This window comes from Globicephala melas, chromosome 3 (genome assembly GCF_963455315.2).
Source record: "Globicephala melas chromosome 3, mGloMel1.2, whole genome shotgun sequence".
NCBI classification, from domain to species: Eukaryota; Metazoa; Chordata; class Mammalia; order Artiodactyla; family Delphinidae; genus Globicephala; species Globicephala melas.
In genome coordinates this window covers 164,529,205-164,591,190 of record NC_083316.1, presented here as the reverse complement: position 1 = coordinate 164,591,190, position 61,986 = coordinate 164,529,205, and the positions used below count along the sequence as shown (strand labels likewise).

The 61,986-nt window shown below is 52.5% G+C and overlaps 2 protein-coding genes across 8 annotated transcripts; one reads left to right on the top strand and one right to left on the bottom strand.

The window, feature by feature from the left end:
* Positions 1-13,445: 13,445 nt before the first annotated feature.
* COL5A3 (collagen type V alpha 3 chain) lies at positions 13,446-53,600 on the bottom strand. 7 transcript variants are annotated; one of them, XR_009563555.1, is made up of 69 exons: positions 53,366-53,600; positions 49,289-49,450; positions 49,008-49,197; positions 48,776-48,932; positions 47,974-48,078; positions 47,245-47,397; positions 45,551-45,664; positions 45,297-45,446; positions 44,013-44,060; positions 43,899-43,940; positions 43,517-43,579; positions 42,991-43,065; positions 42,808-42,891; positions 42,611-42,667; positions 42,459-42,512; positions 42,256-42,309; positions 41,307-41,360; positions 40,941-40,994; positions 40,702-40,755; positions 40,296-40,340; positions 40,135-40,188; positions 39,908-39,952; positions 39,704-39,757; positions 39,516-39,560; positions 38,497-38,550; positions 38,350-38,394; positions 38,150-38,203; positions 36,286-36,330; positions 36,125-36,178; positions 35,888-35,995; positions 35,408-35,461; positions 33,072-33,125; positions 32,093-32,137; positions 31,870-31,923; positions 31,702-31,746; positions 31,251-31,304; positions 31,104-31,157; positions 30,921-30,974; positions 30,683-30,790; positions 30,420-30,509; positions 30,133-30,186; positions 29,129-29,236; positions 28,912-29,019; positions 28,769-28,822; positions 28,049-28,102; positions 27,294-27,401; positions 27,164-27,217; positions 26,920-26,973; positions 26,756-26,809; positions 26,590-26,643; positions 25,951-26,058; positions 25,228-25,281; positions 24,991-25,044; positions 24,543-24,596; positions 24,332-24,385; positions 24,026-24,133; positions 23,801-23,854; positions 23,256-23,309; positions 22,962-23,069; positions 22,619-22,672; positions 22,503-22,538; positions 21,795-21,848; positions 20,998-21,205; positions 20,805-20,917; positions 18,978-19,046; positions 16,262-16,501; positions 15,578-16,171; positions 14,002-14,118; positions 13,446-13,677 (listed from the first exon to the last, which is right to left on the bottom strand). XR_009563555.1 is itself a non-coding variant. In XM_030879613.2 (67 exons), exons 1-67 carry the CDS (start codon positions 53,451-53,453, stop codon positions 16,025-16,027), a joined length of 5,244 nt encoding a protein of 1,747 aa, XP_030735473.2. In that variant the 5' UTR covers positions 53,454-53,600; the 3' UTR covers positions 15,184-16,024. The 7 variants fall into 7 exon arrangements, 5 of the variants coding, with proteins under 5 accessions (XP_030735473.2, XP_060153142.1, XP_060153141.1 ...); XR_009563554.1 differs by lacking the exon at positions 13,446-13,677 and having other exon boundaries at positions 13,811-14,118; XM_030879613.2 differs by lacking the exons at positions 13,446-13,677; positions 14,002-14,118 and having other exon boundaries at positions 15,184-16,171.
* A 1,583-nt stretch (positions 53,601-55,183) lies between these two features.
* RDH8 (retinol dehydrogenase 8) lies at positions 55,184-61,238 on the top strand. The gene is made up of 6 exons (XM_030880390.2): positions 55,184-55,286; positions 57,681-57,842; positions 58,482-58,661; positions 59,878-59,971; positions 60,183-60,366; positions 60,476-61,238. The coding sequence occupies exons 1-6, from the start codon at positions 55,184-55,186 to the stop codon at positions 60,689-60,691; spliced, it is 939 nt and encodes a 312-aa protein (XP_030736250.1). The 3' UTR covers positions 60,692-61,238.
* The last annotated feature ends 748 nt before the right edge of the window (positions 61,239-61,986 follow it).

Here is a 61,986-nt window from a genome sequence, read left to right as displayed (position 1 = left end):
GTAGCAAAGAAGAGAAATTGAGAGGCCTCCTCTTTAAAAAGCTCAGGAGTCAACAGAGAAACTGAGACAGAGTCTGTGAAATTGGGCTTCGAGGGACGGATCACTGCAGGGACGGGGGCGGAGATGGAGACAGAAAGTGAGAGACAGATACAGGGGGCGGGAGATCTCCAGACTAGGCCAAAGGGGATGGCCAGCTGGTGGGCATCTTCCTTCCCCCATCACACCTGGGACAGTCTCTGTTTCCCATTGCAATGGCCCAAGACAAGAGACCAGATCCTGAGAGAATCAAAATACTAAGGCCACCTCCACACGAAGCTATTTGCATATGAAGGACGTCCTCGTCCAGCCTCCGGACTTTCTCTGCCTGTCCCCCCTCATCGGTCTCCCCAGATATCTTCCCTCACCAAAGTTCCTCTATGGTTTTTTGGGTGAGGGAGCAAGCAAGTCAGGTTATAGAGAAATCAGCCATAAAATATTGGGAGTGGGGAAGCCTGGCATTTTTCTTACCCTACTGTGTGCCCTGTAGATAAGTTATGGTTTTGTCAAAGCAAGGAGAAAGAGCTTGTTATCCAATAAGACCTGGGTTCGACCCTGGTTCTGTCACTTCTTGGCCATGTGACCCCAGGCAAAGAGCTTTCCTTCTCTTAGGAGACCTGTTTCCTCTTGAGGTGCTGGGGACTTCTGTGACTTATGAGTGAATAGAGCACCTAACCAGCGCCCAATCCCCAGAGGGCATTACTACAATGAAGCGTGGGGTTGAGGACACTGGCCATGGGATGTGGGACACAAAACAGAATCTGAGCCAGGAAAGGCATCTCGTCATCCCTCTCCCTCTTTTTCCCAGATGGGAGATGATCTTTTTGCTGACTCCTCAGGCCAAGCCTGCATTAGGCATGGGATAGGAGAGGGGTATTGGTTGTTGGAACCCACGAGCTCTTGACGAAGAGTGGGCTGTGGTCAACTCGGGTGGAGGAGGGCCCTACTCGTCCCTGTCCCTTTCCTTGCCCTTGTTAGTGCTGTGTTTCAGAACCACGGACAATGTTCTCCTTGGGATTGGTCACGGAGGAGGTCATTGTATGGTCAAGCTATGGCCTGTGTTGTGTGGTTGACATGGGTCAATAGGCCCTTAGGTCCATTCCTCACCCTTCCCCTGCTCTGTTTCAGGAAAGATGGCCCCTGAAAACTACATTTCCCAGGTTCCCTTGATCCCTACAAACTACATTTCCCAGGCTGGGCTCAGGCAATGGGAAGCCTGGAGAGAGATTGGAGGACCGGAGAAAAAAAGAAGCCAGGGTATTTCTCCCTCTCTCTCCAGTTTGGGTGCCTCTGGCCGTGGCTGTTGTCTCAGCCTCTGTGGTCTCAGCCCCTTTGAGGGTCCCCACCATGGTTCATTCAGCTCCTGCCAGGTGGCCGTAACTCTGGTAAACACCTCCTCCCTTTGCTGCTTCAGATCTTGGAAGGCGGTGGCTTGCTATCCTAGAGTAGATTCACCGCCCCCTATTTGCTCTTAAAGCTTAACTAACACGTCTGTAACTAAATCCCCATATTAAATTCTTGCTATTGAACTATCTGGCGTGAGCTTTGTTTTTCTGACTAGACCCTGGTCAATACATTCAGTGCTGTAGACGTAACCACAGCTGTGGTCAGTGGCACTGCCAGTGGCCTGATCATGCTGTGTCAATGTTCTATTAAACCGTGATCTGCACTGCCCTCAGCATCCCGGTTCTACTGTGGTCAGCATCGTGGTCAGTACTGTGGTCTCCACTGGTCATTCTTGACTGTGCTGTGGTCAGTGTGGTGGTCAGCTTCCTGGCTGTGTGTGGCTCAGAGTCACAATCACTGTCCTGGTCATGCTGTGGTCAGTGTTCTGACCTAGCGTTGGACAGTGACCTGGCCAGGCTATGGTCAGAATTATTATCGTGTTGTACTGTGGTCAGGGTCATACTCGGTGTCCCGGGTGTACGGTTGTCAGCTTCAAGATCAGCACCATGGTCAGTGCTACGATGAGCATGATGTCTGCCTTGTGCACCGTCACTGAAGAGAGATCAGCTTCTCGAGGACCTTGTACAATAAAACTGATGGACCAGGAGGCTTGGGGTCTGGTACTGCGCAGTCTGCTCTCCACAATGTGCAGAGGCAGGGGAGAAGGGCAGTGGACCCCTGCCAACTCTCGCCAGCTGGCCGTTGGGTTTTCTTAATTGATGCTTGGGCAGCCATTGGCTTTACTCACCTGTGACCCCTCTATGTGTCCAGCCAGAGGAAGAAACAGTCCAGGCCTTTGTTTTTGCATACTCTGCACAGGGCCTGACATGGAGAAGATGATCAAGAAGAATTTAATGAGTAAATAAATCTAGGCCATTCATGTCTACCCATACATTTGCTCTTGCTGACCCCTCCATATATTATTCAGGGCTCCTTTGATAGCAAGTAGCAGAAAGGCAACTTGAACCGTCTTAAACAAAAAAAGAATATCTATTAGCTCACATAACTGAAAGAAAAATCCAGAGGTAATGGAATTCAGGCATGGCTGGATCCAGGGGTTCTGTTACCTCATCAGAATTCTGTCTCTCTCCATTTATCATCTCTACTATTCTCTACAAGGGATCCCTTTTAGCCAGGAGGTGTTAAAGATAATTCCCAGGAGCTTACCTCTTCCAAGCTCAGCAACTTCAGCAAAAAGAGAGCTTGCAAAATAATGTCTCTCATTGGTCCATCCCAAGTCATGTGCCCATCCCTCAGCCAATCATGGTTTCAGAGGAATTGATTATGTGGCTTGACCAGACCTGGCTCATAGGTCACCGCTCTGGACCCAGAAAGTGGAGTTAGTCTCATTCAATCTATATTGGATGGAAAACAAGGGAGTGAAGTGTATGTGGCAGGGGGAGATATGGAACTTTTACCATTGAAAGAGGGAAAAATTCCTGTGTAAGCAAAACCAAAAGACAATGAATTGACTCTCAGCACCATCCCAACCTCCTAGTGTGCATTCCTACACTACAGAGGCTGCAAAGCTAAAAACTATGTTTTCCAGACTCCCTTGCAGCTAGATTTCTGTATGGCAATGAGATTCTATCAATTGGAAGATTGAGATGTGGGTGGGGGAAGTGGATGGAGGTCATCTTTCTATTGTGGGTTTTCCTGCAGAGATGTTACTGTCTTCAGTCACCAGTGTCACTAGCTTTTGTTGAGAGGCAGTTGCAAGTGACAATGAGGGTAGCTTCCAAATATCTAAATTACAACCATGGAGATGTATTTCTTTAAAAAAAAAAAAACAGTCTTATCAAGATATAATTCACGTACCATACAATTCACCCTTTAGTGTATACTTCAATGGCTTTTGGTATATTACATTATTAATTTTTTAAGTTGTAGTAAAATATAAGTATCATAAAATTTGCCATTTAAACTATCTTTCTTTCTTTTTAAAAAATATTTAATTTATTTATTTGGTTGCTCTGGGTCTTAGTTGCAGAAGGCGGGTTCCTTAGTTGCGGCTCGCCAACTCTTTATTTGTAGCATGCGAACTCTTAGTTGTGGCATGCATTTGGGATCTAGTTCCCTGACAAGGGATCGACCCCGGGCCCCCTGCATTGGGAGCTCAGAGTCTTAATCACTGTGCAACCAGGGAAGTTCCATCTTTCTTCCTTCCTTCCTTCCTTCCTTTCTTCCTCTTTCTTTCTTTCTCTTCTTCTTTCTTTCTTTCCTTCTTTCTTCCACACTGCGTGGCTTGTGGGATCTTAGTTCCCCAACCCAGGGATCAAACCCAGGCCCTCAGCCGTGAAAGCACAAAGTCCTTACCACTGGACCACCAGGGAATTCCCTGAACCATTTTTAAGGGTACAATTCAGTGGTATTAATTACCTCTTCAGTGTTGTGAAACCATCAACACTATCTGTTTTCAGAACTTTTTCGTCTCCCCAAAACTCTGTAACCATTAAACAATAACTCCTCATCTTTCCCATCCCCAACCCCTGGAACCTCTAATCTACTTTCTGTCTCAATGAATTTGCCTATCTAAGATATTTCATATAAGTGGAGTCACAAAATATTTGTCCTTTTGTGTCTAGCTTCTTTCACTAGACATAATGTTTTTGAGGTTTATCAAAACCTCAAAACATGGGGTTCAAAACAAAACCTCAAAGTATGGGCTTCCCTGGTGGCACAGTGGTTGAGAGTCTGCCTGCCGATGCAGCGGACATGGGTTTGTGCCCCGGTCCGGGAAGATCCCACATGCCGCGGAGCGGCTGGGCCCGTGAGCCATGGCCGCTGAGCCTGCGCGTCCGGAGCCTGTGCTCCGCAACGGGAAAGGCCACAACGGAAAAAAACCTCATGATATGGCATGTATCAGAACTTTACTCCTTTTTATAGCTGAATAATATTCCATTGTATGGCTGGACCGGATTTTGCTTATGCATTATGGTGATGTATTTTTTTATTTTATTGGCATATAGTTGACTTACAATGTTGTGTTAATTTCAGGTATACAGCAAAGTGATTCAGTTACACATATACATATATTCATTCTTGTTATGGTGATGTATTCTTGAAGTCAGTGGTTCCCAGTGGGTTATTCCCCACCTTCCTATGTGAATATCAGAGGCAGAAGCTCCTGGAAGGGTCAATTCAGAAGTCATGTTCTGTAGTAAGTCATCCAATAGGCTTAGCCTAGAGCCCCATCCTTCTGCCTTCCAACAGTTTTGTAAGCACTAGCTTCCCTGATTTTGGTCCTTATTTCCTATAGCTAAACGCTGATTGATATGTTCTTGGAATATTCATTCCCCTTACCTGTTTGGAGAAAACCTTGTCATTCATGAAGTCCTAATACCCCAGGGTATGTGCGACTACCTACTCAGGGCTGCATCTCTCTCTCTCTCCCTCTCTCTCTCTCTCTCTCTCTCTCTCTTTCTCTCTCTCTCTCACACACACACACACACTTTTTTTTTTTTTGGCTGTACTACGTGGCTTGCGGGATCTTAGTTCACGAACCAGGGATCAAAGCAATGCCCTCTGCCAGAGAAGCACAGAGTCCTAACCACTGGACAACCAGGGAATTCCCTACATCTCTTTAATAACAACCATCCCCACTCATCGCGCTCCCACTAAGGACTCAACACCAGGTGAAGTCCTCTCCACGCATTATTTCCTTTAATTCTTCTTTTTTTTTTTTTTAGTTGTGGACATGGGATCTTTGTTGCAGCATGCAGCATCTTCGTTGCCACGTGTGGGATCTTCGTTGTTGCGTGCAGGATCTTTAGTTGCGGCATGTGAACTCTTAGTTGCAGCATGTGAGATCTACTTCCCTGACCAGGGATTGAACCTGGGCTCCTTGCACTGGGAGAATGGAGGTTTAGCCACTGGACCACCAGGGAAGTCCCTATTTCCTTGAATTCTTACAACAACCCTATGAGGTAGGAATGATTATCCCCAATTTAAGAATGCAAAGTCTGAGGCTCAGAGAGGTTAGCTAACTTGACCAAGGCCACCCAGCTACAAACAGCAGACATTGGGTTCAAACCCAGTTCTGTCTGACTCAAAGCCAACCTATTGACCTCCGTAGCATGATACTGGGTTATTTGTTCGGCATCTTTCCTTTCCTATCAAATCCACATAGACAACTGAGGGTCAGTCCTCCTGGAGACCCCTTGGAGAGAGCATAGATGCTGCCCTTCATAGTTGTCCCACCAGAGGGTGAGGGAGGGAGGTATTTATTCTCCAAGTCCCACGTGTCACCGTGGGAGGCCTGCTCCCAGGGCCATCAGCTCCTCAGCATTTCTGGTTTGGCCGGAATATGAGTTGAGAAAGCCCTGAGGCTAAAGTGTGCACAGGAACCCATGAGGGCAAGGGGGATACAGGCAGGACACCGACATCATCTGCCTCGGTCCCACTTTTCAGATGGAGGAATTGAGGCTCAGAGAAATTAAGACACTTGAGCAAGGTCACAGAGAGGGTGTACAGCAGAGCTAAGACCATAATTTGGTTCGTGTCGGATTCCAGACACAAGGCTTTCTATGCTGTGGTTGCAGGGGATATCTGTTCACGTGGCATCCAGAAGACCTGGTCCATCCCAGATGAGCTGAGCATCACCTCTTCCCCTCCCCGGCTTGCACATGCATCTCCATGGCGATCATTCCAGGTGCCCTCCAGGTCCAGGGCTCTGCTCTTCCAGTTGTTCACTCAGAATGGAGCCCAGCTCTCCTTCCATGTCCTAGGAGAGGCTCCTAAGTTCAGCCCTTGAGCCTGGGGGTTCCCCACAGACTGGCCCCACTGTTCAGCCCCATTCTTTCCTTCTCTTGGGCATTTCTCACCATGGAGCTGCAGCCACCAGAGGAACTCCCTCCCCTCCAGGCATCACACACACACACACACACACACACACACACTGACCATGTGAAAATGAGAATTTGTACCCCAGTTGCACAGGCCTGGCCTCAAGTGAACTGACACACAAACACACAACATGGACTTAGAGTCACCCGGGGACACTGCACCCCGATAAATGGTCCAGGCACAATGCCATGCTCAGACGGAACAGTGTCACCCAGAACCAGCACATACAACCACATGCAACACACAGCCTGATACACGTTCCAGGCAGAAGAGCCCACAGAAACCCACACACACACCCATCAAATGGTGGAATAACGTCAGAGGTGAACCAACCACAGTTACCCAAGAACCAGCACTCACAAATACATTTGATCCAACACACACACAGACCCCCAACACAAAAAACACCCAAACCCCATGGTTCAGACGCACAGCTCACACACACATATTCATGTATGTGGAGATCTATGAAACCGACATATCGTTCATACAGTAACATGCACAAACTCACAAGACAATCACACAAAACAGGGCAGGTAGTTTAAGCACAACACACAGACACAAAAAAGAGGCACACCGGGGGAGCTTCCCTGGTGGTGCAGTGGTTGAGAGTCTGTCTGCCGATGCAGGGGACACGGGTTCGTGCCCCGGTCCGGGGAAGATCCCACGTGCCGCGGAGCGGCTGGGCCCGTGAGCCATGGCCGCTGAGCCTGCGCGTCCGGAGCCTGTGCTCCGCAACGGGAGAGGCCACAACGGTGAGAGGCCTGCGTACTGCAAAAAAAAAAAAAAAAAAAACCAAAAAACCAAAAAAAAAAAAAAAAAAGAGGCACACCGTTTGTATAAAACCCACCCACAGACCCACAGTTCAGACACAGCCACAAAGTACAGGCAGACAGTTCACACACACCCACAGGGACCCATGACACAACACAGACACCCACAACACGCAAACCCCAGGCCAGAGCAGTGTGGGAATGAGGTTGTGAGAAGCAGGGGAGGGGGAGGGGGACCAGATGACTCAGGAGGCCTCTCTGGGGGAGGATACGGAGGAGGGAGGGCGGGTGGACAGGCAGGCGTCCAGTGCATATGGTTCCCATTAAAGGCCTGGGAATTGAGGAATGAGCTGGCGGGACAAGGAGACCTAGCATCACTTCCCAGCCCTGCCAAGCCAGGAAGGAGAGAAGCCCTAATCCAAGGTTATGGGGCCGGAACTTGGCTCAGAACCACAGCAGCTCCTACCAAAAGCAGTCTACCCTGAGCCAGACCTGGCCGGGGCTCATTTCAACCCCTGCAACAGCCCTGGGAAGGGTTTCACAGGAGAGGAAAGTGAGGGGCTCAAAGGGGTTAAGCCATTGCCTGAGGTCACACAGCTAGCAAGTGGTAGAACTGGGAGTGGAGCCCAGGTCTCTGTGCAGCTGCCACCCCAGCCCCAAGGCAGATGCACAGACTCCTCCAGCTATCCACAAGCAGAGACCGGGCACTCAATCCAGGCCCAGCCTGCACTGGCTTTAGGGAAGCCCCGTTTTCAAGTAATTGAGAGTTAGGAGTAGGGTGCCTGCACAGATGGGCAGGGTTCACTGAGTGTGACTAGGGGGCCCAGATCTAGCCTGAGGGGTCAGCATCAGGGAGTGACACCAGAGTTGCAATCCGAGGGATGAGTAAGAGCTGTCAGGGAGTGGTGGGCAGAAAGAAGAGCAGGCGCAAAGGCCCTGAGGCCACAAGGTGCAGGAGGCTAGGTCTCCTGGTGAGGTGTGGTGGCAAGTGAGGCCAGAACCGCAGGTAGAAGAACTTGGACTTTGTCTTAGGGCTAAAAGGGAGTCTCGGGAGAGTGGTGATCTGAAAGGCACATCGTGAGGTTTGGGCAACCAGCATGAATATCCTACTCAGGATAGATGAAAATGCACCTTCTCCCTAACCCAGAATTTCCTAACTTATTATATACTTAGACACCCTAGAGATACTTACCATGTGCAACACATGCCTAGATGTTTGAAGAGGAACAAAATGGGAAGTACCTAAAAGTTTATGAGTAGGAGAACAGCTAACTCTGCTGAGGTGAGCATTTTCAAAGCAATTAAAAAGACAAGACTAGAAATACTTGTGCCTACATGGAGAAGATGAAAAAATCTCTGGCTGAACTAACAAAGCGAGTCACAAAAAAACATGTTCAGTATCGTACCTGTGTGAGATAGTTTAGAAACTTGCAAAATCATGTTGTCCATCATCCCTGGATACAGCTTTCTGTAAGCAGTAAACATGGAGAAATAAACTGAGGTCAAAAATTCCCACAACCGGGCTTCCCTGGTGGCGCAGTGGTTGAGAGTCCGCCTGCCAATGCAGGGGACGCGGGTTCGTGCCCCGGTCTGGGAAGATCGCACATGCCGCGGAGCGGCTGGGCCCGTGAGCCATGGCCGCTGAGCCTGCGCGCCCGGAGCCTGTGCTCCGCAGCGGGAGGGTCCACAACAGTGAGAGGCCCGCGTACTGCAAAAAAAAAAAAAAAAAAAAAAAAAATTCCCACAACCTAGGGAAAGGAAAAAATAGGAAGTTAGGGTTTCATGGGGACGGAGTTTCAGTTGCGGAAGATGAAAAAGTTCTGGAGGTGGGTGGTGGGAATGGTTGCCCAACAATGTGGATGTATTTCATGTCACTGAACTGGACACTTAAAAATGGGTAAATGGTTTAAATTTTATTTTATGTATTCTTTTTTGGCCGCGCTGCACGGCATGAAGGATCTTAGTTCCCCAACCAGGGATCGAACCCCCAACCCCTGCAGTGTAAGCACGGAATATTAACAACTGGACCTCCAGGGAAGTCCCTAAACCCATGGTTTTAATTCTCCACATTCATCTACCCTTGCTGGGGAAGGGAGAGGAATGCAATGGCAGAAATGTATACAGGAGGCATCAATTGTGGGTATGATGCTTTATTTCTTAGGTTGGGTGGTGGGCACATGAGTGTTCATTATGAAGTTTCTCTCTATCTCTCCCTCTCTCTCTCTCCCCATATATTTATATGTATGTTGCATTTTAAGTGTTGCATATGTATGCATATTTTTATATATGCAACACTTAAAATGTAACACTTTTGTAGCACTTACCACATGGCAGACATTGTTCTAAGTATGTGATCTATTTTAACGACTTTAATCCTCACAAAATCTGACGCTGTAGGTGCTATTATTCACCCCACTTTACAGCTCTGGAGACTGAGGTTCAGAGGGGTGAAGGTCACATCTGATATAGCAAAGGAGCTGAAACTTGGACCAGGTGGTTTGGCTCTAACCACTACACAACACTACCTCCATAAACCTTCCATATTTCATTCATCAGTTTTGCCACACTTGGAATGGATCCGAGAAGAAGGTGTGTCTCCGGGGTGGGGGGGCATGGGAAAGGGCATCAGGATTTTCTGGGTGCTAGAAACAGTCTACATCTTATTTAGGGTGTGTAGACAACTGTCAAAACTCCTCCAACAGAACACTTAAGATCAGTGCATTTTATTGTACATATTGTGTGCCTGGATGAAAACAATTTCTAAGAAAGAAAGAATACTCAATCTAGCAATTCCACTTTTGGAGATAGATCCAAAAGAATCAAAAGCAGGGTCTCAAAGAGATACTTGCACTTTCATATTCATAGCAGCATTATTCGCAGTAGCCAAGAGCTGGAAGCAACCCAAGTGTCCATCAGTGGATGACTGGATATACAAAATGTGGTCCATCCATCCAATGGAATATCATTCACCCTTAAAAAGGAAGGAAATTCTGATACATGCTATAACATGGGTGAACCTTGAGGATATGATGCTCAATGAAATAAGCCAGTCACAAAAAGACAAATACTGCATGATTCCACTCATGTGAGGTCCCTAGATGAGTCAGATCCATAGAGACAGAAAGTAGAAGGTGGGTGCCAGGGGCTGAGGTGGGAGGGCATGGAGAGTTGTTTAAAGAGTATAGAGTTTCGGTTTTGCAAGATGAAAAAGTTGTAGAGATCTGTTGCCCAGCAACGTGAATATACTTAACACTACTGAACTGTACACTTAAAAATGGTAGATGGTAGGGCTTCCCTGGTGGCGCAGTGGTTGAGAGTCCGCCTGCCGATGCAGGGGACACGGGTTCGTGCCCCGGCCCGGGAAGATCCCACATGCCGCGCAGCGGCTGGGCCCGTGAGCCATGGCCGCTGAGCTTGTGCGTCCGGAGCCTGTGCTCCACAACGGGAGAGGCCACAACAGTGAGAGGCCCGCGTACCGTAAAAAAAAAAAAAAAAAAATGTAGATGGTAAATTTTATGTTATGCAGTTTTTCACCACAAAAATAAAATAAAATAAGAAATTTACCAAGGGGGAAAAAGCGTGTATAAAGGAGATTAGACTAGCATCATGGAAAGACAGGACAACCTCTTGGTGTCAATCTGGGTCTTCCATCTGCTCAGCCACCCGTCTTCCCAGTGCTGCACTGTCACCTTCAGGGTCCAGGCCCGTCCTCTCGAAAGGAAGCTCTGCTGTCTGGTGCACTCAGCACAGGAGGCCACACATCTGCCCTTGTGGGGTCAGGACCTCTTTGCATGGCCAGATGTGGATCGGCGCGGTTCTGCATGGGTCAGTGCCTCTGGGCCTGGCTGTGTGAGATGTCACATGGCTCCCTCCCTCTCTCTCTGTATGAGCTACCGCTTCAGGGATGCCTCCTCCAGGAAGCCTTCCTTGACTACTCTGTCTCAACGAACACCCCTCTAGTCCTCCTCCCTGCCTTATTTTTCTTCATAGCACCACCTGACATATCATATATGTATTTGCTTACTGTCTGTCAACCCCACTAGTATTAACTCCACGAGGGCAGGGATCTTTGTTTTGTCCACAGCTGGGTACCCAAAGCCTAGAATAGTGCCTGGCACATGGTAGGTGCTTAACAAAGATTGGTTGATTGATTGAATGAATGTGTGGGCAGAGGGAGGGTTATCTCTGAACCACCCATGATGGAGTTTACCTGGGCCCACATCTGCGGCTTGTGTGTTGGTGGCATGTCTCTGTGTGGGGCTGCGTGTTCCTCTGTGTGCCTAGCATGTGCCAGGCCCCAGGATACAGTAGTTCTATGTGTGACAATGGGGATCTCCCTCCAGATGTGGCTCCATCTCTGAGGGTGGGTTTGTGAACACGGTTTTTTTTGCAGGGCAGCTCTAGGTGTATGTCCAGACACAACTGGGTGTGTGCAACTTTCTGTGTGGCCTTTGTGTGTCAGTGTATCTGGATCTGGCTGAGGTGTAGGGGAGTGTGTGATGCGGGTCTGCCTGAGTCTGCTTGTGGGTCCAGGAAGTGACTTGCAGCTGTGGTAGCAGCGGGGGATGGAAGGAGGTGACAAGATGAGGGTCCGATTCCATGAGCCCTTGGTCTGCATATGTCATTGTTTGTATCTCCCACAATGTTGTGAGTGTGTATGTGTAACATCCCCTGCTCCACCCACCCCCTACAACCCGGTCTGAATCTGCAGCCGGGCCCCCACGCTGGCCGCCCTGCCCCACCCCCAGCTCTGGAGTAATTGCTCCTGAAGCACAAGCAGTGCGATTAATTATGGCTGCTGAATATGCAAATCAGCTGGGAATTTCCCAGCAGCCGCCAGGGTGCCGGTGACGATGCTGAGCGTGCAAGGCCTAAAATTCCCTCCTTACACCTTTGTCAATTACCCTTTAATTTAGCAGGGCTGAATTTGTAATTCTTTAATGAGCTTTTACATAATTAAAGAGTCATTACACTATTTTTTTTTTTTTTTTTTTTTGCGGTACGCGACCTCTCACTGTTGTGGCCTCTCCCGTTGCGGTGCACAGGCTCTGGACGCGCAGGCTCAGCAGCCATGGCTCACGGGCCCAGCCGCTCCGCGGCATGTGGAATCCTCCCGGACCGGGGCACGAACCCGTGTCCCCTGCATCGGCAGGCGGACTCTCAACCACTGCGCCACCAGGGAAGCCCACCATAAGCATTCTTGAGTTAAAGATGTTTGAGAGAGGAACTAAAAGGAAGGCAGGCTCCGGTCTACATTTGGGTTGATAGACATCAACCCAGGGTGAAGAAATCAGCAAAAGCAACACATCTGGAGAAGAGATGACCAGGAGAAACACCACCCCTTAAGAGCCCTCATTGGTATTTGAGGGTTTCTGGGTTCTTCATTGTGTGTCGGATACTTCCTCAAGACTCTACATGGGGAGCTCCCTGGTGGCCTAATGGTTAGGATTCTGGGCTTTCACTGCTGTATGCTGTGGCCTGGGTTCAGTCCCTGGTCAGTGAACTGAGATCCCTCAAGCTACTCGGCCAAAAAAAAGACTCCACTTGGGGCTTCCCTGGTGGCGCAGTGGTTGAGAGTCCGCCTGCCGATGCAGGGGACACGGGTTCATGCCCCGGTCCGGGAGGATCCCACATGCCGCGGAGCGGCTGGGCCCGTGAGCCATGGCCGCTGAGCCTGCGCGTCCGGAGCCTGTGCTCCGCAACGGGAGAGGCCAGAACAGTGAGAGGCCCGCGTACCGCAAAAAAAAAAAAAAGACTCCACTTGGTTCTTCCCTCACATCCTTCAGGTCTCTGCTAAAACACCAGCTCCTCAGCAAAGCCTCTTCTGACCAACCTATTTCAAGTAAGCCCCCGACTCCATCACTCTCCATGTAACTTGTTTGATTTTCCTTCACAACAATTAATGCTACCTGAAGCCACATTACATAGAGATTTGTGTAGAATCAGTTTTCCTCAGAAGTAAGGTCCTGAGGGGCAGATACGGCATCTTTCTTCTATCTCCACATCTGGAGCAATGCCTAGTGCTTACTACACACTCAATAGAGCTAAACAAATGAATAAGTGAATAAAGGGATGAACTCATGGATTAACCTCTGGGCACCAATATTCTTCATAGAGTTAGCACTCTTAGTAACATTTATGGAATGAATAAAGGAATCTAGAGCAAGTATTCAGGTGGCCTTAGAGGGCTGCTGGCAGGAATAGCAGAGTAAGCTCTAGTTTTGGGGTTTTTTAAAATAAATTTATTTTTGGCTACATTGGGTCTTTGTTGCTGGGCATGGGCTTTCTCTAGTTGCGGTGAGCAGGGGTTACTCTTCGTTGCGGTGCACGGGCTTTTCATTGCGGTGTCTTCTCTTGTTGCGGAGCACGGGCTCTAGGCATGTGGGCTTCAGTAGTTGTGGCTTGCGGTCTTCAGTAGTTGTGGCTCGCGGGCTCCAGAGTGCAGGCTCCGTAGTTGTGGCGCACGGCTCAGTTGCTCCACGGCATGTGGGATCTTCCGGGACCAGGGCTCAAACCCATGTCCCCTGCGTTGTCAGGTGGATTCTTAACCACTGCACCACCAGGGAAGTCCCAAGCCCTGGGTTTGAGGGAGGCAATTCACTCCAACCTGCTACCTCTACCCACACAATCCCACCTGATCCAACTTAACTCGCACCAGCCCTCCATCACTCCTAACTCAACAATGTCTATCAAGTGCTGAATGGATAAACAAAATGCAGTAAATTATTATTCAACAATAACAAGGAATGAAGTTCTGATGCATTCTGCAACATGAACTGTGACATTATTATGCTAAATGAAAGAAGCCAGACATAAAGGACCACATATTGTATGATTCCATTTATATGAAATGTGGAGAACAGGCAAATCCGCAGAGACAGAAAGATTAGTGGTTTCCTACCACCGAGAGGTTTGGAGGAGATGATGGGTGACTGCTCACGGATATGGGATTTCTTTCTGAGGTGATGAAAATGTTCCAAATTGATGGTGGTTATGGTTGCACAAGTCTGTGAATACCCTAAAAACCATTTAATTATACACTTTAAATGGGTGAGTTATATGGTATGTGAATTATATCTCAATAAATCTGTTTTTTAAAACCTTCAACCCAACATCTAACCCCAAATTCAAGTCACCCCAAACCCAACTCTCATCTTAACTGATCACATCTTACCTTACCACACTGGCAATCCCTACCCCATATTCATAGTAACCCCTACTTACCTCTACTCAGTTCATTCTACTTCTTAAATCAACCCTAATTCAATTCAACCCAATATCCAATTCCAAACCCTTAATGTAATCCACTCATCATTCCAACCCCCAATTCAACAGATCCCCAAACTGATTCAACACACTTCAAACCACCCTCCAACTCAACTTATCTTCAACCCACTTCAACGTAATTTACCCTACCCTTAACCCCTAACCTCCAACTCACCACAAGGGTCAACTCATAATTCAAATCTCTTCACCCCCAACTCACTCCCTTGACCTGCCACCCAAACCTTTGACCCCTAGTCATTTTATCTCAAACCAAAACCACATTCCATGTCACCTCTTGATACATCCCCTCAACTCAGGCAGTGATTCCAAGATCAATCAAGGTCAACATGGAGATCTGTCTACTTTCTTTTTTAAAGTTAAATGTCTTCCTAATAGGTTCACAATTTTTCCCAGCTTTATTGAGATATAATAGACATATGACATTGTAGATGTTTAAAGTGTATATAACATGTTGATTTGATACACTTATATATGGCAAAAAGATTACCACCATAGCATTAGCTAACACCTCCCTCACGTCACATATATTTACCACTTCTTTTTTTGTCCTGAGAACATTTAAGATCTGCTCTCTTAGAGATCTGACTATTTTTTCAACTTTTCCTCTAGCAGCCTAAGTTAATAAACAGGCCCATCACTTCCAGTGGATCCCATTATAATTAGGTTCCCCGACCCCCAAAGCTACCTCTACCAAAAGACTCAATTATTAAGACAGGTGGTGGCAGATTCCTTGGGTGAGACAAGAGCCTGACCCTAAGAGAGATATGGCCAGCGTCAGATGAAAGGCAGACAGGGACACAGTTCACTGGTTTATTCTCAGACTTGAGATGCCAATTATGCCCTATGGCCTGGGGCGGGGTGGGGGGCGGACTTGGGGATCATGCTAGAATCTCTCTCATCATATCCCAGCCCTCCCTAAGGAAGAAGCAGATTAAATATACAACAGAGGGGGTTTTCCCTTTTAATACAGACCCAGGTATAAATAGGGCAGCACCATTAGGATCCTGATTTACCCTCCACCATCCTGGTCCCCAAACCATCTGGCATGGCAAGGTGCATTTGGGGAGATATGGGGGGAAGCAGTATTCAGAGCTAGCGGGGCTGAGGCAACAGAAGGAACACACAGCTCAGCCCAGGGAAATCCCACTTCCCTCTGTCGTCTGACTTCAGTCCATTCACTGTGAACCCACCTGAAAATAGGAATGAGTGAAGAGGTCCCAGCCTGGGATCAGGAGACATCCAGTGCTTAACTATGCGGAAGGTAGCACCAAAGGGTGTTGAGAGCACTGACTGAGGGGTGCGAGGCAGGCATGGGGGGCATTCATCAGCTCTGGGTTAGAAGTTCATTGCATGGGGGTCAGGGGAGGGAGTTGAGCATCGGGTGAGCAGGAAGGGGAGACAGAGCCAGACTACAGTTATGCCAGCCGGGGTGAAGTGCAGGGAAATGGGACTCATGGGCCAGGGGAGTCCAGCCTCCAGACCCCCGGAATGGAGAAGGAATACTGTTTGACGGTGATGAGCAGACTCTCCCCTGGCTCCACGGTCCCAGGAGACGATAAATGTGATGGCTTCAAAGCCTCAGCACCAAATGTGCCCCATCTGGGGCTCCCTCATTTTCCCTCCCACCCGTGAAGCTCTCAGCTGCTAAAGCAGACGGGGCCCAGTTCAAACCCAAATTTCTGGTTCGTCTGGCCAAAGTCAGCGGACGCCACATCCCATAAGGGCAGAAATCCCACTCGGGAAGAGCTGAACTGGAAGAGGGTCTTCGTCTGTCCCTTCCGGAGCTGACCGTGGGAAGACACGGATGCTGAGTCAGGGGGAGGGTAGCCACAGCCTCCCGCCCTGCTCTGGCCAGCCCCTCACCCCTCCCTTACCCTGCAGCCGTCGTAGGGGACAGTGATGGTGGCTGCTGCCGTCTGGTTGAAGGACAGCTCCTCCCCGTTGGTCCCAAGGAAACTGACAGAGCGGCCATGGTCTCCTGCAGCTTCGTCCAGCCAGGCGGCCGAGTTCTGGCAGGAGTATGTGAAGCTCTGGCGGGCTGTGGCACTCAGCAACTTCAGGAAGGTCAACTGCACCACACTCACCGGGGCCCCATCAGCATCCACGTAGGAGAACTGGAGGTGGGACAAAGAAGAGGTGAGCGTGCTCCATTCGCCTCTACTCCTTCTGAGGTACCCACCTCCCAGGATCTCCACCCACCGCAGACCTGCCCGCCCTGCCACGTCCTCATCTTTATCAGCCCCACCAGCCACCGGTCGTCCACGGTTCTCTTGCAAGCCCCTAGGCACGTGTGGCCATTGAGCCCTTGAAAGGCAGCCGGTGAGACTGAGAAAGTTTTCAAAACTTTATTTAAATGTTAATTTTTTTCTGTTGGCACTCATTTTTAAAAAATGGAAGTATAAGGGCTTCCCTGGTGGCGCAGTGGTTGAGAGTCCGCCTGCCGATGCGGGGGACAAGGGTTCGTGCCCCGGTCCGGGAAGATCCCACATGCCGCGGAGCGGCTGGGCCCGTGAGCCATGGCCGCTGAGCCTGCGCGTCCGGAGCCTGTGCTCCGCAACGGGAGAGACCACAGCAGTGAGAGGCCCGCGTACCACAAAAAAAAAAAAAAAAAAAATTGAAGTATAGTTGATTTACGATGTCGTGTTATTTTCAGATTTACAGTGAAAAGTTTTAGTTATTTGTGTATGTGTGTATATATAAATATATACACATATCCTCATATACATATTATTTTTCAGATTCTTTTCCATTATAGGTTATTACAAGATATTGAATATATAGTTCCCTGTGCTCTACAGTAGGTCCTCATTGTTCATCTATTTTATATATAGTAGTGTGTATCTGTTAATCTCAAATGCCTAATTTATCCCTCCCTCCCCTTTCCCCTTTGGTAACTGTAAGTTTGTTTTCTATGTCTGTAAGTCTATTTCTGTTTTGTAAATAAGTTCATTTGTATCATTTTTTTAGATTCCACATGTACGTGATATCATATATTTGTCTTTCTCTGTCTGACCTACTACACTTAGTATGCTAATCTCTAGGTCCATCCATTTAAATTTTAATTTTTTATTTAATTATTTAATTTAAAACTTGTAACGTTAATTTATAACTAATAACTGAGCTTCAATCCATTTATCAGAAAACTGAGGTTTGGAACAACTTGAGGATGTGAATGTACTTTTTCAACTGCAGGTTTTATGCAATCTAAGTACTTCCAAGGGAAGTTAGTGTCCAAATTACGATGTGCTATAAATATAAAATATGCACCAGACTCTGAAGAACTCAGAGGGGGAAAGTTTAAAATGCCTCAATAATCTTTATATTGATATGACAATATTTTGGATATATTGGGTTACATAAAATATATTATTAACTTGAGATAACTGGTTTGGTAACGCGTCCTGGCTTCCTTCTCTTCCCTGTACCCTTTCATGTTCCACAATTGATGTTTTCTGGAATCACGTCCCAGATAAGCCCCTTGCAATTGAGTCTTTGCCTCAGGGTCTCTTTCAGGGGAACCCAAACCAAGATACCCCCTGACATTATATTATAGCTTTGTTTCCTTGGTTATGGTCTGTCTGCTTCCTTGGTCCTATTCCCAGTAGAATATCAAGTTCATGAAGTTAGGAACTTTTCTTTGCTGCTATGTTCCCAATGTTTAGCATACACATATATGTAACATAAACAAATCCCAAATGAACCCAAGATTCCACTCCATCCCGTAAACCTGACCTTCTTCCCATTTACATATCTCAGAACCTCACTAGACATCAGTCCCTCAAACCAGGAACCTGGGTGTCATCCCTATCTCTTCCCTCCCCTCCATCTCATCAATTACTCACCTGATAGGTCCTATTCACGTGCCATCTCATCAGTTACTAGGTCCTATTGACTTGTCATCCCATCAATTACTAGGTCGTACTGACTTCCCCTCTCAGAGGTTGTTCTAAGCCATGCCCTCCTCTCCATCCCCATAGTACCAGCTCCAGCCTGGTCCCTTCCTTGCTCTCTTGGACCAACATCTCAGTCTTCTGGGTCTCCCAGCCTCCAAGTTCCCCATCACCACCACCACCAGCTCAGAGGCATTTTTCTATCACAGAGATTTAATCTCGGTGCCTCCCTCACTTAAAAACATTCCATGGCTCCCTACTGCTCATAGATCTTTCTGAGGAAGTGGGTCTAGCTCACACCCACCTCCCCAGCCTCTTCTCCTACCACATTCCCCCTCACACTCTCTAGAGCAGAGCAAGTCACCTTTTCTTTAAATTTACCAGGCCCTCTCTTGACTCTGAGCCTTCATATATCCTGTTCCATCTGCCTGGAACACTATTCCTTGTCCTCCCAAACTTGCAACCCAACTTATTCCTTAGACCTCAGCTGAGCTGTGACTTCTACCAGGAAGCCTTCAGGTCCTTCCAGCACTGCCTCTGGATCGCCACCATGACCTGTGCTTTGCCCTATCATACATCTGATGCTGTGATCATCAAGAGGCAAAGTGAGTCTATCCTTTTCATCTCACCTCCTCCAATTCCCATGCTGCTTCCCACCAATTTTTATACCATCCCCACCTTGGCCTCCAGGGCAACTCACCTTCTTCCCTCGACGGAATGTGCTATACCAGCTTCCCAGCTTTTCTCTGGACCAGGAGGCCAGTTTCACCTGGGGAGTGGAGGGGACGGTGTAGCAGGTGCCCCAGGGGGCCACCATGTCCTTTCTGCATTTACCTCCCCACAATGAAAGCTACTGACTGTAGATATCAGGGACTCTCAGTCTGTTCTCTGACTGTTGGACTGGACTTGGCTGGTACACAGGACAGACCCAAGAGGCTGGGTGTTCCCGCCTTCTGAGGCAGCCTCCACCAATGATTGATGAGAGCTGGTGGATAAATGCCCCGGCTCCCTCTCCCCGAGGTGGGGGACAGCTCCCAGGAGCCTACCCTACACTGTCTCCTGGAAGTCCCCAGTGGAACTGAGCCTTGGGTGTCCAACGGTGATGTTTTAACAGCACACCCCTTATTGGCTGCCTCCCCTGGCCCCTCTCACTTACCCCTCCTGGGATCACCTCCTAAATAAATGACTTGCCCTTGTCAAACCCTCATCTCAGGGTCTGTGTCTGGGGAACCCAAACCAAGAATGTTCCTCACTCCCTGCCCCAGCCTCTCTCTGGGCAGAAGGAAGATGAGCTGGTGAGAGATCAGGCCTCAGGTGTCAGCAACTGTTTAGAGATCAAGCCCTGACCTCAAGCCCCCATAAATTGGGTGGGGGTGAGCTCGTCTAAATTTGCATCCACTAGGGTATCTGAGTTCCCACTAAACCAGGGCTCTGACCAGTAAAAAATAAGAATAAATAAGAAGGACATTATTAGGCACTTTTGCAGGCCCTGAGCTTACAACGTGTTTTCCCTGCAGTAGAGGTATTAACACAGCAACGCACATAGTCAGTGTTCATTCAGTGTCCCCTGATATGTTCATTGGCGTCTCAATGGCACAACCACCCTATGAGGTAGATGCTTTCTTGAACCCCACTTTACAGATGAAAAAACTGAGGTGACAGATCTGGATTCCAGTCTGAGCAGTCCAGGGTTCAGAAGCTCACTGCACACCCACTGCCCTCTATAGCCAAGCCTGGGGCTTGGTGTCAGAGGCTGTTAGGCTCAGGGCTCCCCGATGGAGAACCCCAGGATTTCTGGGGAACCAGTGGAGGGCAGTGAGCCCATGGGGCCTATAAGACAGCAGGTTAGGAGGCACAATAGAGCATGGTTAAGGGCTGGGACAAGGGCCAGACTGTCATGGGTAATCTTGTCCCTCTCTGTGCCTCAGTTTCCCTGTCTGGGGGATGATAACAGAATTTTATTTTTTTAATTGAAGTATAGTTGATTTACAATGTTGTGTTAGTTTCAGGTTACAGAAAAGTGATTCAGTTATACATACATACATATCTATTTTTTCAGATTCTTTCTCCTTCTAGGTTATTACAAAATATTGAGTATAGTTCCCTGTGCTACACAGTAGGTTCTTGTTGGTGACCTATTTTAGGGATGATAACAGGATGGCCACATTGGTGGTTGTTAATGCAGCCAAGCGCTTAGGGCTGGCACACATACCTGCTATCTCAAGGTTCTCCGTCATTATTGATTTCTTTACTAGATTTTCTTATCTGTCTTTCCCCATAGAAAATGAGCTCCATAAAAGCAAAGCAGGTTTTTTTTTTTTTTTTGGATTCTCTGCTGTAACCCCAGCATTTCAAGGAGTTGGCAATACAGCAGGTGCTCAATAGATGTTAGTTGAAGGAAAAATAAAGTCCCAGTCAACGCCTGGTGTGTGTGTGTGTGTGGACAGGGTATGAATGAAATGGTTTCCAGAGTCTGGTCCCTCCTTCCACCACCACCACCTCCCACTTCACCCCCAGAGGTACTCACGGTCTCAAACTTCTTGTCTGGGTAAAGGCAGGTCTCTCCTCCCGCCGTGAAGTTGCAGAAAACCCTGAGCGCATCCCGCGCGCAGCCCTGATTGGGGTCAATCCAGTATTCCCCTGCCGCAGAGCCAGGTAGGGCGGATGAGCCGGGCGGACCCCGAGGCTCCCCGCCCACCGGGGGAGAGACGGAACCTCACCGTCGGGCAAATGCGGGTGGTTGCGGTGCAACTCGCTGCACACGAGGCCCGGGTTCTCAGCCGTGCCCGGAGGGCGTCGCAGCTGCTCCAGTTCGAAGCTCAGCGACGTGATCGAGGCCAGCACCTCCTCCAGGCCGCCCTCCGGGACTCCCGGGCTCGGGACCGAGCGCCGGCGCCGGCGCAGCCCGTGCAGCTGCGCAGATGGACCCTGGGCGGAGGTGGGGATGGAGGAGAGGAGGAGATCAGAGACGCAGGAGGAAGAGACAGGGAGAGAGAGGGGCAGAAATGAAAGACGTGGGGGGCAGAAAGACACAGGGGTAGGGGGAGAGGAGAAAGGGGAGGGAGAGATAGAGACAGGGACAAGGGGAGATAGACAGTCAGAAACAGAGACACGGGAAGGAGAGAGACAGAAGGGCTCAGAGATGGGGAGAGGCCGAAGTGGAGAGAGGATAAAAAGAGACAGAACCACAAAGTCAGGCAAAGGAGAGAGAGAGAGAGACAAGGACAGAGAGAGACAGAGAGAGGGTGCGCCCGGAAGAGAGAAACAAAGATAAAATAGTGAAACAAGTGTTTGAGATAGAGACAGAGAAAGGCCAGGAGAGATGGACATAAGAGATACTGTCAGAGCCCCCATGGATGTCCCCCCCAACGCCCTACACACAGCCCAGATCCTCCTTCAGCTTTTGGGCCCACCTCCCACCCCACCTGCACCCCCTGAACACCTGGTGTTCCGCCCAGTTCTGGGCACTGAGGGACCCAAGGGGGACACACTCCAACATAGTCCCTGGGTAACTCACCTGGGGGCCGGGGGGACCTGGGGGTCCAGTGTCTCCACGGGGACCTTGGGATCCCTGTAGGGAGAAGTCATTTGGGTGTGAACTCTGTCTATGGAGACCGCTGCCTGCCAACACACACACACACACACACACACACAGCACTGGGGGTAAGGACATGCAATTTGCAGCACCAAGCATAAACTGCACATTTTCTTTCTATATGTGAACACCTCTGAAGTCATCATCTGTGACAAGTCATAGTTTACTTGGTAGAACTGTTTTCTTCCATAGCAGTTTATAAAACAATGGCTCATCTTACGATGGATGGCATCTTAGATTTGACAAAATACAATGGTAGGTAAGGTAGAGAGCTAGTGGGAAGCAGCCGCATGGCACAGGGATATTGGCTCCGTGCTTTGTGACAGCCTGGAGGGGTGGGATAGGGAGGGTGGGAGGGAGGGAGACGCAAGAGGGAAGACATATGGGAACATACGTATATGTATAACTGATTCACTTTGTTATAAAGCAGAAACTAACACACCATTGTAAAGCAATTATACCCCAATAAAGATGTTAAAAAAAAAAAATACAATGGCAGGTGTTGAAGAAATACTTGTTGAATGCCTGACTGACTGAATAAATAAATGAATGAATGCAAAGACCCTGAGCGTTCTAGCGCAGTTGAAGGGGGCTGGGATGTGGGAGCCCAAGGGAACAGTGAGTACTCACCAGGGACCCCTTTGAACCTTTCTGTCCTGGAGGACCCTGTGGGGTAGAGACAGGGAGAGCCGGAGTCCTGGCTGGCCCAACAAGGTGACCCCACCCCACAAATCCCTCATACTCACCACCACACCTCGGGGTCCAGGGTGGCCCAGAGAGCCGATGGGACCAGGGGAACCCTGGAGAAAGGACATCAGAGTCATCATTGATAGGGTTCATCCCTATGGTCCAGACACATCCCCCAGACAGGCTTCCAGTTCCCTCCAAAGAAGACCCCAAACCCCAGATGCAGACTTCAACCTTCAAGTCCCCAGAGAGAGCCCCCCATTTTCTCCAGACACAACCCCTATCATTCTAGACCCAGGCTTCCCAAATCCCCATACCCACAGTCTCCAAACAAGCCCCACTTCTGCCTTCCCACCACCCTCTGAACACAATCTTCCCACTCGGGGCAGGACACACACTCACAGGTTCTCCCTGGAGGCCAGGGGGACCTTGCACTCCTGGCAAACCCTGATCCCCTTTCTCACCAGCCTCCCCAGGGGGGCCAACGAGACCAATTAATCCGATGTGGCCCTGGAGGATAAAAGAGGCACATGTTGGGGAAGAAGTGTGGGCGGGGGATTGGGAGATTGTTCTCCTAGAGCCTTGGAGTAGAAGAGGAGACTCCAATCTCCTAGCCCTCTGGCTACAGAGGGAGGTAAGGGTGGAGGAGAGCGGGGTTAAGTGGGGGAGGAGAATAATGGAAGGAGGTATCCTTACCTTTTCCCCCTTGAGGCCAGCATCTCCCTTCAGCCCTGGGAGGCCAGAGGGCCCCTGGAAGAAGAGTTAGGGTCAGCTGGTGAGTCTCAGACAGAAAGCCTCAAGGTCCATGGGAGTGATTGGGGGATGGTCAAATGGGAAATTACCCAGGTTTCAAGTGGAATTACCGGGGAAGTGGTCATGGGGATGATGGTCAAGAAAGAGGAGGGATGATGAGAGATGAATGAAGGGGTTTGTTGGAGCACGGCCAACTTGGATGGTCCGTGGTCAACCTCAATGTAGATGGTCAGTGTAGGCTATTAAGATAGGTGGTCTGTTTGGTCAATGTAGACCATCAAGACGAAGGGTCAGGGTGGACGGTCAGTGTAGACCATTGAGATGAGTGATCAGAAGAGATGCTTAGTATAGACGGTCAGGGTTGACCATCAGATGGCTAGTCAATGAGTGGTCAGTCTGCAGCGTCAGCACCCATGGTTACTAGATGCTCACTGGATGGCCAGTGTGGTTCCCAGTGCTGGGACCTCAGGGACAAAGAAGTCACTTACCAGGGGGCCAGGAGGGCCCAACTGTCCAGGAGGTCCCAGCAGGCCTGCTTCACCCTAGGGCAAAGCAGAACATGGGGGGCTGAACTCTGTCAGAACTCAGTGTGGATGTCCCGCTGCCCACCAGGGTCGGCTCCTTCTAACTATGGTGAGAAATTACAAGATGGGAGCGCATAAGGAAGGCAGGATCCCCCCTCACCGCCCTGTCCCTGTTCCCACCCCACTCACCACAGGGCCGGGGATCCCTCGAAGACCCTCAGGCCCGACACGCCCAGGGGGCCCTCGAGTCCCCACTGGGCCTGTCCTCCCTGGGGGCCCGTCAGGACCTGGTTCCCCCTGAAAAGCACAGGGGCAAGGGAGGGGGCAGAGAGAGTCAGGGGGTGGCTGCCTCCCGACCCGCCAGCCAAGAACCAGCAGGGAGGGGTCGGAACTGGAGCACCCGTGGTGTCCCAGGCCTCTCCCCATTCTGATGGCCCAACTGTTGGCTGACAGGTCAGGACAAGGCCCCCCCACCCCTTGGCAGGGGGCACTCACCTTGGTACCTTTCTCCCCTTCTCTGCCTTCTCGACCCGTGCGACCAGAAGGACCCTTAGGGGAGAAAGTGTGAGTGGGGAGCTGTGAGGTGAGTGGGTGCTCTGGGGATGAGTGGGGGTTTTGTAGGGGGGGAGCGGGGGGCTGTGAGAGTGAATGGAACAAAGTTGGAGCCAGGGCAGCCAGGAGGTGGTGGGGGGTACTCATCACTCACCCTTTTGCCAGGGGGCCCAGAGGGACCGGGTTCCCCAGAAGCACCAGGTGGACCCTGGAGATTATAACCAGCAGGGTAGTTGAGGATGGTGGTTTCAGGATGCCTTTTTATTTAGTTTTTAAACATCTTTATTGGAGTAGAATTGCTTTACAATGGTGTGTTAGTTTCTGCTTTATAACAAAGTGAATCAGTTATACGTATACGTACGTCCCCATCAGGATGCCTTTGATGTGAAGACAGCCTTCCCCACATGTCACCCAGCACCAGCCATCTCCCGCCTCTACCCTCAAGCTACTCACATTCACGGTGAGGACCCAGAGAGGCAAAGCAGGTGCATCTACAAGGGCCCTGGGTACCTCATTAACCCACTCTCCTGACCCCCCAATTCACCCACCCACCAGCCCCAAGCCCCCTCGTCATGCACCACATCCTCTGTTCCCCTACTCACCAGTCCCCCCACATCTCCAGGGTCTCCCTTCTCCCCTGGGGGGCCGTCTTGACCCTGTGGTGGGAGGAACAAAGTCGGAAGGGGTCATGGGGGTACATGAGAATTTAAGGGTGAGGTTTGGAGGAATGTGAAGGTTATTTCCTCCATCGACCTTGCCCAGGTCTGTGGGGGCGTTGTGGAGATGGGAACAGAATAGGGAATATGCTAGGCTTTCGAGTAAGGAGGGGTCACACTCACCGAAACCCCAGGGTCTCCGGGGGGGCCTAGGTCTCCTGGGAGCCCTGTGAGGCCCTGGAACACAGAATGATGGATAATTATATCTCTGAATGATGGAGCGTTCATTCATTCATTCATTTAACTGTGCCCAGGCACAGCTCTGGTTGCTGGGATACACTGGTGAACAAAACACAGAATCCCAGCCCTGGTAGAAGGAACATTCTCGTGTTTAATGTGAGCTAAGTATGTTGCATGCATCATCTCACTGCATCCTCTAGGCTTGGGACTCACAGACAGAACTGACCTCAGAGAAAGGACTCGGCGAGTGGTGGGGTGGTGAGATTCAAGTCAAGGTCCCTCAGACCCCGGAGCTCCTTGCTGTCCTCCATCCCAACCCCGAGCCCCATCACCATGGTGGGAGGGGCTCCACCTCTGCCCTGATAGCAAATCCTTCATCAGCCAACTCTGACCCAGCATGAGTCTCAACCTTGACCTTCCCAGCATTGTTAGAACAACTCAGTGTGGAATCAAGTTTCCCCTACTGTAATGACATATAACCACTCCATTTTTATATTGACTCATTCTTTCATTCAATCATTCATTTACTCAGCCATGTTCCGGGTTGCTTGTGGAATCAGCACACTGGAGGATGGGACCCCCCCCCAGCTGGACGTTGGGGAGCAGGTTCAAGGTGACACACGTGCTCCTCCCCGAGTCTCTCCCTCCATGTCCCCCAGGACTCACCACGTTCCCTTTTGCTCCATCTTCTCCAGGGGGGCCTTTCTTGCCCGGCGGTCCAGCTGCCCCAGATGGGCCTGCATCCCCCTTTTCACCAATTTCTCCCTTGGGCCCCTTTTCAGAAACAGAGTTCAGAGGTGCCTGGCCTCTCCAGGGGTCAAGGGTTAGCATACCTGGACTCGGGAATCTGGGTGGCCTGGGGCTTTCCTGGGGTTAGGGGTCAGAGTAGCCTAGACCGCCCAAGGGTCAGAGGTCAGAGGAATCTAGGATTTATAGGAGTCAGGGGTCAGGATGGTCCAGTTGCCCAGAGGTCATGGGCAAATTTGGGCTAGCCCATGTGCCACCCTGGAGTGAATCAGAAAAGGGATCCCCTCTGGGCAACTCATCCCCAAGCCAGGGCTTGTGGTTTAGATCTGAGCCCCACCTGCCTCCTCAGCCCTACACCCTTGTGCAGTGTACAACCTAGAGAACTTTGTGTAGCAACCCTGATACCTTTCAGGGCTCTGTCATCAAGATAACAGGGGATGCCTGTAGGTCCTGGGTCAGTGGGTGACCTAGGGCTGCAGAGGTCATGGTGACCCTAGATGCCCAGGGGTCAGGGATTCCCTGAGATGGGTGCAGGGACACTGGACAAAGGTCACTCACAGGGATGCCTGGGATTCCTGGGCGTCCCGGGTCTCCAGGATCCCCTGGCTCACCCTGCAGGAGGCAAAGTGAAGGTGAGGAGAGTTCCCATCCTGGCAGCCACCCCCAGGCAGGACTGGTTGTGCCTCCCCACCCCAGGCAGACTCCGGTTCTCTCTCTCTCTCACCTTCTCGCCCACTGCTCCAGGCTGACCAACTCCCCCAGGCAGCCCTGGAGGACCCTGGAGAGACAGCAAGGGGTACAGCTGGGACTGTGCAATCCCAACAGCCCCTTCTTGGGAAAGCTATGTCCTCACCTCTGAGGCATCCTGCCCTCCCCCAGAGTCCTCACCTCTGATCCGCTGGGGCCTGGGAGACCCCGAGGGCCTGGAGCTCCATGGGGACCCTGTGGGACAGTCAGAAGAGCATCCGGTGACCCCATGGTCCTTCAAAGCTCCACTAATCACAAACACCACCCTTGATGCTGGTGGCCCACATGACCCTTAAAATGACAATGTGACCTGTGACCCCCCAAATTGGTTTAATGGCCACCCCCGCCCTACCACCACAACCCCATTTTCCCCCATTGTCCATACCATGGACCCTACGTCTCCAACTTCCCCCTTTTCTCCAGGAGGGCCTGGCATCCCCTGTGGAACAAAGAAGAAAACTTGGGGCACAAAGTGGGAAGGACCAGAGGCTGTATCCCCAAACTCAGACACCTACCTGCAGGCCAGGGGGGCCAATCACCCCCATGAAGCCTCTCACTCCATCATCTCCTTTCTGCCCAAAGAGGCCTGGAGGTCCCCGGCGTCCCTGAGCCCCATCTGCCCCCTGGGGGGAGGACAGGGCAAGGCACAGTTAGGGTCTGTGTCAGGGGTCGGAGAGAGGGTCAAGGTCAAAGTCAGGATTGAGGCTCAGGGTTGGGATTCAGTTTGGAGAGGGTCAGGACTGGGTTTGAAGTTGGGGATGCAGGTTAAGCATCAGAGATGAGCAATGAAGTCAAGGGTTGAGTCAAAGTTTTTCTAAAAACTTTGCATTGGGTGGTGAGTCAGGGTCAAGTTGAGGTCAGTTAAGGTGATGAGGGGAAGGTCCAGATGGGGTTGAGATGTAGGGTAGGGTTTGAGGTTAGGGCCAAGGTAGAATCAGAGTTTGAGCCCAGGTTTGGGGTCGGCATTGGAGGGTGGGTCAGGACTGGGGTTAAGGGTAAGACTGGGTCAGGTTCGGCTACTGTTGGATGTGAAGGTCAGGTCTGAGATGGGATTGAGGTTAAGGTCACAAGCAGTGTTGAGATTAGGGCTGTGATGGGGTTCAGGGGTTGAGGTCAGGATTGAGTCAGATTCTGGGGTGAGTTCATATTGAGTGTTGGCATGGAGGGGTAGGTCAGTGTCAGGGCTGAGTTTGGGCCTGAGTCACCATGGAGAACACTGTCCCTTCCCACTGGGGATCCAGGGGATGGCCACAAAACAGGGATCACTCACCGGGGAGCCTGGGTGTCCCACAAGACCCCGTATCCCTGTTGGTCCAGGTGGGCCCTGGAGGAGGGAACAGAGTCAAAAACCCCTCAGGAGCTTCCCTGGTGGCGCAGTGGTTGAGAGTCCGCCTGCCGATGCAGGGGACACAGGTTCATGCCCTGGTCCGGGAGGATCCCACGTGTCGCGGAGCGGCTGGGCCCGTGAGCCATAGCCGCTGGGCCTGCGCGTCTGGAGCCTGTGCTCCGCAACGGGAGAGGCCGCAACAGTGAGAGGCCCACGTACCGCAAAAAAAACCCCCAAAACCCCTCAGGTTCAAGATTGGGGGGCTGGAAACACTAGAGATGTCAATCACTGCACCCCTGTCCACTCCCCCCACAAAGAAGCTGCATTTCCCTCCCCCAACCCTGTCTTCCTAGCTACCAACTCATGGGACCAGACAGAGCATGTGTCCTAAGTTTGGCCCATCAGAACGTTTGCCCAAAAGTCCCACCAGGACCCAGGGACTGAGCTGGCTCCCTGACGCTGGGCGCTGCGGCTGAATTTCCGGAGGGAAGCTGGGGGTGCAGTTAGCCCCTTTATTCCAGGTAGCCTGAGTGGTTTCTGTTACTTGCAGGTGTCAAGATGGGTCTCATGAAGGCAGGAAGCTCCGTGGCCTCCCCCTGGCCATCCTCCACATCCCTCTCCCCTCCCCGAGGACCACCCCCCTCACTGGGGCCCCCCACTCACCGCATCCCCCTTATCGCCTTTGCTGCCTTTGTGACCTGGGTCTCCCACTTCTCCCTGCAGAGGAAACAGGATGAGGGAGGATCATGCCTCCCTCTACCCCCATCCTCCCCCCAGCCCCTCCCCTTCCATGAACTCTCTCTCACCTTGTCCCCTTCCTCGCCAGAAGGCCCCACAGCTCCAGGGGATCCAGGAAGCCCCAGGGGCCCTGGGATCCCGTCTTTGCCAGTGGGACCAGGGGGGCCGCGTTCACCCTGATGGGCGGAGTGGAAAGGGGTATGTTGGGCCACGGCAGAAATGAGCTCTTGATATGTAGAGGGCTGGGTCTGGGGGATGCCTGGGGGATGGGGGGCAGGCACTTACCGGGTACCCCTTCTCGCCTGCAGGGCCAACAGGACCTTGGCCTCCACTTTGGCCAGGAAGGCCAATGCCCCCTGCTGGGCCTACAGGACCGCGCTCCCCAGGGGAGCCCTGAAAACAGGGGTGAAGGGTCAGGGATAATAGCAGCAGTGGTAATTCTCATTTATTGGAGGGTTTTCAAGCAGTCAGGCCCTGAGTTAGGTGGTTACCAGCACATCCAATCTATTCCCCCAGACAGCAGCCAGAGGGCGCTGTGAACACCTGAGTCAGCGCACGTGCCTCCCCTCCCTCCCTGCCCACATCCCTCTGGGGATCCCACCCCACTTGTTGAAAAAAAGGTTTTCCTGGCAGCCCACAAGGTCCTGCACGACTATGCTCTCATCTCCTCCCACTCACCCTAGGCTCACTCCCCTCCAGCCACACGGCCCTGCTCACTGCTTCCTCCAGCCTCAGGACTTTGCACATGCCGTTCCCTCCGCCTGGCACACTCTTCCGCCCAGACACCCACATGGCTCCTCCCTCACCGCCTTCAGGTCTCAGCTCAAATGTCACCTTCTCAGGAGGCCTTCCCTGGCCTGCCTGTTTCAACGGCTCTCCCCTTCTCCCCTTTACTCTGCGCTATTTTGCCTTGTGGCATTCATCGCGGCGGATCCCTATCTCCCTGGCTAGATTGTAGTAAACTCCAGGAGAAAGAAGGGTTTTGTTTGTTTGTTTGTTTTTGAAAGAAGGTTTTTAAACGCTGATGTCTGCTACGCAGGTAAGTATGTGCCCAACGGATCATCTCACTGAGATTTACGATCATCTAGGAGATGGGACTATTTTACAGACATAGAAACGGAAGCTCGCGCAGTGACACGACTGCCCAGCCAGTGAGCGGCAGAGTTGGCCGTGACCCCGACCTGTTTGGCTCCCCAAATAACAGACTTGATGAGGACAATACCCAGCTTCCCAGAAACCCTGAGACCCCTGCACCCTGCCTGCCACACAGCAGACGGGTTTACACTTACGTTAGCCCCGACGGGGCCGGGGGGGCCCTTGTCACCCTTCAAACCAGTAGGTCCCTGAGGAGGAGATGATTCACAGTCGAGAGACTCCCAGGGGTGCCCCTGGGTCCTGTCTTCACTCTGGGGGGCTCAGAGTTCCCACCCGCTTCCCGGCCACTGAGGTTCAGGGATCTGTCCCTCCTGCAGCCATTACTTTACTATCACATTTGCCCCTCCCCTGGGCCCCCCTTTCCTCCTCTGCTTCACCGCCCAGCCAGGCACATTCAGGAGGGGCTTCAAATGATACTCACTGGGTCCCCGGGGGCTCCTTGGGGACCAGGGAAGCCCCTGTGTCCAGGTGGCCCTTCCTTCCCAAAGGGTCCCAGTGGTCCCAGGTCCCCCTGGAGGAGTGCAGAAGAGGGAGGTCAGACTCCAGAGAAGAGGGCATCTCCCCTCAATCTGTGAGTCTGGGCCCCCTGCCCCATGGTGTTGATTCTGAGCCTGGAGGTGCCGTGGGGATGTTGAGGGACCTTTGGGGTCACTTGATGAGATCTCCCGTGGGGCAGGGTCTCACCTTGGCCCCCTCTCTGCCTTCCAGGCCCGGAAGACCTTGTTCACCAGGAGATCCAGGGGGGCCTGGGGGCCCCCTCTCGCCCAGAGGCCCTGCTTCTCCCGTCTTTCCCTGGAGAGGAAGAAGGCTCATCTTGAATGGAGGTGGCCTGGGGTGGGGGTCTGCCTGAGATCACCTCCCCCTCCCCCAAATATCCCCGAACTGGTGCAAAACTAGGGAGACCTGTGGGGTCCACTCTGACCTGAGGACCCACGACACCAGCTGGTCCAGGTGGGCCTGTCTGACCTTGGAAGCCCTGAGGAGAAACATTAAGAGGAGGTGTCATGAAAAAAAAACAAAAACAAAAACAAAATGGAGGTGTCATGGAGGGGAAGAAATGGAGAGCCTAATGGGGTCATGGGCCAGAGGTCAAAGGGTTTCTCACCAATTCTCCTCTAGGTCCAGGGTGCCCACGTTGCCCGTCTTTCCCTTGGGGGCCCTGAGGGACAAGGTGGGAGAGAGTTGAGGCACAAACAAGGAGTCCCCCCACTGCCTGGCTCCCCCTTCCCCCCAGCAGGGTGAGCTCACTTACAGGGGGACCCTTTGGTCCAGAGAACCCAGGAGGGCCTTGCAGACCTGGGAGGCCCTGAAATGGAAGCAGAAATCATTCACTCATCCCTCCCGCCTGCCCCTGAGTCCCACATAATGACAACAGCATGTTGGGTGCTTCCTGCAGGCCAGGCATGGGGTCAAGCATTCTATGCACAGGAAGTCATTTCATTCACCACTGCAGCCCTTTGGGATGGGGACTGTGGTTATTCCCATTTGATAGAGTTGGAAACTGAGGCACAGAGAGGTTAAGTGACTCACCCAAGGTCACACCGCAGGTGAATGGCAGAGCTAAGACTTGAACTCACAGCTCTCTGACTTCAGAGGCTGTGCTTTTTCTGCATTATAATGTCTCCCCACCTTCTGGGCTTGTCTCCTACCCAGAATCACACACACACACACACACACACACACTCACTCACTCACTCACTCACCTTTTCTCCAGGGAACCCAGGGGCTCCGTCCTGGCCCACATCACCCTAGGATGGAATGAATGAGACTCAGGCTGCAGAACGAACTCAACGAGGAGGTATTGGGTGGGACTTGGTGAGCCCGGGGCAGAGGGCCTGCTTGGGGGGCCTGACCTCCCACCCACCCCATACCTTGGGGCCTGGTTGCCCTGTGGCACCTGGTTGCCCCCTCTCTCCACGGGAGCCCTGAATAGAAAAGAAGCAAACATTGGAAGTGAGAGGGTAGACGAGCCTAGGAGATGAGGATGAGTCCTCTGGGTCCCCCCACCATGACTACCTGAAGTAACCCAAACCCTCTTCCCGCCCACTTCTCCTCTCGTAGCCCCTCCTTCCAGCCCTGCCCCCATTTTCTTACTGGTGGTCCCCGCTCTCCTTCCAGACCTGGCTGCCCAGCCTTCCCCTGGAATGTAAATTAGATGAGGGGGAAGCAGAAGAGGGTGATGGTGCAAATACACGACACAAACACACAAATGCACCCAGTCAGAGACCTGGAAAGATGCCTGCCCCACATTCATTTGCAAGCCTTTCACTCACACGCACGCATCAGTACAGCTTACACATGCAACTACGCAAAGATCACAGGCACCCAATTATATTACGATTGCACCTACAGGTCCACACATACAAGCGCATTTGCTCACACAGACACCTATTTATCACAGCTGCATGGTATGCACGCATGACTGCATGCCAACACAGCATGCAAGGGGGGACCGCAGCTTCGAGATGACACTCGGAGCCTGTCATGTAATATGTCCCTTGCACACGTGTCTATCCAGTGTAAACACGTATGTGCATGGATTCATGTGAGGACACGGTCCTGATAAACACAGCAGTATACGAACCCTCGTGTGCATATACACAATGTCCATTTACATAGCTACAGTGCACCTACAGCGAAACAACGCATGCACGTATACACAATCCCCCAGGTGTGCAGAAACACACACATATGTGTCTTTCCCTATTCTTTCACACACTTCGACATACCCCCTCACACATGTATGCCCATAGTCACACAACGTACGTGCAGCTGGTGCCCTCGTTCACCCAGTCACAGGCCCTTAGGCTGCAGCACCCAGATCCCATCTAATCTGTACTGAAAGGCACACGGGAGGCACATGCGTACACAGACACGCAGGCACATTTGCTGTAATGCCAGGTGGGATCACCTACATGTGCCCTGCATTGCACATGGCAATATGTGTGCACACAAGTGCTTCCAGGCATAGACACAGCCACCTAGGGCCCCACGTGCTATCACGCACAGCCATACACTCTGTTCCTCTCATGCAAGCCCTTCCCTCTCTCCTGACCCCTGGATTGCAACTCACCCGCTTCCCTTTTTCTCCTAATGGTGCCAGGGGCCCGGGAAAGCCAGTAGATCCCTGAGTAAAGAGAATGAGAGAGAAGACATGGGTGTGAGGAGTGGGTGACGTTAGCCCCTCACCGCATTCAGCCACCCCATCTTTTCAGGCATTTCCAGGCCAGTGATTCCAGAAAGTCTTTGGCCCCTCCAGCCCCAGTGAGCAGCCCCTCCCTTGCTCACTCCATTCCAGCCACACTGGCCTCTTTAATGCTACTCAGGTACCAGTACATTCCTGCCTCAGGGCCATTGCACTGGCTGCCTTTGCCTAAAATGCTCTTCTCTCAGATTCCCCACAAAGCCAGCTACTCCTCATCATTTAAATCTCATTCAGACATCACCTCCTTAGAGAAGCTTTCCGCCATCATCCTGACCACCACATCCTCAAGTCATGCTCTGTTTATCACGTCCTATTTTGTTTCCCCTATAATATTTGTATTGAAATGACCCTGCTCATCTGTTTACTTATTCAATGACTAGGACATAATGCTCTGGTCTTATTCCCTACTGCCTGGCACATGGTGGTGTCTTACTCAATACTTGCTAATTAACTGCCTCCAGTACTTGCTTTCCTGCCCATCGTCCCTTGACCTGGGGGAAAACATCATATGCTCTGATATCCCCTCTCACCCCTCACTGTGTTTTGAATCCGAGATCCATCACTAAATTAGCTGTGTGGCCCTGGACAAATGGATTGACCCCTCTGAGCATCAGTCTCCTTTGTAGCCTGGGGATACCAACAATACCTCCTTCACAAGGTTTTCGTTAGGATTAAATGGGATATATATAGAAAGTGGGGTGTTTTTTTTTAAAGGTACTTGGCACATAGTATGTGCTCAAGAAATATTAGCTGTCTTTGTTATTCATGCTGACTATTAGTAAGTGCTATGGACTGAATGTTTGTGTCCTCCCAAAATTCATATGCTGAAGCCTCAGTCCCTAGTGTGATAATATTTGGAGGTTGGGCCTTTGGGAAGTAAGTAGGTCATGAGGGTGGGGCCCTCGTGAATGGGATTAGTGTCTTTATAAGAAGAAGAGGAGACTAGATCTCTCTCTCTCTCTCTTCCTCTCTCTCTCTCTCTCTCTCTCTCTCTCTCTCTCTCTCCTTCTCCCTCTCCCCTATGTGAGGACAAAGACAGAAAATGTTCATCTACAAACCAGGAGAAAAGCCCTCACCAGAATCCAACCATGCTGGCACTCTGATCTCAGACTTCTGGCCTCCAGAACAAATTTCTGTGTTTAAATCACCCAGTCTAAGGTATTTTTACTCTAGCAACCCAAGCTGAATAAGACACTGACCTCAACCAGGCCGACATATCAGGCCTCCTGTAAAGTATTCATTGCTTGTTGCCCAAGACACACTGATCAGTCTTGGCCATGAGGCTTTGTTCTAACTCCCATGAATTTCTGTTCCAACAGGCTGAGTTCTGCTCTTAGTTTTGATACCTTGAGTTAATCCCAAACCTATTTATATCAGTTGCCCTTGCTATTGGGGTCATGTGACTTAATGAAACCTTACAAAAACTGATGAAATGTAGAAAGGGAAAAGAAAGATATCTGTAAAATCTAGGTTAAATGGAAAAGACTCAATGTAAAGGGAAGTCACTAAAAAAAAAAAACACTGTCAAATTAGGCATGGGCAAGATAACTGCTAGATCGAGATACTAAAAGTGTGGAACTCAAGAAGGATTCTGTACTCAGATTTCTTCCCAAGTGTCTTTGCGTTTCTGCTCCACTTTATGTAACAAAAAACTATAAATCATCAGTGATGTAATATGGGTGTGGTTTAGGCAGAAAGACATGTCTTACCAACAGCCTCATTCATCAAAACATTGGCAGCCAAATGTACAGTTTTACATAAGTACATTCTAAGTTATAATTAATTCAAGATATGTAAAATATGTATTTTTTATGATTCTCCTCCTTACTGACTTGTTTGAACCAACCTCAGTCATACCAAATAAGAAGGATTCTACAGTTTTATTATCGCCAAAATCATCAATTTTATCATCATCAAATTGATGAGGTAGATACTACTGGTATCTCCCTTTCGTAACTGAGAAAATGGGTTCAATAGACTTGTTCAAGATCATTTAGCAGGTAAGGTGTGACTTACTCAAGGTCACTTAGCAGATAAGGCTGGGTGTTTGAGCCTAAGTTTGTCTGATGCCAAAGCCCACATCTTACACTTTCAATGCCCCATGGGGTGGACAGCTCACACCCTCAGACCACAGCCCGGACCCCCAGACGTTAATCAGTCTTTGAACCCTGCCCTTGCCCACCACCCTCCTGGTAGCTTCTGACCTTAGGGCCTGGACGTCCTGGGTAACCTGGGAGACCCGGCACCCCAAGCTTGCCCTGCAGAGAGATTATGGGACAAAGGTCAGAGACTGCAACTTGGAGGTAAGTGGGGGAGGGGCAGGAAGGCTGGGGCATGGTTGCAGGGGTAGGGGTGGGGGATTCAGGGAAACATGGGTTCAAGTCCTGGCCCCTGCCTGCTAGGGGTATGTCCTTGGGCAACTCATTCAACCATTCCAAATCTCAGTTTCCTTGTCTGTAAAATGGGGGTAAAAAAGTCTGTTGCCTGTGGTGGTTACGGGGATAAAAATAAGATAAAGTGCATGGAATTGCTCTGTAATGCTGAGCTGGAGAATTGAAGGAGCTGAGAGCCTCCTGAAGTTGGAGATAAAAGAGCAGAGGGCAGAAGGCAAAGGGCCAGGGAACACCTTGCCTGCAGGCTAGAAGCTGGGGTATAGACTGGAGGGGGTGACCAGGTCCACTCACCTTCTCCCCAGCTGAGCCTGGGGGCCCCTCCTCACCAGCAAGCCCCACCTGCCCCTTCAGCCCTTCAGGACCATCCTCTCCCCGAGGACCTGGGGGTCCGGGTTGCCCCTGGAATAGAAAAGGAGAAGTCCTGACATCAGTCCCTTTGTCATTCCTGTCTTTGCCCCAGTTCACCCCCTCCCTCTCTTTCCCAAGTCCCCCAGATCCACCAGACCCCTCCTCTGGAGGTCATCTTACCCAATCGCCTTTAAGCCCTACATCACCCTTGAAGCCTGGGAAGCCATCCTCTCCCTGGGTGGAAGACAGTACAGAGATCAGATGTCAGGGCTTCAGGGAAGGGACACAGCCAGAGCCCCATTATTAGGGTTCCACCCTCAAGGAATCCCCTCCCTTCTCACCTTCTCTCCTTTCTCCCCCTGGAGGCCCCGGTTGCCAGAGGTACCCTGAAAAATATAAAAGCTCTCAGGTCCCCCACTCCCCCCACTTAAGAAGGGCCCCAGACTCGGGCCCCGGACTCAGTCCCTTGCCCTGAAACAGCCAGGAGAGTCCCAAGCGGATGTCAGACTGGAGGAAGGGGGGTGAGGGTCAGCCCCAGAGGAAATTATCTTTCCCCAAAGTCTGCTAGTATGGTGTGCAAGAGGCTGCCTCTCCCCCCACCCCTTCCCACTGGCAGCCTCCCAAGGTCATCTGTGTGGGGGAGTGCAGGGAAGGCCAAATTTCCAAGTAATTGATTCCCATCTCCCGGGGACACTGTGTCCACGGTTCCTTCTGGCAGGAGAAAGAGGATGAACATTCCAGGCCCCGGCTGCATTCTAAAGGCAAAGGAATGTTTCCCATTGTGCTGGCTACAATGCAACTCTGTGCCTGGCAACAAGGGGAGTCTGTGCTTGGCTACAGCAAGACTGCTCAGTGCAAGCCCAGATGCTGCTCCAGCCAAATTCTGGACTTGGGCCACAAGAAAAGCTGCACTTGGCTACAGTGTAACTGAGCTCAGCCACTAAAATGAAATTGTACTTGGATACAATACAACTGTGTTTTCACAATAGCATGACTGTTTCCAGCCACAGGGAGACACGATATTAACCGAACTCAGTGACTACAACAAAATTATACTTGGATACAATATAACTATGTGGTTTTGTTTTTGTTTTTTTGCGGTACGCGGGCCTCTCACTGTTGTGGCCTCTCCCGTTGCGGAGCACAGGCTCCGGACGCGCAGGCTCAGGGGCCATGGCTCACGGGCCCAGCCGCTCCGCGGCATGTGGGATCCTCCCGGACCGGGGCGCGAACCCGTGTCCCCTGCATCGGCAGGCGGACTCTCAACCACTGCGCCACCAGGGAAGCCCTAACCGTGCGTTTTGACAATAGCATGACTGTCTCTAGGCACAGGGCAATTCATTGGCCACAGTGTAACTGAGCTTGGCTACAATTGTTCTCTGGCCACGGCTACCATGTAACTAGACTCAGCAACAACATAGCCTTCAACTATATATAGAAAACCATGCCTGGCTACAATGGAACTCTGAGTTTGGACACAGGATTTTGTGGCCAGTTACAATAGAACCACCTCCTTGGTTATAGTGTAACTAAGCTTGTCTATAATGCAAAAATAGGAGGAGCCAGCTCTTGGCTACCATCAAACTCTGTTTTTAGACTACAGGTAATGGATACCTGTACTTGGCTACAATGTAACTGGACTCAGCTACCATATAGATGTGAATTCCAATGTCCCTGCGCTGGGTCAACAGTGAATCTCTATTCAGTTCAGCTCTCAGCTCGTCTTAGCATTCCTGGGCTTGCACATGGTATGGCTCTGGCCTTGAGCTTTCAAACAACCCTCTGCTTGATCACAGTGTGCTGACCTGGACCTGGACGTGATGTGTGTGCTTCCAGTGAAATGGGTTCAGCCTCTAACGGGTTTAACTGTTCTCGACTACGAGGTGACAACCATGCTGTACCGTTACCCTTTGGCTTTTCAGCTCCAAAGTAGCTATATCTTGTCACTTCTACCACACCTTGCCTGGGAGACTGATTCCTCTCATCACACACACACAGAAGTTTCTGATAGAGCTGGCTTCCAGAGGTCCATGCTGATGGATCAACCCTATCTGCAGGGAATTCCCTGGCAGTCCAGTGGTCAGGGCTCCGCACTTTCACTGCCGAGGGCCTGGGTTTGATGCCTGGTCGGGGAACTAAGGTCCCACAAGTCGTGCAGCACGGCCAAAAAAAAACCTCTATCTGCAGGTCCCAAGTATCACTTACCTTCACACCCCGAGGTCCAGGATAGCCCGGAGGGCCTGCCGACCCTGCTGGACCCTGAGATGGACATAAGATGAGTGCCATCCTGTTCTCCCCCCTCCATGTTCCCAGTGCCCTCATCTCTCTTCTCATTAATAGCCCCTGACTCCTGGCCCTGCCTGCCAACCCTCATCCCCAAATCAGCCCGTCTCCAGGTCACTTACCTGGGCCCCTTTCTCTCCTGTTGGGCCCTCATGACCTGGGTGACCCTAGGAGATAAACATTCTAAGTTGTCCGAGACCTGATATGCCATCCAAATTCCCAAGCCTCCCCACTTCTCCTTCCTCCTTCTCCCAGAATCTAGTTCTCACCACAGGGCCATCAGATCCTGGGAGGCCTGGAATTCCTGGGTTCCCAGGGGGACCCTGAAAGAAGATGAACAGTAGGGGGAGACAGAGGGTCTCAGAGCCTGGCCATTCCACCAGGAACGTCCCTACTCAGACATACAGCTACCTCAAGGTTAGAGAAAAAGCAGATCCTACTGGCCAGGAAACCTATCCTCAGCTCTTCCAAACTTGCTGTGTGACCCTGGACAAGCTCTCTCCCCTCTCTGTGCCTCAGAAATCCTCTGCTTCTGGGAGGGCTGAGACAAGGGATGTAAAAACAGTGTGAGAGACATGCTGGGGTGGGGGGCTCCCCAGCCACATCTCTTCCTTTAGAAGCACCTCCAACCCACAGCTCCATCTGAAGAGGTGTGGGTGTGGGCCTAGGCAGGCCTGAGGTGACCCCCTATGTCCTGCAAACCATTGACAAGTCCAGAGGCGGGCACTTGGCCCAGATAAGCCAATCAGATTCTCTCCTGAAATTTTGAGGTAAGGGATATCTTGCCTCATAGAAACTATGACCAGATGGATTTGGATAAAGAAACTGTAAGGTCATAAGGAACTGGGGACTGAAACAGTGACAGAGCAGCACAAGGGTGTGTAGAAACAGAAGTTGGGGTAAGAACAGACTAAGATGGAAATAGAAAGAAGCCTGTTTTTCATGGGAGATGGAAACAGATGTGCAGAGGAAGAAAGATGACACCACAAGACCCGAGACAAATGGATTTCCTGGCCCGTGAGCCTTGGTAATATTTTCTATGATTGGCTCCTGAGGGTTCTCCTCTCTCCTGACGATATCCCCGTCTGATCTAGCCTTGGTGCAGTTCTGTTTCTGGCCATCAACCCCTCCCCAGCAATGACATTTGGTAACTCTGAGCTTATTTAGGGAATGTTGCATTATCCAGGGCTTACAAAAGGGGCCCTGGTGGGAAGATTTTCCTGCAGGCAGAGTTGAAGAGAAAAGATGTTGGGGGAGGAGAGGGAAGGGAGGGAGAGTTGTCACTCACCTTCTCCCCAGGAGTGCCAATGGGTCCCTGGGGGCCGGGGATTCCCTGGAAATATTTTTTAAAAAGGGGAGAAGGAAAGCATGAGAAAGCGGCAGCAAGAACAGAGGCTGGGGAAGCCAGGAGCGGTCTATGACCTCCGCTGAGCGCCACGACACCCCGCCCCCTCTGTCAGGAAAGATAGCTCAGACCTGGGACCCGGGATTTCCCTGCTGTCCTGGGGGGCCTGGTTCTCCTGGAGGACCCTGGGGAGAAAGTGAGGGTTCTGTGAAGCTGGAAGGGATTATGGTGTTGAGGTGTCAGGGGAGTTGAAACGGGGGATCATGGGAGTGGACAAGGATATGGGTGGTCCTAGGGTCAGAGTGTCAGAACGCATCAGGGATCAGGACACATACCACATTTCCTTTGGCACCTGGAGCACCGTCACTTCCAACTACACCCTGGGGGAGGAGAGGGTGTGAGACCAGGGCAGACCCAGGCACAGGAGCCTGCGTCTGAGACACTGAGAGGCACAGGTGAAAAGGTGAGTGGACAGAGAATCCAGGCAACAGAAATGGACATGCAGAGGAGATAAAGGTGAGAAAAAGACAAACAGGATGTAGAGAGACAGCGACATTCTCACCGGGCGTCCCAAGGGGCCAGGGGAGCCTCTAGGGCCAATCAGTCCTCGGGGGCCCTGCAAGGAGGTAGGAAAGTTATTCCAGCATCACTGCTCTGAGGTCCTATGAGTGCTGACTCCCTCCCCTGTGCCAGGCAAGGGGCCCAGGGGTCCCTGATACTCACCGGCTCCCCAGCCTGGCCGGTGGGCCCAGGAGGTCCCTCTGCTCCCTGTGGGAAAGCATATGACTTGGGGAGGGGGGAGGTATAACCCTCAGAGAATCACCTTCTCTCATATCGGCAGCCCCTTCCAGGGAATCTCAGAGTCAGAGTGTGTGGCAGGATCCAGCCAACTGCGTATACGTGATTTGATTCAGGCCCCTGACCCCGATCCTGGACCTGCAATCCTGGGTTTAACCCCTTAACTCTAGTCCTAACCCCACAACTCTCAGCCTGTCTCTTTGAGCCCCACCGGGGTCTCCTGACTCTCCAGTGCAGACCTTCACCCCTCCCCCAGGTTCCTGAATGCTCTACTCCTCCTGTTCTGGCTTTCTAGCTTCCAAACCACCCCCTAACTCTCTTCCAAACTTACCTTCTCACCATCCTCTCCTGGGGGGCCAGGTTGCCCCACATGACCAAAGTCACCCTGGAGTGGGGAACACAGAGGGCAGTTCAGAGTCAACAAGTGGAGACCAGCCCCCAGGAAAGGAGATGGGGTATTAGGGGTGAGGACTCAGACCCAGGAACGGAGGCTCTGATATTGGGGGTGGGGAGGGTGTTATGAACATTGGGAGGGGGCTTGCATATGCGGAAGGGGTCTCACACACTCACCCTCTGGCCCTTCTCTCCAGGCAGCCCTGGCAAGCCGTCAAAGCCCTGATCACCCTGCACAAAGAAACATCAGCTGAGGGACTTCCCTGGGGGGTCCAGTGGGAAAGACTCCGTGCTCCCAATGCAGGGGGGCCCGGGTTCGATCCCTGGTCGGGGAACTAGATCCCACATGCGTGCCGCAACTAAGAGTTTGCATGCCACAGCTAAGACCTGGCACAGCCAAAATAAATAAAGAAATAATAAATATTTTAAAATAAATTAATTAAAATAAATTAGAAGAAAAAAGAAAGAAAGAAACGCCAGCTGAGCTTTGAATCCTCTATCCTGACAGTCCCTCCAAGTCCCAGGCCTGGCCCCATCACCTACCTTAGGTCCTGTGTCCCCTGGGAGGCCTCGAGCCCCATCTGCTCCAGGGCGGCCCTATGGGGGAGATGACATCATCAAGATATCTACTACCATGTATCGAGCACCTTCTTCATGCAGTGTCTTATGCTGGGGGCTTCTACATGTACCAATTTAACCTCTTAAATATATCTCAAACCCATCCATTATTCTTTAGCCCTAGTGCCCTTTCTCTAGTTCAAGTTATCATCATCACAAAAATTAAGAACACTCATGTTCAGTCTCCATTAATTTCCCTGCTGTATGTTCCTCATGGTGCTTTAAGACTATCTGGAGGGCTTCCCTGGTGGCGCAGTGGTGAAGAATCCACCTGCCAATGCAGGGGACACGGGTTCGGTGCCTGGTCTGGGAAGATCCCACCTGCCGCAGAGCAACTAAGCCCATGTGCCACAACTACCGAGCCCGTGTGCTGCAGCTACTGAAGCCCACACACCTAGAACCTGTGCTCCACAACAGGAGAAGCCACTACAATGAGAAGGCCGCACACCGCAACAAAGAGTAGCCCCTGCTCACCGCATGCTAGAGAAAAGCATGCATGCAGCAACAAAAACACAACACGGCCAAAAAATAAATTAAAAAAAAACCTATCTGGAATTATCCTGTTCATCATTTCCCCCAATGTGCCAGTCTTTTCTTTTGCATGTGCTGTTCTTTCTACTTGGAATGCCCTTCCTCTCCTTTTCCCCTGGTTGTACCTCAGATCTCAGTTCAAGCATCATTCCTCTGCAAGTCCTCCCAGACTCGGGGACTTGGCCAGATTCCTTTGTCACACCCTCAGTGTACTGTCATTCCCTGTCCTCAGTGCTCTTATCCCCCCAATGACACCAGCAGACCCTGGGAGCACAGAGCTGAGGCTCCTGTTGGGTGTTGGGAGATGGATAAGGGATGACCTGAGGACCTAGGAGTCACTCACCATCTTTCCCTGTCTGCCAGGGGGTCCACGAGGTCCCTGAAGTCCTCGGGGGCCCTAGAAGAGAAAGGAAAGGAGAAGAAAAATGTCAGTAATTGCAAGGGTAACCCCAGCTGCTTTGCCATTTTCCCCAGCTAGCACTTTATCCTGTAGCCCTGTGAGAAGACCCTTCCCATCAACCCTGTCCCCACCCCCACAAATCTCACCTGTGGCCCCATTTCTCCCATCTCTCCTTTTAGACCTGGATACCCAGGGAGACCCTTGGAGGAAGAAAGATAAGGTAATGCATTTAGAGGGAGTTTGAGTTAGAGTCATCTCCACTTATGTACTCCCCACTCCACACAGCCTCCTTACTCACCACGGGGCCTGGGCGCCCGGTGAGCCCCACCAGGCCAGGGGGGCCTTTCATAGAGAGCTGAAGAGACAGGGGAACAAAGCCATCATCAGAAGTTAAATATACACCTGTCTCCTGACTCTTCACCATCTCCCATCTCTGTCATTCTCTCAGTTTCCTCCCATCACCCCCTGACAGTCTCCCAGTTGTCCTCCACTCACCTGAGCCTGTTGCAGGACTGCCTGAGCCTGGACCTGCTGGAAGGAGACTGGGGGTCCTTTGAGGGAGCCTCTTGCAAACTGGAACTAGGGGGCAACTGGTAGTGAGGGAAGCCTCCAGGAAAGGCCCTCCTCCTTGGTCAGGATTCTACTCCCCAAGGCTGTGCCACCCTCTCTCCCTCTTACCGGTATCATGATCACAGTGCCTGGTAGACCCCGGATCCCATCAACGCCAGGGATTCCTGGGAGGCCAGCGGGGCCCTGAGAGAGGGACAGAGACAGAGGGGGATGGAGGTAGAGAGATGGAGAGAGGCAAGGAGGGAGAGACAGAGAAAGATGGAGGCAGGGAGAGAGAGAGAGAGAGAAGAGACAGACGGTGAGAGAAAGAGAAATGGAGGGAAGGAGAAAGAGTCATAAAAAGTGGAAGAGACAAAAACAGAAAGAGACAGACAGACAGACAAAAGAGAGAAGAGGAAACGGGCACAGAGACATAGGGAGAAAGACAGAGATGAAAGACACTCAGGGATGGAGACAGAAGGAGAAAGGCAGGGGAGAGCGCCCCCTCCCAGAGACAGAAGAGGAGACAGAATGATAATTTCCAGACGGGGAGGAGGAGGAAGCGGAAGGGTCAGAGCCAGCTCCAGTCGCAGCCATGCTGCCAACTTGAAACCTCACTCTCCCAGGAGTTCACACCGCACAGGAAGTCTCTTACCGGTAGACCAGGGTCCCCAGGGAATCCTGGCGGGCCAGGAGGACCTGAGGGGCCAACCACCCCCTGTTGGGGACAGAGGAACAGAGGTCATGACAAATGCAAAGTCTGAGCCAGGCTGACTTCCAAACCACCACTGACACTGACCCCATACTGACCTTCCTACCCCATCACCGAGCCACCCCCGGCCCCTCAATACTATACTGACACATATAAACCCCCAACTTTACATCTCAACCCCTATTTTTACTCATCTTTTGAGCCTCAAATATCCAATCGTCTTCAAATGATCTGGCAACATTACACCCTAACTCCCCAGCCCAGAGGATCAAATACCCCCACTGGAAGGAAAAGACAAGAAGAGGGGAATGCAGCCATGACTCACTTGGGGTCCTGGGCCTCCTGGAAGTCCTTCAAACTGCTGTCCCTGGGGGAGAAATAAGTGTGACCCCCATGCTAGCACAGACCCCGCCACGTCCTCCAGCCCCAGGCCCCTCACCTGTTCAATCACGGCTGGTTCTCCTTTTTCTCCCTTCTCCCCAGCGCCCTGGGGCAGGGGATGGAAAGAGAAGAGGTGTGAGCCCTGGAACTCAGACATAGAACTCTCAGCTAACTTACCTCCCACTCATCTCTCTCTCTCTCACACACACACACACACACACACACAGGCACGCATGCGTGCACAGCGTCCCCCCTCTGAGCTGTCTCTGCTGTCCTTTCTTCAACCAGTATGTTTTGAGCAGCTCATCCTCCAGTTTCAAGCTGGCCACGCTGCAGCAGGGTCAGGAACATGAACCCTGGGGCATACAGTGGAGTCCTCAACCTGGAGCTGCCTCTCAAAAGCTGAGTGATGTTGGGCCACTTATTCAACTCCTATGGCCTCACCTGCATAGCGTGTGGGTGAACGCCGACTGTATACATCCCACGGGAAGATAAAGAAGCTAAAACAATGCTTAGCACATAACAGGCACTCGGAGTAAGATGGTTAGGATTATTCACCTTCTCCCCTGTCCAACACCAAAGCTAGAACCTAGACACCTTCTCTGTCTGCCTTAAGCTCCTAGGCAATCTCATCTCCTGGCTGAAGATAGCATCTCTCCGCTGATGAGTCCCAAGTCTTTATCTCCAGGCTAGACCATCTTCCTTGAACTCCAGAATTTTCTAACCCATCACTTGCATTGACAATCAGACAAGGGTTGCCCGTTGAGCACAACCAAAATGAGATCCTTGACACTTTCCACCTGCTCCTCCGTCAGGCTTCCCCATCCTACTCAGTGGCGCCACTGTGCGTCTACCCGGTCATCTTTGAATTGTTCTCCACATACAGCAGCAAGAGCAAAACAGGGCACGTCCCCAATCTGTCCAACTTTTCTCTATCCCCACCACCACCGCTACCGCCACCACCCTCATCCAGGTCACCACTCTGTCTTGCATAGACTACTGGTTTCCCTGCTGCCCCTCTGGCTCCCCCTACAGTCCATCTGCTGTTCGGCAGTTAGAGAGAGCTTTGAAAACTCCCAAGTCAGATCGTATTCCATCTCAAGTGGCTTCTCACCATGCTTAGGCTAAAAACCAGATGAATCACCCTACCCACAGAGCCATTCATTAGCACAATGCCTGTCACATTAGCGTAGTGTCTGTAGATAAATATTTGTCAACTGCGCTGGGGTGGTGAGAAGGCATTCTAGGCAAGATAAAAAGAAAGCAAAAAAGAGAAGGCAGCTATGTGTGGCTCCAGGTAGGAGTCCCTCCCCCTGCACCTAACCCAGCCACCCAGACGCACAGGAAAGATCTGCAACTCAGTCCTCCATGACTGTTCTGCTGCCCGGAAGTGGGGGCCCATGGTGGGACCACCTTCTTCTTCTTCTTCTTCTCTGGCTAACTCAGTCTCCACGTTCTCCAGTTCAGTTCCACTGTCGGGGTCCAAGCTCTCCTGAGGACATTGGGACAGACCAAAGTTTACCCCTGGCCTCTTCATTGTCTGCCACCACCACTGTCCCAGGACCTTCCCTTCCAGCCTCGTCCACTTCCCACAACCTCTAGGACGGTGACGTTGCTGCCAATGGCCACAGTCGTGGTGATGACCAAAGGCGTGGGAGTTGGAGGCAGAGTTGGAGCTGGTGTCTCTGTCTTGGGGATGTCAGCGGAGGTCTGGAGGAAGGACAGAGAAGGTACCAGGTCTGGGGTCAGGACAATCAAGACAAAAGGGAGACAAAGGAGGAGACAGACTCTCTCTCCCAGAGCACCCAGTCTAGGGAGGGGGACAGAGGAGGATTCCCAAAAAAAAACATCACAGGGGTATGGGGCAGGGGGCTGGCCAGTGCAGGTGAAGGTGTGCTGGCTGGACAAGGACAGCCAGCAGGGAGAGCCCTTGTGTGTGGAGGAGGGGCAGGGCTGGCAGGTCTGGAAGGCCTGGAAGGCAGAGTGGGGCTGGCTCCAAAGCCCAGGGGTCAGGGTCAATGTCCACCCCTCAGGGCCAGACTCCCGGAAGCCTATCCCATATGTCCTCTCTCAAGGCAGATCTCAGCAGTCTGTCAGCCAGCCAGGCCACAGTCAGAGAAGAAGTGGGAGGTCCTCCTGGCCTGGACAGCTGCAGAGGAACTGGGTTAAGGGCGCACAGCAGGTGATGGGGGCCCAGGTGAAGGCTAAGGAAGGGGCTGAGAAAGGGTAGGCTACTCCTGGTGTCTCTGTTCTAGGCTGAAGTGATAACCCTTTTTCTCCCCACTGATGCGGCGAGCAGATGTAGTGCAACCAGGGACCCTCCAACCAAGGACCCTGACCAGTGGCCCACACCAGGGACACCTACCCAGTGACCCCCAACTAATGGCCCCCAATTATTCCTACAGCCAGTGACCCATTAATGACCCCCAATTAATGACCCGTGACAAGTGATCCCCACTAAGGGACCTAACCAATGACCCATACACACCTACGAATAACCCAAATCATTGGCCTCCCACCAGTTATTCCTATAACCAGTGACCCACCAATGACTTCCCAACTAATTACCCATCAGGGACTCCCAAACTAACCATCTCATCCATGACTCCCTGAAAGGCACTCCCCCAGCTAGTGACCCCAGCTGGTGATTCCACTAGTGCCTTCTAATCAGTGGTCCCCCACTGGGGACTTGCCCAGCTAGTGATCCTTGGCAGTGAGCCCCACACCATTAACCCTAAACTACAGACCCCAATAACACCAACAGCGGCCTCCATCAGTGACCTCTAACAGTGACCTCCAGCTAGGGAACCCCCGAACATCAACCTCAGTCAGTATCTCTCTACAATGATTCCCCCCAACAAGCAACCTCCATCAGTGTCCCCCCCAGCTAGCGACCCCCAATGAATACCCCTCCCCCATGACCCCAACCAGTCAACCCCAAACAATGACACACTAACTAACGAACCCATCGTTCACCCCAGCTAGTGGCTCCCCTTAAACAGTAGCCCTCATCAAGAGCCCCCTCATCATAAGGTACCCGACGGGGTGCGCTCCCTCTCTCTAGTCCCCCCGCAGAACTGGAAGTTGGGAGGGAGATATGAAAGAGCACCTAAGACAGGACCAGATCCCCCCCCCCCACCGACAAGTGATCGGTCAGCTGAGAGAAGTCAAAGGTCAGTTACTGGAGACAAGAGGCAGAGACCTTGCATGAGGCACAAGGGATGGGTGGGGATCAGAGGCCAGAAGCAGGGCGGTCAAAGAACAGAGGGGAGATACCGCAGACCCCTTACCTGGTTCTCCAGGGAGACGGGAGGTGGGCTCAGGGCCAAAACTTCCTTGTTCTTCTTCTTCCTGCCCTTCCCCTTACGACCTCGCCCTTTTTTCTTCCCTTTTCCCTTCCCCTTCCGCCGACGGGGAGGGGTTTCTGGTTCCCGCTGGGGTACCTGGAAAGAGGACTCCAGTCGGGTCCAGATTCCCTGACTGGAGGCCCTATCGCTCAGATCACCTGGGGTCATGCTGGCACATGGTCCATTGGTCCTATCTTTTATTTTATTTTATATTTTAAATTTTATTTATTTATTTATTTTTGGCGGTACGCGGGCCTCTCACTGTTGTGGCCTCTCCCGTCGCGGAGCACAGGCTCCGGACACACAGGCTCAGTGGCCGTGGCTCACGGGCCCAGCCGCTCCACGGCATGTGGGATCTTCACGGACCTGGGCACGAACCCGTGTCCCCTGCATCGGAAGGTGGACTCTCAACCACTGCACCACCAGGGAAGCCCTGGTCCTATCTTTTAAAGCCAGGGCTCACTCAGCCCTGGGACCTGGGGTCAAGGTAAATCATATGATGAGGGGCCAAGGGTCAGTTATGTGACCTGAAGTCAAGGTCATTCATGCCTAAGAACAGTTTAAGGGCAGGGGTCACTCAGCCCCCTGGGTAGGGCTCAGAATTCATTCATTCCTGAGACCTGGAGCCAGGGATGACTCAGCCAGCGACCTCAGGACAAGCCCCTTACTCACCCCTGTGGCTACAGGATCCAGGTCGTCGCAGCCAGGAAGGTACTGCTCACAGGCTCGGAAGGCAGCCTGAGGATCTGAGCTTATCAGCAGCTCCTGAATATCTCCCTGGGGAGACAGTGGGGGTCCAGGAAGGGGTCTGCAGGCTGACTCCGACCCCCATTCCAAGCATCAAGGTCTGGTGTTTTTCCACCCAAAGCAGGCTAAGTATAGGGAGGAGGAAGCCCCACCACAGCCCCAGAAATCCCTCTGCCCCAGAAAACTGAGAGGAGGAAGATTCTATCAGGGTGACACCAAACCACAACCACAAGCCACACCCCACAACCTCTGTCCCATCAGAGGCACAATTGTTCCTTCACTCGCGGCACATGGTGACACCTACTGTGTGCCAGGTGCCCTTCTAGGTACTGGGGATAAGGAGGGAAGCAAGATGATGAGGTCCCTGGACTGTCATGACACGCATAACAATCACCACATCGAAAACACATCTGTCCCAGAGCCACACGACTCCGTGCCTTGCTGGCATCACACACCATCACAACCAGCAGCGCCGTCACACATCACAACCTTATCCTTCCACCACAAGCCAAGTATGCACCATCACAAATGATCAGTTCATGGCTTTACAGTCTCGCAGGCACATGCCACAAAGATGCACCGTGATGCCCGGCGCTCCCTTCCTCAGCTTCCTGGCGCTAAGTTGAAGCTGGATAGTTCCCTTCTCCATTCTCTTCTCCAGATTCAGGCTGTGGACCAATCTCCCTCCTGCCTCCTGCCTCAGTTTCCCCCATCACTGAAGCGCTACCTCAAAAGTCTCCTCCCCGAGGTCCTGGGTCCCCAGCACGGTAAGTCCAGCCGTGCTGATGAATCGAGGTCCCTGGCTCAATACGGGGGGCTGAGGTTCACAGTCAGCCACCAGGGTCACCATCCCACCATCCACACTGACCGCCACACGGCGCCACCTGCAAGAGGACAGTCTCAGTGGGGGCGCGCGCTCATCTCACCTCTCCTGGGACTCCCACCTTCCCCATATTCACCTGCCATCCGTGAGGTTGACCTGCTGGGGGAGGGGGCTGAAGGAGTCACCTAGGAGGTCCAGAGCCGGCCCCAACGCCAGGCCCAGCTGCCGGACACCGGCCTCATTGTAGACGGATAGAAGGACAGACTGGTTGGCTGGCCGGCCACGCAGAGTGATCAGCACGGAGAAGCTCTCGGGAAAGTGCTCTGCTGGGAGGGCAGAGGGAAAGGGGCAGCTCAGATGGCCCGACTGTGACCCATGCTCCCACGATGAACCACAGCCCCTCTCACCCTGACTCACCTTGAAAGAGCTCCCACGTGGGGACACTGAGCGTGCTGGCCTTGCCCACCCTGAATGCCCGGTCGCCCTGCGGGACCCTCTGGGGGCAGAGGCCGGGACCCTCGGGGAGCCCAGCCTGGCCCCCCCGCACGCCCAGGGCCTTCAGCACATCCACAGGGTCTGCTACGGAAAGAAGCCAGGGTGCGGGGCAGTTACAACAAGCCCAGCACTCTGCGTGAGTGGCTCGGGTTTGGGGGACTCAGCCCCCCCCCAGCTATGTTTGTGGGTCAGGGGGAAGGAGCAGGCCTGGGACGCATACCCCCCTCACCACTCCACAGCTGTTCCAGCCTCATCAGCCTGTTGACTCCTGTTTTTTTCCCTTGGTTTTCGGTGAGAAAAAAAAAAAAGCTGACCTAGTTCTGGGATGAATCAAAGCTTCCTGGCCTGAGCCCCAGAGCCAAACTGTCCCCCTCTCCACACTCCCCCGCACCAGCTCCCTGGGGCTGCTTCCCAGGCCTGAAGCCCCCCTTGCCAGGGGAAACCCGCTTAGAGAGGAGGGGCTCCTTGAGTGTGTTCTCCCCACCTCTTCCCTGGGCTCCCCTCCCTCTGACCTCCTCCTCGACCTTCATCACTCATGACCTCCTCCCTCTGACCTCCTCCTCGACCACCATCACCCATGACCTCCTCCCTCTGACCTCCTCCTTGACCTTCATCACTCGTGACCTCCTCCCTCTGACCTCCTCCTTGACCTTCATCACTAGTGACCTCCTCCCTCTGACCTCCTCCTTGACCTTCATCACTCGTGACCTCCTCCCTCTGACCATTCTTTCCCTGATTTCTCCTGGCCACCCCCTCTGACCTTCCTCTGCCTGACCCTGACCACCACCCTCTGACTACCACCTGACCTCTTCCCTCTTCCTATCCCAGTTTCTTCCATCTGACCTGTGGACCTCCCCACTTTATCACCCCCTCTGACCTTATCCTCTGATCACCTCTCTCTGATAACCTCCTGACCTCCTTCCTCTGACCCTCTCCCTCTCATCCCAGCAAAGGAAGGGACTGGTCCAGTGAGATCCTAACCCAGGCTGTCCTACCAGCCCCACCCGGTGCAGCCTGGCCAGTGCTAAGTGGAACCACATGGCTTGGGCAAAGGTGGGCGGGGTCTTCCCCTGAGCCCCAAACTCCTGCCTGATCTCCCCTCCCCACAGCAGACTGTCCCACTGACCCCCTGACCCAGCCTCTTGGCAGGAGCCGGATTCTGCCATGACCTCACCCCAGGGGCGGCTCTACTGATCTCACCATTGGGATCCAGGGTAGGGGGCCAGACTTGGGGGAGACAGGGGTTTGGATGAGGGCGCCCCCATCCCAGCTCCTCCTGGGTCAGACCCCTCAGTCTTCAGACTCTCCAGAGACCTGTTCCAACCTCAGCTCTCTCTTGCCCCCAACCTTGTTCTGCTCTCTTTTTCTTCTCTCCCCCTCCCTGCCTTCTCTCTGTCCCACTTTCTGTGTCCAACTCTGAATCAGTCTTTCTCTCTCCCTCCCTCTCTTACTTCCCAGCTCTCCCTCACTCTCTAGCTCTCTGTCTCTGCCTATTGGTATTTCCCTCGGTCTCACATCTGTTTCTGTCTGCATACCTCTATCTCTGTGTCTCTCTATATCTCTGTGTGTGGATTACTCCCTCCATCTCTCTCTCTCTCTCTCTCTCCCCTAACCCTGCTGCCTCCACCGGCCCCATCTCTAATTGCCTGTTCTGTGGCTGGGTTGTTATTAAGAGGTATTTGGGTTACAGCCCCCTGGGGCTAAAATCTGGGCTCCCAGGCTCTGCTGACCACAAGGGTCATTCTCCCGTGGAATGATCATCCCAGCTGCCCCCTCTCCGGGCGGGGGCCCAGGGGAGGGCTGAGGTCCGTGATTCCCCCCCGTGTGGCTCTCCCAGGCTCTCCTTTCACCCAGACTCCACTTTCTATGCACTGGGAAGGGGGTCTCTCCTTGACCAACTGCTCGTTAACATTTTAAAAGTCTTTCCCAGCATCTAACCCAAATGTCTCCTGCTTCAATCTGTGTTCCTTCTGTAATGACCTTTCAGAAACCAACTGCCCTTTCTTTCCATGGCTGGCTTTGTGACAAGGAGACACACAAGAGGCATTGAGTCCTGCCTGCAGGGCCAGGGGGCGGCAGTCTGTCAAGTAACTGGCTTGCCCTTCCCCCACAGATTCTCCCCTGCGCTGGTCAGGACCCCAGGGAGAGGCTAGGTGGGGGTCTAGGATGTGGAAGAAGGCAGGCAGGGACCGGGCTGGGACATGGCTGGGACCCTCTCAGATGAGTAGGAGAGCCTAGGTGTGAGTGTCTGTGCAAATAGGTACATGCGCGATTGTGTACATGCATGAGACTGTGCGAGCACGTGTGTGACTCTGTACGGACCAGGGACTAGCTGAGCATGTGCTTTGCGGCGTGTCGATGTCTGTGGGTGTTTGGCCTCTGATGGAGGGATTAGGTGCAGTCCTTTGACTTGTCCTGGGGTCCTGGCAGTGAGCTCGAGGTCCTGCAGGTGGTGCACGGGCGCCTGTGATAGTAATAGCTCAGACTCCAGATGGAGGAGTGTGGTTATACGTGAGAGTGTGGCCAAGTTGGCGAGTGGGTGACGGGTTGAGAACATCGACTACGTTGTATGGATGCCAGTGGAAGCGTGTGTGAGAGTTTGAAAGTGTAGGTGGGTGACAAAAGCTGTGACCGTGGGGCGGGTGGCGGATGGGGCTGCCTTGGCGTGGGCCCCAGGTGTTTAACGTTCTTCGTGTCCCAGCGGCCTTCTATTCTGAGTGCACGCCTGAGATCGCACGACTGTGCGGATGTGTGACCGTGGGAGTGGGGCATAGGCCACTTTGGGATTATCCGCGTAAACACACACCTCTCTGGACTACGGAGAAAAGGAGAAAGTGAGAAAGTGGGGGTGGGTGTGTTGGGGTCCTGAGTTCACCTTAGGGAGGGATTACGGGGAGGGCCTGACCTGAGGTATCTCAGACCAGGGAAGTCCCCTCAATCACCACTTGAGGGACCACGACTTTCCCGAACCCCGGGGCGCCCCCGACCCAGAACCCTCGGGGGCGGGGCGCGGCGTCCAGCCAGATTCGTGCAGCTGGGCGTGCGTCAGCGCTGACTCACCCATCCGGCGGCCCCCGGGACCCCTGGGGGGCCCCTGAGAAATTCCTCAGGAAAAACACCCGAGGCTCGCTCAGCTTGGGGGAGCAAACTCCACTCCCCCCGCCCCCGCCCGTGCACTGCCCCGCGCCCCGCGCCCCGCCCCGCCCCGCCCCGCCCCGCCCCGCGCCCCGCCCCGCCTCGCCCCTCACCAAGGCCCTCCCGCGGCCCTGTCCATGGTGCTGATCCCGGCTCAGGGGAGTGCGGGGAGGGGGGAAAGGGGCAAAGATGGCGGGGAAAGGAGGTGGGCGCGCGCTAATTAGGGGCAGAGGGGAAAGAGGGGGAATAAGGTGAAGCTATCTGGGGAGACGCAAAGGGAACTCTGAATCCCAGATCAACCCTCTTCCCTACTAGTCCCCGCTCACCATCCCCCATCCCCCTGGGACTCATCCTCATGGGCAAGTATTTAGCTTCCCAAACCACAACCACAGTCCTCAGAGGGTCACCCAGAGACACACAATCACACGCATAACACACACACGGTTATTCTCAAAATCAGCCCCCCACACAGACACACTCCCCTACCCACAACTCAATCACATACTCGCCCAGAGGCCATATCCCATCACCCAGGTGTACAATCATCGTCATCTCCCACACCCAACACACACAGTTCCACTCCAAATGGCCGCATGCATATTGTTACACACATGTATACCTATAAATTGCATTCATTGCCACGCACCCACCAGGAAACATGGTCACACGTTTCCCTGACGCCCCCCACCAAGCTGTCACACTCACAAACCGCCCAGAGTCAGACACTCGCCCCGCAACACCACACCGTAGCCACGGGCAACGTGCACGACCCCCATGCACGCCCCCGACTCCCGACTCCACGCCGTCTTTGGGGGCCTCGATGGATCCTGCACTCCGGGTCCTATTTTCTCCCTCCCGGCTCACCGGCCTGCGTCCGGGGGAGAAGCTGCAGAGACACCAGGAGCAGGCAGAGGCCGGCCCGCGGCTGGCCCAGGGCCCAGCGACTCCCCATTCCCACGGGACCCACACTCAAGGCGGGGGACCAGCCTGGGCGGCTGCGGGGCGCGGCGACTCCACGGGCTCAGGGCACTCTCGCGGCGGCCGGCTCCACTCGGGATCCACAGGAGACTGCCTGAGACCCCGCCCTGGCCTCGCCCTGCGCTCCAGCTCCGGGCCAGGCGGAGCTCGCGGAAAGGGGGGGGGGGTAGCTGACAGCTGGTGGGTGGAATTGGGAAAGTTTGTGCTGAGCTCTGATTGCCCAGCTAGGGGTGGAGCCGTGGGCCGGGAGCTGGGCCCTTCTTGCCTCACCCGACAGGGTCGGAGGAGGGTCACTCCCACCCACCCTTAGAATCCGGGGTCCCAGCCTTAGCCCAAACCCTTTTCTCCTAACAGGCCTCCTAACCTTCAGCCTCCATCCAGGCCCTGGAATTAGGGGTACAGCTTTATACCAGATCCTTTCTGTCTCAGCCAGGCCCCCAAATTCTGATGCCAAATTCTCACCCACCTGCCTGGTCCCACAATAAGAGGTACCAACCTCACTCCATACTTTCCCTGCAGGTCCCTAAATAAGGGATCTTCACCCCGCCTCAAACTCCACCCCAGATTCCAAAATGGGGTCCCTAGCCCCACCCCCAAACCCTCACCACAGATTCCAAGACACAGTTCTCACAGTTCTTTCTTTCCCCCAAACTCTTAATCTTAAAATAAAGGCTCCCATCTCCATCCCTAGCCCTCTTCTCCCTGACTCAGGCCCCAGATGGAGGCCCCAGCTCCATTCTCACACATGGCCCATTAAATCAGGGAGTATGGCCCTACCCTAAGCAGGGCACTGCCACAGGGAGGGGTGGACCCCTGCCATTCCTGGGGTGAGGCGGAACCCCCCCTCACCCCACTGGGACACCCCCGCCCCCATGTGAGGAGGCCCCAGCGGGTCAGGTCAGGTGGAGCTGTCTGTGCAATTGAACAAGCACAGACATGCTGGATCTGAAGGAGCTTCCGCAGGGAGGAACCCAAGGGGCATATCCCGGGCCCTGAACTGCCCACTTCCCCCGCCCCGAGGCCAAGAGGGAGAAGCCGGCAGTGTCTCCCTCCCAGCCTCTGGCTCCTCAGACAAAGAGACTCTGTGTCCTTAGGGAGGAGGGGGTGGGGCCCCATCTGGCCTGAGGGGGAGGGGGGCCCTGAGAAGGGGGAGGAGAGGGAATCTCCCCAAGCTGCTCCTCCTTTCTCTCCAGGGACATCAGAGACTAAGACTTTTCTGGCTAAAACGCTCATAAAGTTCATGCCCTGCCTTGGTCTGTTGGGAAGTTCTTCCTATAGTCTATCGCACCTTCTGACATTTCTGCCCATTCTCTTTGAACGGACCCTTCTGGGACCACACTCTCGGTCACCTCTCTCCAATCACAGATTCTTTGCCCAGAGTAGAGACAGCAAGAGAACACCTCCACTTATTCCCCACACTGCCTGAAACTCCCCCCAGCCCTGGATAATTTATCATCGTAACAGAAGCCCCCAGTTTTGAGTGTAGCAGCGAGAGGACATTTTTGACAGATAAAAGGAAGGCACTATATTGAAGTGAAGGGATTCCCCCCAGCTGCCTGCCCAAAGTCAGTTCATAATTGAGGGCTCCCAGGGCCCATTCATCCTGCAGGTGGGGTGTGCTTAGGAGGGGACAGATGAGCAGAGGATGGGTGGCGGGAGTCAGGTGCCGGCCAGCAGAGGTCACGCGTCCAGAAAGGGATCAACATGGCCGACGCACCCCGGACTGTACTGATCTCAGGATGCTCCTCGGGAATTGGCCTGGAGCTCGCAGTGCAGCTGGCTCGTGACCCCAGGCAGCGCTACCAGGGTAAGGGGACCAGGGTGAGGCTGGGAAGGACAGGAGTGGGCATGGCTTCCCAAGACCCTTAGCTCTCCCAGCACTAGTTCCACTAGTCCATGACTTCGACTGCATTTGGGGGCTTGGGGAGGACCCAGGACACACGGAGGCCCCCTTCCCACCTCCGCTTGTGAATCATCCCCTCATCCAAAGAATATTTCTAATGCACCCATTGGGTGCCAGATTCTAGGTGCTAGAAACACGGCTGCGAACAGAATAGACAAAAATCTCTGTTCTAGGTAGTGATGTAGTGGGGGAGGTGAGGGAGGACAAACAATAAACAGATTTTTAAATCGTATTAGGTGGCTAGTGCAGATAAGTGGTCAGAAGCAAAATAAAGCCAGTGGGGTGGGTGTGGGTGATATTTATTTTTTAGAAGGGCTGGCTGGAGAGGGCTTTTCTGAGGTTTCACTTAGTCATTCCCTAAGAGTCCCCACCCCCACTCATTCTCAGATTAACGCTCCAAGATAAGCCTCTTAAGTGACCCTGACCTTGAGGGTTTAAGGAGGAGGGGGCTCTAGGTCTAGAGACTCGGTCCCCTGCCACTCTGGGATCAATAGCCCCAATCTTCACCCCACCCATGGGAACCTCTGACCCAGTGCACACTGGAGTCGAAGTAAGCAAAGGGCCATTACTTAAGAGGAGGATGGAGGCGTGAGGGCATTGCCCCAGTTGGCAGAGTTGCTTCTCCCAGCCCTCTACCCTCTGTCTTAGAGACGTGCACAGCTTCGGGTGTGACAGTCTGGGTGCCAGTGTGCAGAGAGGGAATTGTGCAGCGTGTGCCCCTGTGGGCTGGCAGATGAGTGTCTAACACTGCTGAAGGGTGATGTTTATTGACTGTTTGCAATGTGCCAGGCTTCCATCTAAGTGTTTTGCATATTAGAAAGTCATTTAATCCCCACATCACCCCGATAAGGTGGACACTATCATTTGCCCCATCTTAGAAATGAGGAAACTGAGGCACCGACTGACAAAGGTCCTTGCCCAAGCTGGAACTTGGCAGAGTCTGGATCTGAACTCAGGTAGCCCAGCCCCCGGGCCCATGCTTGTCACCATATGTAGATGAACGTGGTCCCATTCATGTGTGCAGCACCTGCGAATTACATGGGCTCACAGACAACATGCAAATGTGTGTGTGATTGTGGGTGCAGGCGTTGGGGGGGGGCGGGTGCAAACATGTGTACAGGTGCGTGAGCTCAGCACTCAGACGAACCCAGGTTGAAATCTCAGTTCTCACACCTGCTAGGGGTTGGAGCAGGCAAGAAACCTCACTGTGTTGAGCCTCAGTGTGTTAATGGGGATAATAATATTGCCTACGTGTTCTGATTCCTATCGCTAAAAGCAAGTCACCCCAAAATGCATGGGGTGTATGGCGTACACAGCTGTACGCCAAAATGTATGGCGTGAAACAGCTGCAATTGTCTATGTCTCGTGGTTTACAAGGGTCATGAATTTGGAAGGGCTCAGCTGGGCGCTTTGGGCTCAGGGTCAAAGGCTCACAGAGGAGACTGGAACATGTGGTCTTTCTATCTGGGCTCAGCTTGGGCTTCTTCCCAGCATGGTGGCCTCAGGACAGCTGGGCTGCTATAGGGTGGCTGAAGCCTGCAAGAGTGAGTATTCCAGCAAGCAAAGCAGAAACTGCAACATCTTTTCCATCCTAATCTCAAAAGCCACACAGGGTTACCTTTCCCATCGTCTATTGATTCCCAGCTAGCCACAAGATTCAAGGGGAGAGGAATCAGATTTCATGGGCTGATGGGTGAGCAGCTAGGTTCTAGAACAGCATGTGTGATAAAAGATGTTGAGGCCATCTTTGGAAAATAAGTCAGTGGCCTGATCATAGGATTCTTGTAAGGATTAGAGTTCGTGTTTATAAATGTGTTTAGCATATTATCTGGCATATAGTAGGTGTTCAATAAATTGGAACCTACGTTGACGATGTAAATGGGGCTCTCCATACTTGTACGTGCATATTTGCACCTATGTTGACTTTAGGTGTGCATGCATTTCTCTTCTCAAACCATCTGTTCTGTATTTATTTTATTGTCTTACCTACTGGTTTTGAATTCTGTGAAGGCAGGGACTTTATCTTATTTCATGCAATAGCCTCAGCACCTAGAATAGTGCATAGGGTGTAGTAGATGCTCAATAAATGTTTGCTAGATGAGTGGATGGATGGATGGAAGTATAGACAAATATCTGTACACAAGTGTGCATTTGTGGCTGTATGGCAAATGTAGGTGTATAAATCTGTGGGTCTCCATTCCTCTGTGACTACTCATGCAAACTATCACAGGAACATGTAAGTCCACACACAGGGTAAAGGAACCTAGTGCCTGCTCCAACTCTGTTCTCTGTCCCCAGTGGTGGCCACCATGAGGGACCTGGGAAAGAAGGGGACACTGGAGGCAGCTGCTGGGGAGGCTCTGGGTCAGACCCTCACCGTGGCCCAGCTGGACGTGTGCAGTGATGAGTCAGTGGCCCAGTGTCTCAGCTGCATCCAGGGAGGAGAAGTGGACGTGTTGGGTGAGTCTGAGCATCCCCTGGGGTCACTCGCCCCCTCCCTGGCCTAAGCACAGATCCTCATCACAGCAAGTTCTTTCCAGTGTCTGGGCACTAACTCTCTTGTTTCCCTAATAACCTCTGACCCTGGAGAGAAGGGGTAGATCAGTTGGCTAAGAGCCCAGGACACCATTCAGTTTATTAGCGATATAGGAAATATACTGAGACCTGGGGATAGGGTGGATTTTATCAAATAGAAATTTTCACATATGGAGAAAACCATATGTGGTTGGGAAAACTAATTTGATGAGTCATTGTGGGAAAGGAGCATGATGAAGAAGCAACTCATGGTCCCTAAACGGTCTTCTAAGGAGGGTGTGGCTGTTTTGATGCAATTTGGGGTCAGAGCTGAATTGCTCATGCATTAAAGTAGAGGCTGTACCCAGCAGCCCTCTTCCCCACCCAGGGCTCAGAGTCCCCTATAACAAATGCTGAACTATATTTAAAGATTATCAATGCTACATATTTGTCCACCCAAGATACCTTGGACTAGCCCTGAAATTGGAGTGGGGGAGGGGTGGGGTAATTTAGGGAGTGTCCCTGGGGGAGTGACACTAGAAGGGTTGGGGGACTTCAAAATAACCCTCAGCCCTACCCCCTTAGTGAATAATGCTGGAGTGGGCCTGGTGGGGCCCTTGGAGGGGCTCAGCCTAGCTGCCATGCAGAACGTCTTTGATACCAACTTTTTCGGGGCCGTCCGTCTGGTCAAAGCTGTACTTCCTGGCATGAAGAGGAGACGACAGGGCCACATCGTGGTGGTCAGCAGTGTCATGGGGCTGCAAGGTGAGCCCTGGGGATGCACCCCTGGGAATCCTCCCAGCGTCTGACCCTCCCCCGGCTGGAAGGATGGCAACTAGGTTTTAGCTCATATTCCCTAAATATGCCTGCATTGAGAAGCATTCTGCAGCTCAGAAGGAAAAAGTTCTGGGATAGGGGCTTCCCTGGTGGTGCAATGGTTGAGAGTCCGCCTGCCGATGCAGGGAACACGGGTTCGTGCCCGGGTCCGTGAAGATCCCACATGCCGCGGAGCGGCTGGGCCCGTGAGCCACGGCCGCTGAGCCTGCGCGTCCGGAGCCTGTGCTCTGCAACGGGAGAGGCCACAACAGTGAGAGGTCCGCGTACCGCAAAAAAAAAAGTTCTGGGATAGATTAACTATGTCTACCATGGTACAGGAGTAGACAGGGGTGGTATAGATGCTGCCAAAGGCCATCCACATCCATTTTCAACCCCACTTCTGGAAACCTCCAAAAATTTCTTCCAACCATCCCACAAAACTCAGAGGAACCATCAGCACTCCTCCTGAGGCTCCTTCTTGCCAAACACCTCCCACCAGGCTCCAGAGATGTCTGGATTTGGGACTCTGCGGTTCTGCAGGCAAAAGAGCAGTGATCGACTAATGATGTCTGCTATGGGCCTACTATGGAGGCCATCTACTTGCCATCCTTTCTCCCGGGCCCTTTCTCCTTGAACCTCTCTAGACTCCCTTCCTTTCCCTGGAAATTTCCTCGGATCTGCCCCCCTCCCCAGCAGTCCCCTAAGGAATCCACCCTACTTGTTACCCTATCAGGGAAAAGCTGCATTTACTCAGCCCCATCCCTTCAGCCTCTCTTCCAGCTGAATCTCCTGATCTTGGAAGGGAGGGGGACACATTCACTGCTCAACAGGGACCAGTAAAGATCCTGCTGAATGGTGCTTGCCCTTGGGGACCCTGGGCATCCTATGCCCAAGTGGCCCAAGGGTTTAGAGGATAGAGGGAAATAGGAGAGTTCCCTGGGCTGAGGGTGGATGGAACACTGCCAGGAAGAGATGGGACCTGGCACCCCAAGACAACCTCATCCTGACCCCATATGCTCCCATCACATACACCCATCAGGTTGGCCCCAGATATGCTGTGATCCCTAAATCCTCTTTGCTCTGTCTCCCAAGACCCCATCCCTCTGGACCCATAAAGCCCATCACCCAGACCCCCAAAGAGCCCACCTTCCTGTAATCCTCTCAGGTGTCGTGTTCAATGAAGTCTATGCGGCCTCCAAGTTCGCCATGGAGGGATTCTTCGAGAGTCTGGCTGTCCAGCTGCTTCAGTTCAACATCTTGTGAGGCGGGCACTTGGACAGTGACAGGGGAATGACGGCAGTGATGGGACAGACAAGGGAAGGGGAGTAGCGAGGAGATGGGGGAGCAAGGAGGCATGAAACAATGATGGGAGAAGCAGGGGGGTGAAGAGGAGAGATGGGCAGTAATGGGTAAAATGGGGCAGCGAGTGTGTTGGGGCTCAAGACCCTCTCCCCCTACCCCTGTTCCCAGCATCTCCCTGGTGGAGCCGGGCCCGGTGGCCACCGAATTTGAAGGGAAGCTCCTGGAGCAGGTTTCCACAGCCGAGTTCCCAGGCACTGACGCTGACACCCTGAGCTACTTTCGGGATTTGTACCTCCCGGCCTCCAGGGAGCTCTTTCACTCTGTGGGACAGAGCCCACAGGATGTGGCCAAGGTGAGTGGGGGGCCCAGAGCCCCAGGACATGGCTCAGGTATGTGAGGGGGCCCCTCCCTACAGAAACCCCCTCTCCTTGGGTCCCAAAGCTCAGGGCTCTACCCCGCAGGTAATTGTCAAGGTCATCGGCTCAGCCAGACCACCCTTGCGCAGACAGACCAACGCCCGCTACACTCCGCTGACCGCCCTCAAAGCCATGGACCCCTCCGGCAGCCTGTATGTGCAAACCTCCCATCGCCTGCTCTTCCGCTGGCCACGCCTCCTCAACCTTGGCCTTCGATGTCTCGCCTGCAGCTGCTTCCGTACCCCAGTGTGGCCCCGGTGAGCAGAGCCTCACCCAACCCTCCTCACCCCTGAACAGCCAAGCCTCTTTGGTTCACATCCATCTCAGGCCATACAGACTATCCACTCATTCATTCATTCATTCAGCAAACTCTGCTTGACCCATTCTGTGCCTGGGCATTGCTGGGACCCCAGAGAGCCCTCAACCTCTAGACACAGACCCCTCTGCGGTCAGGGCTGGGGCAGAGAGAGGGGACCCTGGGACTCTGGAACCCTGGGCTGAGGAGCCCAGATCAGAGAGCTGGAGTTGTGTCTGGGAAGGCAAGGGAGGCTTCCTGGAGGAGGGGGCATTGTTGCTGGACCTTGAAGGGTGAGATAGACTGCCTCAGTCAACCTCTGGACTTTGCTATCTTCGGTCTGTGGATTCTGGGATGATCCAAACATCACCATCCCTCCTCCCCACCTATACACACAGCCAAAGCTGGTTTCACTAAGGGGTCTCCAGACTTTTCTGGTCACATACTCCATCAGTAAAATGTGTTTGTGCATACACCAGCAATGTATGTATATGTCTTCACAAAATATATATTTGTAACCACTAGCAATCACTGTATTTAATAAAGTTCAATTTCTTACATCTAAATAAAAAATTAAAAAGCAATAGGGTCTATCTCACACCTATTAGCATGGCTACATCAAAAAAAAAAATTGCCCAGAAAATAACAAGTGTTCACAAGAATGTAGAGAAATTGGAACCCTGTGCACTGTTGGTGAGAATATAAAATGGTACCGCCACTATGGAAAACAGTACGGCAGTTCCTCAAACAGTGAAATAGATTTATCATATGACTCAGCAATTCCATTCCTGGATATTACCTGAAAGAATTGAAAACAGGGTCTTGAAGAGATATTTGTATACCCATGTTCAGAGCAGCCTTGTCCACAATAGGCAAAAGGTGGAAGCAACCCAAATGTCCATCAACGGGTTACTGGATAAACAAAATGTGATCCACCCATACAATGGAATATTTATTCAGCCTTAAAAAGGAAGGAGTTTCTGGGCTTCCCTGGTGGCGCAGTGGTTGAGAGTCCGCCTGCCGATGCAGGGGACACGGGCTCGTGCCCTGGTCCGGGAAGATCCCACATGCCACGGAGCGGCTGGGCCTGTGAGCCATGGCCGCTGAGCCTGCGCGTCCGGAGCCTGTGCTCCGCAACGGGAGAGGCCACAACAGTGAGAGGTCCGCGTGCCGCAAAAAAAAAAAAAAAAAGGAAGGAGATTCTGACACATGCTACAACATGGATGAACTTTGAGGACATTGTGCTGAGTGAAAGAAGCCA

What these genes read in the sequence shown, in the direction of transcription:
- COL5A3 (XM_030879613.2), bottom strand. Translation starts at nt 53,453, where the DNA reads ATGGGGAGTCGCTGGGCCCTGGGCCAGCCGCGGGCCGGCCTCTGCCTG. An exon ending in AAGGAGCCCCCGGGGACCCA is followed by an intron (nt 30,187 to 30,419) that starts GTGAGTATCATT and finishes TCTCCTCCTCAG; the next exon opens with GGACCTACTGGTTTGAAGGG. An exon ending in GAGGGATCCCCGGCCCTGTG is followed by an intron (nt 23,855 to 24,025) that starts GTGAGTGGGGTG and finishes GCTTTGCCCTAG; the next exon opens with GGTGAAGCAGGCCTGCTGGG.
- RDH8 (XM_030880390.2), top strand. Translation starts at nt 55,184, where the DNA reads ATGGCCGACGCACCCCGGACTGTACTGATCTCAGGATGCTCCTCGGGA. An exon ending in AGGAGAAGTGGACGTGTTGG is followed by an intron (nt 57,843 to 58,481) that starts GTGAGTCTGAGC and finishes CTACCCCCTTAG; the next exon opens with TGAATAATGCTGGAGTGGGC. An exon ending in GCCCACAGGATGTGGCCAAG is followed by an intron (nt 60,367 to 60,475) that starts GTGAGTGGGGGG and finishes TCTACCCCGCAG; the next exon opens with GTAATTGTCAAGGTCATCGG.